Here is a 72,089-nt window from a genome sequence, read left to right on the forward strand (position 1 = left end):
AGTCCAGTGAAGACGGTCAAGACAGGGAGCATGGAAGGCCTGATAAGCTAAATTTAATTTATTTTAATGCAAAAAGCTTCATAGTTATGGCAGATAAACACAGACAGTACAGTGCAAAAGTCTTAGGCACATATATATATAGCTAGGTGCCCAAGACTTCAGCACAGTGCTGTAGTAATTTTAAGTATTGCACTGTCCTGCTTCCACAAAAAAACAAATATCGTGATATATGTGAGCGATGATAAACCTGATTCTGAAACGGGTCTCTATTGTGGACTGAGAGTGGGAAGGTGGGAAGGGGACAGGGACAGGGTTGGGAAAAGAAGGGAGTGTGAAGGGAGCAAGAAGCACCAGAGGGGCATTCTGTAATGATCAATAAACCAACGGTTTGGAATGAAATGATGTCTCAGGGCTGGGTGTGTCTACGCCCGCACCAACCCCTGCCCCTGCACTCTTTTTCTGCTACCTGTCCCACAACCCCTCCAGTGGTGCTCTACCCTCACTTTCTCAACATCCTTTGCTCCCACCAGATTTACAAACTTGCTGTCTGCTCCACGTTGACAAATGTAGTACTGAGCAAAAGTCTTAGGCACCCTAGCTATATGTGTGTATCTAAGACTTTTGCACAGTACGGGAGCTTGGATCAGCACAAAGATTCTGATATTATAGCTATTACAGAAACAGAGCTGAGGTCTGGGCAAGCTCAATGTTCCAGAGAACCAATGGTCAGGTGTGACAGAGGTGGAGGTAAGAGAGGAAAGATTAGGTTTATTTGTCCATGTCTTCTTCTTCGTTTGTCCACCGAAATCCGATGACAACATTCACTCCTTTAACGGTGAGATCTTTGATGACTATACAGTCCTATCCTGGACCCACAAGCTCTATTGTAGGTGGGTCATGTATATGTGGTTGTGGTGGCAACCATGACTGCATTTCTCCTGGCTCTCGTCTGCTGTCTTCTGGTTGTTCTTTCCATCTCCAGAATACGAACCCCATCCCTACACAGCTGTCACCAAGTGTACATCAAAACATACAGTGAAATGCACCGCTTTACGTCAAATCAAGTCAATGAGTATTGTGTGGGGCAGTCTGCAAGTGTCACCGTGCCTCTGGTGCCAACATAGCAGGCCCACAACTCACTAATTCTAACAGTACATCTTTGTTTTTATGGACTGTGGAAGGAAACTGCGGTACCTAGGGGAAACCCACACAGTCACAGGGAGAACATACAAATTCATTGCAGGCAGCGGCAGAATTTGAACACCGATTGGTGGTTGCTAGTGCTATAATAGCAACATGCTAACCACTACATGACTATGCCAGAGGGGGAATTACACTCATGATTATGGAGGAACCATGCCTGTATTAAAGATGACCCTGGGGCAAAGTCCAACAAGGTCATGTGGGTGAAACTTAGGAACAAGAAAGGGAAATTACTTTTATAGCATTAGACTATGAGAAAATACCAGTAGGGAAATCACAGCTGTAGGAATATTAAGGTTATAATAGGTGATTTTAACTTCCTGAATATTGACTGGCTTAGTGTGATGAGATTAGAGAAAATGGAATTTGTTAAGTATTACCAGGTAAGTTTCTGGCCTTTCTAGAGAAGGGGCTATGCTTGATCTCCTCTTAGGAAATGTCAGTAAAATGAGTGTCATGTCAGTGGGGAAGAGTTTGATTGTAAAAGACATGATTAGTTGACAAGTTGAAGTCCTAAATTAGGGGAAGGCTAATTTTACTGCATCAGCCAGGAATGCACAAACTTTGATAGCATGGGTATTTTTGTAGTAAAGGGACATCTGGCAAGGAGAGCTGAGAGCTTTTAAAAGTGAGGTAAGAAGAGCTCAGGGCCAGAAAGGTGATTAGGATTAGCGACCTTTTGCTGATGAAGAATATTGAGCTTCTGATCAGGAAAAACGAAGGGAGCACATACTGTATGTATCAGGCACAGAGATAAAAAGGGATTTGGAAATGGGACAGGAGTTTGCAAGGACAGTGAAATTAAATTTGGATTGTTTGAGGAAGGAGATGATAATGGGTAAGGGCAGGAAGGACATTTGGGTAGGTGATAGATTGATTGTAATAGGTTTAAAAGAGCAGGAGCCAGGTATTAGTAGATGAGATGAGATGTGAAAAGCCATGATGGGAAATGTAGCAAGAGGGAATCATGGATTGTGAGCCTAGTGTATTGCTGCTGGCAAGAAGACAAATACCAAACTGAAGAAATCATCTTTGTGATCAGAGATCCATTAATTTCCTTACACTTGAAAGGCATGGAAAAAGCTCAAGCTAGCAAAAGTGGTTGTATTTAAGATAAACTGGGAAAGTTCTCCTGAAATAGTTTTGACAGAGAAATTAAGTGCCTAATATTTATTTATATAAGAAAAACTGAGATTACTAAATTACGAATAAGGTCACAAAAATACAAACTGTTTTCCCCGTTTCACTGGAAGTTATTTGGAAGATTGGAGGATTGTGTTAAAACTTTTATACTGTTTTTCTGTAATGTCTATGGGGTTTCTACCATGATAATGATAATAAATTTTGTTAGTTACTGGTGAGAAGCTGATTATCTTGGGCTCAGAGTAAGTAACCATTCCATGATGAAACGGCTCTGATTTCACTTTTGGTATGATAATAAGCTGAAAATAGTAGGTTGAGGGAAAATGTTGTTGATGTAAAAATTGTTTATCCCTTCACTGTACAGTTTGATGTTTCAGTAATGGAGCACCCTCTGCAGGCCATACCTTGCTAATTAATCCCCCTTTTAGCAATAGCAAAGCAAAAGTGTATAGATTCTCAAAATTATTACATGCATAAAATACTCAACCAGTCAAGCTGCCCTGCTGGAGATGGAAATAAGATTTCAATTCAATGACCTTTCATCATTTTTAAGATCAAATAGAAGTCAAATATGTATTAAATGACACTGAAGAAGGGGGGGTCGAGACAACAAAGGGAGCAACTGTTATAGGGGTTGAGACAGACTGAATGACTCAAGTGTGTCGTCACAGGTAGATAGGGTCGTAAAGAGAGCTTTTGGTACATTGGCCTTTATTAATCGAAGTATTGAGTATAAGAGCTGGAATGTTATGATGAGGTTGTACAAGGCATTGGTGAGGCTGAATCTGGAGTATTGTGTTCAGTTTTGGTCACGAAATTACAGGAAGGATATAAATAAGGTTGAAAGAGTGCAGAGAAGATTTACAAGGATGTTGCCAGGACTTGAGAAACTCAGTTACAGAGAAAGGTTGAATAGGTTGGGACTTTATTCCCTGGAGCGTAGAAGAATGAGGGGAGATTTGATAGAAGTATATAAAATTATGATGGGTATAGATAGAGTGAATGCAAGCAGGCTTTTCCCACTGAGGCAAGGGGAGAAAAAAACCAGAGGACATGGGTTAAGGGTGAGGGGGGAAAAGTTTAAAGGGAACATTAGGGGGGGCTTCTTCACACAGAGAGTGGTGGGAGTATGGAATGAGCTGCCAGACAAGGTGGTAAATGCGGGTTCTTTTTTAATATTTAAGAATAAATTGGACAGATACATGGATGGGAGGTGTATGGAGGGATATGGTCCGAGTGCAGGTCAGTGGGACTAGGCAGAAAATGGTTCGGCACAGCCAAGAAGGGCCAAAAAGCCTGTTTCTGTGCTGTAGTTTCTATGGTTCTATGGTGTTATTGACAAACAGAGGGTGGTGAAAGCTTACCCGTTCTGTCTGAAGGAAATGTTTACAGAAAGCGATAAATGAAAATACAAGAGAAAGAAAAGATAGTAATACTGGAACTGAGAGATAAAAAATACCACTGTTGCTGGAATTTCCTCCTTTTCTCACCAGCATTCACGTTTTTTTTTGCTATTTAGCCGCATATTCCAAACAAGTGTGGACATTTTCTAATCCAGGAGCCATTTTTTGTAACATGATTTTGTAATGCTGTTTTCTGTTTCTCTATTTCAAGAGAATATTTGGATGCCTTGTTTTTAATCATATATATTAAGTGAACTCTACAATTTGAATATGAACATAAACAAAGCCAGTATTTCATAACCCATTCAAACATAAAAGGTCACTTGTGTTTTCAAAATCCCAGCCACTTTAGTTTAGAGCTGTTTCATTAAAAAAAAGGTATTAGGCTAGCTATCTACAATACCGAACTCCCTGCAATGATGCCCATGTTAAGCTGAGCTGATTTATCACATCAGACACAAGCTGCCATCCCACCATTATAACATCTAATGACACAATTAAACCAAATTAGAGCAACAATCACACATGAGGAACCAGGGTTATCAATTGTTTCTATCTAGTAAATGTCATGAAGATTTTTCTTGTCTTTCCATGCCTGACCTTTGGGGTGGCAAGTGGCAAAATCACAATTGCCCGGAAATATAGTCACGTAGTCTTTGATTTTAAATGCTGTGCAAACAATTTCATGTTTAGAATCAAAACATAGTCAGGGATAATTGCACATTCTGTACAGTATATGGAGTTGATTGGCAGCTTCTGTGTGCATGACTTGTCAGTGTCAGGAGCATGTAAAATTTATTACCAGAGTACCTACATGTCACCACATACAACCTTGAGATTCTTTTTTCTGTGGGCATGTGGATTGCACATCAATTCCAATGTACTAACTTGTACGAAATTGAATCGTATAAATTTAACCAACATTCAATGTGAACCATGCAGAGGATTGCTAATCCTAAGGAGAGGGATAAACTCTGCTAAGGGCTGATAAGTAGCAAGTAGCATCTGTACACAGATGTGCAAGATAATGACTAGCTCTAACAAGAAAAGCTCACCATTTACCCTTGACACTCAGTGACATCTCCTCACCATCAGCAGCCTGTGGGTCACTATTAACTCAACTAGATCAGTCAGATAAACATATGCTGATCAGAGCCTGAGTATCCACTCTTATTCATGTCCCAAAGTCTTTTCTTTTGTTCTGTAATTTATTTTTTATTGAGTTTGATCAACAAACCTCCACATAATGTTTATCTGAAGTATACTCTTATAGAAAGAAGAGGTAAGAAAGAACAATTGAAAGAAGAAAACTATGTACAGAGTAGGGAGTGATTTTTTTAACAACATATTCATTGATTGTGAGAATAAAATCAGGCCTATGAGATGTTATGTAGTTAAACCATTTTTTCCAGTATGAATAAAATTGTTCCAACTTATGATTAACAGATGTTGTTATCTTCTCCATTTTGCAAATGTCCATTGTAATTTCCATCCATACGTTTAATGTTGGGCTCTCCTGAGATAACCATTTCCTGGTAAGGGTCCTTTTACCAGCCCCCAGCACTACATTCATTAAATATTTATCTCTTTTCAGCCATTCTTGAGGTATATACCCAAAATATATGGTCTTACTCTCTAAGTGTATTTATCTGTTGGTATATCATTGAAATTTGCAGAACATAACTTAATCGACCTACTGCCTGAACAAATAAGAACCAAGAAAAATGAATAATAAAAAGAAAGGTAAGGAAGATGTGGTTCCAAGGCTGGGGTCTCTAGATGACCCTGTGTTGGGCTAGAAGAAAAGTCCAGCCGTGGGGGATAGTCCCTCCTACCTGTGGGTTGAGGGCCCCCACTGCAGTACCTATAAAAGTAAGTAAAAAAAAACTATGTCCATTACACAGAAATGATTTCCCTGTGTATTCCTCCCATGTATATATTCTCATTTAGGTGGGGAAAAAGGAATGAATAAATGATTTTTTTTTTAATTGAGTAATATCAAATCCACATTATAACACGTATTTCTCGAGATAGGTATATCACCATCTATTTCTGCTTCCGTTTAGTTTATCAGCACTTTTAAAGTTAGCCAAACCTTATGGCTCTTCTGGAGGAGGTGAGGGCTGCCATCGGAGAACTGACAGTCTCTTCCTTAAAATCCTTCTCTCATCCTGTTCCCGTCCCCTGCTTTCTAGGTTCGCTTACTATTTCCCAAGCAGTTTGGGATAACTGCTCAGCCAGAGTTTCCCTTAGTCTGACCACGCTAATGGGCAGTCCTCTGTTCTTCATGTCTGCAGTCGCCTCTTCCACCCTCTGATATAGCCGTATCCCTTCTTGGTAAAATACCCTCAGTTTAGCAGGGTGCTGGGTTTGAAATTTAATCTTTTCTTGCTTTAATATTCATTTTGCTTCGGAATATTCCTTCCATTTCTGTAGGACCACCGGGGGGTTGTCTACAAAGTCTATCATCGACAATCCCTCCGCTCCTTCAGGAACATTATAAACCTTGACATTTTTCCGTCGCAATCTTCCCTTCTGATCAAGCAATTTACTTTCCTGTTGATTTAATATTTTTATTTTTATCGTCTTACTTAGTATCTGTTCCGCGTTTTGCACACGATCTTCCACCTTCTCAGTTCGAGTTTCTGCCACCGCTATTTTCTGATTGACGTTGGCGAGCTCTGACTTTATATCATTGAGTTGCTGCTTTATATCTTTTTGGACCTCCCTTATCTCTTATTATGCCCCTTTGGAGACGCATAATATGATCAGGAATAGTCAGCATGGCTTTGTCAAAGGCAGGTCGTGCCTTATGAGCTTGATTGATTTTTCAGAGGATGTGACTAACCACATTGATGAAGGTAGGGCAGTAGATGTAGTGTATATGGATTTCGGCAGGCATTTGATAAGGTACCCCATGCAAGGCTTAGGAGGCATGTGATCCAAGGGAACCTTGCTTTGTGGATCCAGAATTGGCCTGCCCACAGAAGGCAAAGAGTGGTTGTAGACAGGTCACATTCTGCATACAGGTTAGTGACCAGTGGTGTGCCTCAAGGATCTGTTCTGGGACTCTTCTCTTCATGATTTTTATAAATGACCTGGATGAGGAACTGGAGGGATGGGTTAGTAAACTTGCTGATGACACAAAGGTTGAGGGTGTTGTGGATAGTGTGGAGGGCTGTCAGATGTTACAGCGGGACATTGGTAGGATGCAAAACTGGGCTGAGAAGTGCCAGATGAAGTTCAACCCAGATAAGTGTGAGGTGGCTCAAGTTAGGAGGTCAAATATGATGGCAGAATATAGTATTAATGGTAAGACTCTTGGTAGTGTGGAGGATCAGAGGGATCTTGGGGTCCGTGTCCATACAACACTCAAAGCTGCTGCACAGGTTGACTGTGTGGTTAAGAAGGCATACAGTGCCTTGGCCTTCATCAACCATGGGATTGAGTTGAGGAGCCGAGAGGTAATGTTGCAGCTATATAGGACCCTGCTCAGACCCCACTTGAAGTACTGTGCTCAGTTCTGGTCACCTCACTACAGGAAGGATGTGGAAACTATAGAAAGGATGCAGAGGAGATTTACAAGGATGTTGCCTGGATTGCATGCCTTACAAGGATAGGTTGAGTGAACTTGGCCTTTTCTCCTTGGAGCAATGGAGGATAAGAGGTGACCTGATAGTAGTGTACAAGATAATGAGAGGCATTGATAGTGTGAATAGTCAGAGGCTTTTTCCCAGGGCTGACACGAAAGGGCACAGTTTTAAGGTGCTTGGAAGTAGTTACAGAGGAGATGTCAGGAGTAAGTTTTTTACACAGAGAGTTGTGAGTGCGTGGAATGGGCTGCCGGCGGCGGTGGTGGAGGTGGAAACGATAGGGTCTTTTAAGAGACTCCTGGATAGGTACATGGAGCTTAGAAAAATAGAGGGTTATGGGTAACACTAGGTGATTTCTAAAGTAAGTACAAGTTCGGCGCAGAATTTTGAGCCGTAGGGCCTGTATTGTGCTGTAGGTTTTCCATGTTTCTATGTGGATACTCACACCATCCACTGTTAATGTATCATGGCTACAAAATGTACCAGTCACAGTCAGTTATCTCAGGAGTCCCCAGCCTTTTTTGCACCGCGGACCGGTTTAATATTGACAATATTCTTGTGGACTGGCCGACCGGGGGTGGGGGGTGATGTTCAAGTAGGGTTAAGCTCACCTCAACATGTCTTTTACAGTTAGGGTTGCCAACTTTCTCACTCCGAAATAAGGGACAAAAGTAGCAGTCAAATCCTGGGACACTTGTGTTTACCCCAAGAAAGACTACCATGACCATGAAGCCTTGCGCAGGCACCTGTGTGCACATGCGAGTATGTGCCGATTTTTTCCCCCACAAATCAGTTTTGGCTTAATCTTCCCGACTACACTGTACAGACATTATTTCTACTGTACTTTATATACGTTGTGTATTTATCATATCATTCCTGCTTTTACTATATGTTAGTGTTATTTTAGGTTTTATGTGTTATTTGTTACGATTTGGTAGGTTATTTTTTGGGTCTGGGAACGCTCAAAAATTTTCCCATATAAATTAATGGTAATTGTTCCTTCGCTTCTTGCTATTTCGGCACGAAAGATTTCATAGGAACGCTCTACCTTAGCGGGGGAAATACGGGACAAACCAATTTAGCCCAATATACGGGATGTCCCGGCAAATATGGAACATAGAAATATAGAAACATAGAAAATAGGTGCAGGAGTAGACCATTCGGCCCTTCGAGCCTGCACCGCCATTCAGTATGATCATGGCTGATCATCCAACTCAGAACCCTGTACCTGCCTTCTCTCCATACCCCCTGATCCCTTTAGCTACAAGGGCTATATCTAACTCCCTCTTAAATATAGCCAATGAACTGGCCTCAACTGTTTCCTGTGGCAGAGAATTCCACAGATTCACCACTCTCTGTGTGAAGAAGTTTTTCCTCATCTCGGTCCTAAAAGGCTTCCCCTCTATCCTCAAACTGTGACCCCTCGTTCGGGACTTCCCCAACATCGGGAACAATCTTCCTACATCTAGCCTGTCCAATCCCATTAGAATTTTATGCGTTTCAATAAGATCCCCCCTCAATCTTCTAAATTCCAACCAGTATAAGCCTAGTCGATCCAGTCTTTCATCATATGAAAGTCCTGCCATCCCAGCAATCAATCTGGTGAACCTACTTTGTACTCCCTCTATGGCAAGGATGTCTTTCCTCAGATTAGGGGACCAAAACTGCACGCAATACTCCAGGTGTTGTCTCACCAAGGCCTTGTACAACTGCAGTAGTACCTCCCTGCTCCTGTATTTGAATCCTCTTGCTATGAATGCCAGCATACCATCCACCTTTTTCACCATTCAGATAATAATCTGTTTTCCTGTTCTTGCCACCAAAGTGGATAACCTCACATTTATCCACATTAAATTGCATCTGCCATGAATTTGCCCACTTACCTAACCTATCCAAGTCACCCTGCATCCTCTTAGCATCCTCCTCACAGCTAACACTGACGCTCAGCTTCGTGTCATCCGCAAACTTGGAGAGGCTGCATTTAATTCCCTCGTCTAAGTCATTAATATATATTGTAAACAACTGGGGTCCAGCACTGAGCCTTGCGGTACCCCACTAGTCACTGCCAGCCATTCCGAAAAGGTCCCGTTTATTCCCACTCTTTGCTTCCTGTCTGCCAACCAATTCTCTATCCACATCAATACCATACCCCCAATACCGTGTGCTTTAAGTTTGCACACTAATCTCCTGTGTGGGACCTTGTCAAAAGCCTTTTGAAAATCCAAATATACCACATCTACTGGTTCTCCCCTATCCACTCTACCAGTTACATCCTCAAAAAATTCTATGAGATTCGTCAGACATGATTTTCCTTTCACAAATCCATGCTGACTTTGTCCGATGATTTCACTGCTTTCCAAATGTGCTGTTATCACATCTTTGGTAACTGACTCTAGCATTTTCCCCACCACCGATGTCAGGCTAACCGGTCTATAATTCCCCGGTTTTTCTCTCCCTCCTTTTTTAAAAAGCGGGGTTACATTAGCCACCTTCCAATCCTCAGGAACTAGTCCAGAATCTAATGAGTTTTGAAAAATTATCACTAATGCATCCACTATTTCTTGGGCTACTTCCTTAAGCACTCTGGGATGCAGACCATCTGGCCCTGGGGATTTATCTGCCTTCAATCCCTTCAATTTACCTAACACCACTTCCCTACTAACATGTATTTCCCTCAGTTCCTCCATCTCACTAGACCCTCAGTCCCTTACTATTTCTGGAAGATTATTTATGTCCTCTTTAGTGAAGACAGAACCAAAGTAGTTATTCAATTGGTCTGCCATGCCCTTGTTCCCCTTGATCAATTCACCCGTTCCTGACTGTAAGGGACCTACATTTGTCTTAACAAATGTAAGTTGGCAACTGTAGGTTCAAGTTCAACAGTGTGTGACAGGGAATGAGGAAAGGTGCAGCTGAGTCATATCATTTCCTCACAGCCCGGTAGCACATGCTTTGCGGCCCGGTGGTTGGGGACTGCTGAGTTACCTTGTGTAGTTGGACAACGTTCCCTAAAACCATGACTTCACCATCCAGAACAACAAGAATTTGTGGATATGACAAATTCTATGGGACCAGACAATAGCCCATCTGTCTTGCCAATATCCAGAATGCCCTATTTATAAAAAAAACAAGAGCAAATCTACTCTGGCCAATTTATACCACAATCAGCCTACTTTCAATCATCAGCAAAATGATAGAAACAGTCATAAAAAGTGTTATTAAGTAGTGCTTCCTCAAGAATATTCTGCTTGCCCATGCCCAGTCTGGGTTTGGCCAAGGCTCTGGCTGTCATTTCACTCAAGTAGAGGCCAAAAACGTGGAAGACTGAGGGGAGATTTGGTAGAGGTATACAGAATTATGAGGGGTACAGACAGGGTAAATGCAAGCAGGCTTTTTCCACTGAAGTTGGGTGGGCCTAGGACCAGCAGTCATGGCTTAAGGATGAAAGGTGAGGAATTTAAGGGGAACATGAGAGGAAACTGTTTTACTTAGAGGGTGGTGAGGGTGTGGGTCGAGCTGCTAGCGCAAGTGGTGCATACAAGTTTGGTTTCAATGTTTAAGAGAGGTTTAGATAGGTATATGGATGATAGGGGTATAGAGGGCTATGGTCCCGGTGGAAGATGACAGTTTAAGTTGCTCGGCTTGGACTAGATAGGCTGAAGGGCCTGTTTACAGTGCTGTGTTTTTCTATGGCTTTATGACTCTCAAGAGCTGAATGTGAGGTGTAGTGAGACTAGTTTCCCTTGATATCAAGGTAGCGTTTGTCTAAGAGTGCTCTGGTAAAACTGTAGTTAATAGGCATTGGGAAAAATCCTCTTCTGCTTGGAATAATTCCTCATATAAAGGTTGTTGGTTGTTTGAGTTCTTCATTGCAGCCCAGGACATCACTGTATGTGTTTTTCCAGACTGTATTTTAGACCCAAACACAGCTGCAATATCATGCCCTCTTCTCATTGATACTGTCGGGAAGGAGGTACATACTCAGTGACCCAGGAACAGTTTCTTCCCATCTGCCATCCAACTAAATTGACATTGGAACCCATGAACACTACCTCACTTTTTAATTTCTGTCTTTGAATTACTATAATTTAACTATTGAATATACATGCAGTATATATACTTAATGTAATTCATTTATTTATGTTTTTCTATATATTTTTCATGTATTGCATTGGCCTGCTGCTGCTAAGTTAACAAATTTCATGGCATATACCAGTGATAGTAAACCTGATTTTGATTCAGATTCTGATCAATGACTTTCTCTCTGATATCCAAATATCAAAAGTGTGGATGTTGCTGATGATTGCACCAAATTCAGTTCTGTTCACAGCTCCTCAGTAAATGAAGCAGTTCATTTTTGCATGTAGTAAGGCGTAGACAACATTCAGGCATGAGCAGGTAAGTGACAAGAAATGTACGCTCCACAAACTTTGATGGCAATACAATATTCTAAAGGAGCAGTGTACAAGCAGTTCCACCATCCTCTGCATCCATGATGTGGCAATTGCCTCAAAGGGACAAGGAAGTATTCAGACAAATTGCTGAAATGACAAAAAATAAACTAGAAATTTCTGCTGTTGCATTTCACTCTAGGAAAATGATTTCCAGCTGTATGAAAAGAATTGAAATTAATTGAAAATTTGCAACTAAATTTCAGGCAAGTGCATCTTTTTAATCAAAGATCAAAAGCAGAATATAGTACTGAAAGAATCACAGATGCCTACTGCTGACATTAATAGAAATCCTCCATTTTATGTCAACATCAAAGCAGCAACAGTTTTCACTGTGTCACTCTTTGAAAATCACGTGTACGTTCCAAGAGACTAATAATCTCACACTACACCTTGGTTAGTTACAGATCTAAAATTATAATTCATCATAATTTTTTTATATTTATATGGTTCTTTTCATGTTGTAAGATATCCAGAGCTATCTCCTGGAAATGTAATCAGGTAAAAATTGGCACTGAAGCCAAAGAAGAGAATTTAGGGGTATGTGATGAATGGCTTGGTTTGGAAATTGAATAGCTCAGTTTAAGAAGGTAATTGTAGAACTTACAACAGAATAGAATTGAGGCAAAGAAAAATAATTAATAGATCTAAGTTTTCGAAGAGCATCCGCTTGGAAGAACTTAAATGGGCAAAAAAGAGGGAAGGCAGGGAAATGGTGGAATGAATTTTAAATGCGAGTTGTTGATGGATTGGAAGCCAATGTAATTAGTGGTCTCATGTCCTCTAAAAGTTCTTTTTTCTTCTTACCTCCAAGGTTTGAATGCTGATAACTGTTCCCACTTTAGTGGTGGTCTTCATTGAGATTTTAGACTGAGATTTGATCTATCTTGCAGTTTTGGATCAAAAGAAACAACAGATGTCTTTGTTTAATTTATTTATATAGCAATGACCAATAGAATTAATTTGCACAAGTGTGATTTATTTGTTTTAATGGTTAAGGAGAGACTTCATACCAATCATGAACTTGCCTTATGTCAGCAGTACAGGAAGAGAAATTTAAATGGTGTGCACTGTATTTCGATTTTAAGAATTAAAAGTCAGGATTTCAGCATCATTAGTAACACCTTCACTTATTGATCACCCATGGCTGCTCTTAAGGACGTAGTTATGGACTTACTTCATGAATGATTGCAGTGTATGAAGTACTATACCTCACCTAAAAGGAAATCCTATGATTTAGACCCAGTGGCAAAAAGGACAGTGTTTCCCCTCACAGAATTTTGTGTGAATTGAAGAGTATACTTGGAGGTGGATGCAACATCCACCTTTGTCCTTTCAGTTACGGAAGGATATGAGTTATTTGCATCTGGACACCAATCTGCAGCTTCTTAACTGAGTTGATAAGAAAAACTCTTAAAAGTTCAATTTGAAGGAGGGTTTCAGCCCAAAACTTTGATGGTTTATTCATTTTCATAGATGGTGCCTGACCTGCTGAGTTCCTCCAGCGTTTTGTGTGTGTGTTGCAAAAATTTCTATTGATTATTTGAAAGGAAAAACTGTATTTCAATAGCAATAGTATAAAGTGTAAGAAAAAAGTCAGCAGTGAAGGTAAGAATAGAGTAAATTGGCAGATGAATGGGTTATACCAGAAGTCAAGGGGGAACCAATATCCTTGTGGGCAGGTTGGCTAGAGCTATTAGGAGGCTTTAAACTAGATTGGTAGGAGAAGGGAACTGTGGTAAACCATATATATATGTTGTGACTGGGTTAACTGTCTGGACACGCCCCTCTGCTGACTGCCCCTGTGGCTCCTCCCACAGAGTCCTGTATAAAGGTGTTCACCTTGCCCCTCCCCCTCAGTCCGGGGGCAGACACTCACCGTGGAGGTCGTATTGTACAGCGAATAAAAGCCTTACAGTATTTTACCAAACCTCAGTCTTTTGGAGTTATTGAAGGTGCTTCAGGAACCAGAGTGATAGGTCAGAGGACGGACCTGTTGGTGCAAAGGTAAATGCAACATGAGAGAGATTGTGAGAAAAGATGGGCAGTAGATAGGGAATAACTGCAGTCAGGTTGGATGGGTTGAAATGTGTTTATTTAAATGTAAAAAGTACCAGGAACAAGGGTGATGAACATAGAGCATGAATCAGTACATGGAACAACGATGTTGTGGCTATTCCAGAGACTTGGCTGACACAAGGGCAGGAATTGCTGCTGGGTATTCCAGGTTTGAGATCTTTCAAAAGGGATGGGGTGGGGGGGGGCAAAAGAGGTGGAAGAGTGGCATTGATAATCAGGGATAGTATCACAGCTGCAGAAAGAGAGGATGTAATGGAAGGATTGTCTGCTGAGTCAGTGCGGATGGAAGTCAGAAACAGGAAAGGAGCAATCACTCTGTTGGGAATATTCGATGAACTACCCCACCCCCAATAGCAACAGAGACCCTGAGGAGCAGATCAGGAGGCAGATTTGGGAATGTTGCATAAATAACAGGCTTGTTGTCATGGATGACAATCTATGGACAGGCTGGCGACAGGAGAGGCCATACTGGATCTAGAACAAGGCAATGAACCTGATCAGGTGGCAGATCCCTGATTTTGGTGACAGTGACTACAACTCCCTGACCATTAGCATAGCCTTGTACAGGGATAGAAGCTGACAGTACGGAAAATAATTTTTTCACACTTCACTCTGCTAAGAATCTTGCCATTAACCTTGAACTCTGCCCTCAAGTTCCACATTTCAAAGTGTATCATTCACACTTTATCCCTGTTACCTTTCTTGAACAAAAGAATAATATTTGCCTCCATCCAATCCTGCCGTACAAGTTGGTAGTTTGGTTAAAAAGGCTTATGGTGTGTTGGCCTTCATTAGTCTGGGTACTGAGTTCAAGAGCTGTGAAGTAATGTTGCAGCTCTATAAAATTCTGTTTAGATCACACTAGGAGTATTGTGTTCAGGTCACATTACAGGAAGGACGCAGAGGTTTCAGAGAGGGTGCAGAGGATATTTACCAGGATATTTACCATGCTGCCTGAATTAGAGCAAGTCTTAGGAGGAAATGTTGAGCAAGCTAGGGTTTTTTCCTCTTTGGAGCAAAGAAGAATGAGAGATGGCTTGATAGAGTGTATAAGAAGATAAGAGGCATAAAGTGGACTGCCAGTTCCTTTTTCCAAGGGCAGAAATGGCTAATACAAGAGGGCATAACTTTAAGGTGATTGGAGGGATATATAGGGGGAATGCCAGAGGATGGTAAGTGTGTGGAACACACTGCTAAGGGTGGTGGTAGAGGCAGATATGTTAGGAAATTTAAGAGACGTAGAAAGGCAGATGGATGAAAGAAAAAATGGGGGGCTATGTGGGAGGGAAGCATTCGATTGATTTTGGAGGAGGTTAAAAGATTGGTGCAACATAGTAGCCAAAAGGCCTACACTGTGCTGTACGGTTCTATATTCTATGTTCCCCATTTCTTTCCTCAAGCCTAGTGTTTGCGTTTCGATCCTTTGATCCATAATAGACCCGACTGCCTCAACACTCCGATCCTGTAGTATCCAAGGCCATTCCATTCTCCCACCCAAATTGATAGCTCAGATCTTCCAGTGCTCTGATTCAAACTTCAAACCCACAGGGGTCCTGATGTCCTGATGTTCCAATTCTCCAGTTTCTTTTCATTGTCTGATGTTCCAAGCTGCATTGTCTTCTAAGGCCCCAACCCCTGAAGCCTTGGATCTTCATCCTTCCCTCACTCATCTACATCGCCACTATTTCCAATTGCAGTTCTCAGTCTTCTTTGAAGACCATTTCCAACCACCAAAACCCTTTCTGGCCACTTGCCACCTGACCTCAGGTCTGTGCTCTTGTCCTTCAGCTATTGGATCTTTTTCATACACTAAACACCGAACTAGACCTCTGTTCTAGGCAGTGCATTTTCATTAACAAGAAGTGCAGCTCATGTCAGTAATTTCAATAAGATTTGCACCAGAAAGCCCACGGCCATTAATCACTACCATCTTGCACATCCATTTGAATGCTGCTGTTGTTCATCCAAAGCAGACATCACCATGAATTTCTTACCGTCATTGTGATGTACTGATTTTGTCATTAACATCTGTCATACATATGACAGTTCTGAGGTGATTGTTCTTGTTCTATGAAATTGGCTTGGAATTTACAGTAAGAAGTAAAAGCTGTCGCTATCAACACTGAATGTTATAATGGAAGAAGTCTGACAGCAATATGTAACGATGCACATGCATCACTGAACACTTAAATCCATAGCTTACCGCCATGATCCCCTGCTTCTCTACAGACTGGCTGTTGTAGTCCCCTTCAGAGTAATCTACACTAATCAAAGACTGAGACATTAAAGACCCAAATATTGTAGTAATATGAGGGAGAAAATGGTAATGCTTGCTGTTCATTTTACAAAATTAAAAGGAACATAGTGATTTTCAGAATTGTGCAGAAAGCCTGACATTCCTATTATCAATTCAGCACACTTTCACCCGCCTTCTGCAGAATCAAACTGATATTATTTTATGCTATTTACTCTCAAAGCCATATACTGTACTATATATCATGAAAACTTCATGCTTACTTACATAAACTTTTGTTTCAAATGGTGAAATTGCTTAGTAGATAATCAGTTTATAATAGTCACTTTTTCCAAGTTTGAATAAATCAATTAAATAACAGACTTTAAAACATTAGAGTACAAATTTTGGAATTCTTTATAATGCTGGAAAAAGCATTGACTTGCTTCATGTTTTTGGTCACTTTGTACTGTAGCTCTAAGACATCAGAGGCCCCATTGAATTGATGTCTGACACTAGCTGGTATGGAAAAAGAGGAACACTTACCCACAGAACTAACTAAATCTATGTTGCAATGTTTTTTGAGGTTGATAGAAAGTTCTGTCTCTGCTCATTCATTCTAAGCATGTAAATCTTATGATTTTTGCATGATATATGATTGTGTTTTAAGGCCTTGTTAAGAATAATTACTGCACAACAAACTGCCTGGTCGTATCTGAAATTGAAGTGGCAACTCTCAAATAAATATTTCAATATCCCTTACATGTTTAAAGTAACTTAGTATTTAATTTTCAAGTTTGTTCTCTTAACATCAACCATAATTCTGTGTGTTTGCACCCTGTAAAATATTTTTAAAATATATGATTTTTACATTCTGGTTTGCAGATTGTGACAATTCCACATGAATTTTATTTGCGGTGGGTACTAATTCCTGCACCTATTAAATGAAATAAGTATTTCTCAATACTTAATTGCATCAGAGAGTTTCTGATTTACTTCATGGTTCAGGTAGCACTGTTACAGCGGCCTGCATTTACAGTCTTGCCACTGGAGAACCACATGTACTGCTTTTTATATTGATCAATGTAAGACATGTCTATGCAGTGTATAAAACCAATAATCTCTTGGAAAAAAAATTAATATTATTGACATAGTTTTGCTTTATTCCAAACACTTATGGCGCCAGCGAACAACGCTACCAAGGGTGACAACCTCCCCGGATGTTTTACAAAGTTACTTCTTTCACTTCTTTTATGTCTCCTTTTTTTTACAAATGTGGTTCTGCTGCTGTTGGACTCTGTCTTCTACAGTTTGGTGGTGTGTTTTGAGGCCAATTGAACAATCTGGCACTTTAGTGTCTCCACAAGGGTTCCATAAGGCTGCAGACAAAGTGCAAGGCCTGGAGACCAAGAGGCTTGGAGACAGGATGTCAGTCTTTGATCGACTCCATTTCTTACCGATCTCGCTGATTAAAGCATAGTGGAAGATTAAAATCATGGAGGCAAATGTGGAAGGCATTCAGCACTGTCGACCAGCCTCTTGTTCTCTGCTCCTGAGGGAAGGTCCCTGCGTTCAAATAGTCTCTCTCTCTCCTTCGATGCTGTTGGAGAGTGGTACCAGAGCAAGATTTAATTGACACGATTTGTGGACTGGACTCTGTAGTTCACGTTACAATGTGTTTCTGGTTTCTGGTCGCTCTTTTTTTCTGCTATTTTGGGTGATTTTGAATCAGGGTGGCCTGCAGATAATGAGCACTGAGCTGAACTGAAATATGTCTGAACTCTTTGAATTTTGTGTTTTAAGTTCTATATTTTTGCTAATTTTTGTCGTTGCCATTTGTACAGTTTGTTTTATTTTTGCATGTGGGGGGTGTTTGATATTTTTCTTTGAATGGGTTCCATTGTTTTTCTTTGTTTCATTGGAAAGAGTAATCTCAGGGTTGTATGCTGCATACATACTTTGATAATAAATGTACTTTGAGTTTAATAACAAAGGTAATTTGTTCCAATTTGAAAATCAAAAACTGTAGCACCATATATCTGAAAAAAAAAAGAGAAAATGAAAGAAACTCTCAGCAGACCAGGTAGCATCTTTGGGAATATAAAAAAAGCTAATTTACATATCTGATGAAGGGTCTTTGGCCTGGAATATTGTCTAGGTTCCTCTTTCCATAAGTTCTGAATGACCAGCTGAATATTTCCAAATTTTTCTGTTTTTGTTTCTGTTCCCAAGTTCCCTAGACGCCTGAAGATCCATTCTAATTGGTAAATTAATTTATTATTGTTATGTGTACTGAGGTACAACTGAAAACTGTTTTGCATGCCACCCATACATATACCTCTTCAAATCAGTACATTAAATCAGTACAAGGGAGTAACGGAATGCAGAATATAGTATTGCAGTTACAGAGGAAGAGTATGACAAGGAGGCAATAAGGTGCAAGGTGCAATAAGGTGAGGTAGATTGTGAGGTCAAGAGTCTATCTTATCATATATGAGGTCTATTATTTGGACTTAATATAGCAGAATAGAAGCTGTACTTGAGCGTGGCGGTATATGTTTGCAGGCTTTTGTATCTTCTGCCTGATGAGAGGGGAAAGACGGAAGTATGTCTAGGATGGGTGGGGTCTTTGATCAGGTTGACTGCTTTACTGAGGCAGTGAGAAACATGGACAGAGACCATAGAGAAAGGTTACATTTTGTGAATTGCTGATGTGTGTCCATAACATGCAGTTTCTTTTGGTTTCAGGCAGAGTAATTGCAATACCAAGCTATGATATATCCAGATAAGATATTTTCAATTGTGCATCTATAAAAATTGGTGAAGATCAATGAAGTCATGTCAAATTTCTTTAGCTTTCTGAGGAAGTAGAGGCACTGGTGAGTTTTTGTGACTGTGCCATCTACATAATTGAACCAGGATAGGCTATTGTTGATGAAGTAAATCTAAAAATAATTGCACAAACCATTTGCAAGAGCAGCACAGTCATGCAACAGGTAGTGGTTCGACTGATACAGGTTCAATGCCGACCTCCAGCATTGCCTGAGTAGAGTTTGCATATTGTTCTTCTGACTGCAACGGTTTCCACTAGCTTCTTAGGTTTCCTCCCAAGTCCCAAAGATGTCCTGATTGTCAGATTAATTGACAACCATAAATTAGCCCTATTGTAGGTGGATGGTATGAAAATCAGGCTGGAATTAATGAGCACGTGAGGGAGAATGGGTTATAAGGAAATGGGTAGAGAATAGGAATAAAGAGATTGCTCTAATAACATCAAAAACCAGATGGGCAGAATGGCTTCCCTCTATATAGTATGAAACAATGAAACTGTAGAATGAATATTAACTTTAAACTGCCTCGTGCATCAGAAAGTACAAGTACCGATATCATTATTGTTTCATTGTAGTTTTTGGAATGCAAAATTCTCATGAATTCAGGGTCATAACATAGAAATAATTGCTTGAATTACTTTATCTTCACCTGCGTTAATACTTTTCACATACCAAAGCCGTTAACTAAGGTAGCCCTGACAACTTATTCGAAAGCACGAGCTTGCCTATGGAATGGTAGAAAACCATCACTGTACTTTTATTTTTCTCAGTGCCATCACTTGTGTTTTTTTTTCTTCCCCAGTGTTTTGATCTCTGATGGGATGTTATTGCCGTTAGTATTAGGAACTGAAGACCTTCCATTTGAACCATTCAAGCCCTGGAATTCTTGTGTTACTCTAATATAATTGTGTTTCATGGCAACAAAAATATAGAAAAAGATTAAAGCAGATTGGCTTTGTAACATTGAATCAAAATATCACAGGATCTTAAAATCACTTCACACATAAATTGAAGAAAAGTGTTTTCTAACATGGAACTTAAAAAGTGACATTTAGAATTTTTTTGGTGTTTTGTGTTCAAAGTATTGTATTTGTAACATTGATATGCAAATCTTAATAACACAAATTATTTCTTAATTTACACGAGTAAATCTTAATTTCCTGCCATAGAACCATAGAACCATAGAAACTACAGCACAGAAACAGGCCTTTTGGCCCTCCTTGGCTGTGCCGAACCATTTTCTGCCTAGTCCCACTGACCTGCACACGGACCATATCCCTCCATACACCTCCCATCCATGTATCTCTCCAATTTATTCTTAAATGTTAAAAAAGAACCCGCATTTACCACCTCGTCTGGCAGCTCATTCCATACCCCCACTACTCTCTGTGTGAAGAAGCCCCCCCCTAATGTTCCCTTTAAACTTTTCCCCCCTCACCCTTAACCCATGTCCTCTGGTTTTTTTCTCCCCTTGCCTCAGTGGAAAAAGCCTGCTTCCATTCACTCTATCTATACCCATCATAATTTTATATACCTCTATCAAATCTCCTCTCATTCTTCTACGCTCCAGGGAATAAAGTCCTAACCTACTCAATCTTTCTCTGTAACTGAGTTTCTCAAGTCTCGGCAACATCCTTGTAAACCTTCTCTGCACTCTTTCAACCTTATTTATATCCTTCCTGTAATTTGGTGACCAAAACTGAGCACAATACTCCAGATTTGGCCTCACCAATGCCTTATACAACCTCATCATAACATTCCAGCTCTTATACTCAATACTTCGATTAATAAAGGCCAATGTACCAAAAGCTCTCTTTACGACCCTATCTACCTGTGACGACACTTTTAGGGAATTTTGTATCTGTAGCATGATTCCAGGTATTAAGCCACAAGAATTTAAAAAGTCCCAAGTTTATACCAAACTTTTATCTGTTCGTCAAAATTGTTAGATTTTTAGACTTAGTGGGCTGAACAATTTCCTTTTGTGCCAAAACTATGGATTAGGTTTCTATGATTTTCAATGAATGCTTATTACTGCCCATCCAAAACGACTTTAACTACCCAAATTACTGTGGAAGATATTGGCCATGTGTAGGACAGACCAAATCAAAATAACAGGTTTTTTAGGCCAACAGACAGTTTCACTTTCACCATTATCAGGATTTTCATTTCTAGTTCTAAACCAAATTCAAATACTCTAACATCAAGGTAATAATGATGAAACTCATCCTTTCTAGATCACAAGAGTAACAACCGCACCAATTTACACCGAAGTTGCTTGGCATCAAAAAAGCATAGCAATCTCAGGACAAAATGAAACTAAACCCTTGGCTGGAGCAGAGAAAAATCATCCAGTGATGTTGTGCCTCATATGAAGCTAGTGCTCATTAGTCAAGTGTATGTAATTTACAACTTCATCCCACTCTGCTCCTGATCTACAAAAATAACACTGCCACTATCATATTCTGCATTTAACTGCACCAAGCATGGATAAATCTCATTATGTGATGCACTCTGTGGCCAGACGGACGGCACTCCTCACGTGCCATTTTCTAAGCATGTAATAATTTTCTCACTGCCATCTCTGCGATACTTTCTCTCATGAAAAAACAATAGTCTTCTTGGCATAACTGATCTGTCATTACTAAATAAGCAGCATTTAGCCATTGATTTGAACAATTTTATTCACTTTTATTAAGTACATCTATTAGGCATCCTAAAGCACAGATTGGACAATGTGATAAATGAAATGGAAAGACCAAAGATTAACATCATGGGAATTACCCAACGTACTGATTTAATCAATGACATTTATGAGACTGGAATAATACCAGAAGAGATGAAAAAAATCAGTATTTATCACTCTTCCTAAGAAAACTGGAGCAATATAATGTGAATTACATAAGACCATAAGTTTAGTGAGTCACATCACCAAGATACCCCTAAGAAAGCTAAAAGTAAGATACAAGCTGAAATAGGTAAGGAACAATGTGGTTTTGTGAAAAGGTACAAGAAACGCAATATTGATGTTAAGGACACTATCAGAACGAGCTATTCAAGTGCAAAAAGATTTGTTTGTTTTATTGACTACGCAAAAGCATTTGATAAAGTGAAGCACAATAAGTTATTTGAAATATTACAGAAAACTCTAGATCTAGATTCGAAAGACATCCGCCTAATCAGAAATCTGTACTGTGAACAAACTGCCGCTGTAAGAATAGATGGAGAAGTGAGTCAGTTTACGAAAATCAAGAGAGGCATTAGACAAGGGTGAGTTTTCTCCCCTGATTTATTTAATGTGTATGTGAAACAATATTACAAAAAACATCTTGGGAATCAAAGTTGGCGGTGAAAACATCAATAATTTCAGATATGCAGATGACACTGTGTTAATTGCAAGTACAGAAGAAGAACTACAAAACTTAATTGATATACTTGTTGAAGAAAGTGCAAAAATGGGTCTATCAATCAATTGCAAAAAGACAGAATGTATGGTGATATCCAAAAAGAAGGAGAATCCTATCTGCAGGCTGAGAATAAACAGGGAAGACATAAAACAAGTACAGAACTTTTGCTACTTAGGAAGCTGGGTGGCATCAGATGGCAGGTGTGACATGGACATCAAAAGAAGAATAGGGATGGCAAAAGACACCTTTACAAGAATGAAGAGTATACTGGCCAACACTAAACTAGGCATGACAACCTGCCTCAGAGTACTGAAATGTTACATTTATCCAGTTGTGTTATATGGCTCAGAATGTTGGACAATATCTAGTAACATGAGGAAACGAATTGAAGCAGCAGAGATGTGGTTTTTGAGGAGGATGTGAAGAATAACATGGATGAAACGAATATCTAATGAGGATATCATGAACATAGCAAACACAAAAAGAGAAATAATGTATGAAATCATGAAAAGGCAGCGTAACTTCATTGGACATGTGATTAGGAAAGAGGCGTTAGAATGCACGGCAATTATGGGAAAGATTGAAGGGAAGAAAGCAAGAGGAAGACAAAGACAAATGATGATGGAGACAGCAGCCAGAGAACTGTAAATGAATACCAATGAATTGATCCACTTGACCCGAAACAAGCGTGTGTGGGCTATGGCAGTCAAAGCTCAAACTGGGCACGGCACCTGATGAGGATGAAAGCACAGATACTCTTAATTTAGCTGGACTTAATTCTCAATAAGAAGGTGTGCTGATCTTTAATGATTTCTAGCTTTCAAGTAATGCCAAGATGGGGCTTAATTTGCAAACTATTTCTGATACTTCGTAAGATGGATAATTTGCAACTGAGTTGAAAGCATAAGGTGCTATTCAGCCGCACATCAACAACCAGGTGACCCTTGAGAGGAGAGCCAAAGAAAACTGTAAAGGCTAACACACTCTCCTGAGAACCCACGGAGCTTCATCTTTCTCCCTGTAAAATAACTGTCAGATTCAAAACCACAGCACCCTGATATCATTCAGAAAGAGATACAATTGAAGTATTTTCAGCAATGCCAAAGCAGCAGTTTTGGTTCGTGTGGAGCAGATGGTCACAGGACTTTATTAAACTGAAGTGGTCAGTGATGGATCTGGTTTGGGAAATGTATTGACTTTAAGGCAATAACAAATAGCAATTAGTGATCTAGAGAACAGTTGAAATCCGATTAGCTCTCTCTAGGTAATAAGATAAATATTCATAAATTGTAGGTGTTGTTGAGTGTATGTAATCGCTGTCAATGGAAAAATGTGTAATTGGCCACTGAGCAAAATTCTTAGTTTGATCATTCAGGGAAATCATAAATATATATATTTTATGCAGATATGTAGGACTGATACTCGTAATCAGTGGCAAAGGAAGTGCATTTGCTGCCGACCTTAATGACACCTAACCACAAAGATAGGTTAAGTGGTGTTGATTTCCCCTTTCCCAATTGATTTGCAGTTTGCAAACTCAGCATCAAACAAGCTGAGGGACCAATCAGATTGAAAAATTTCCCATATTTTGAAAACAAGAAGTCTGGGATAAAGGCAGAAGCTGAAATACGAAAGATCAATTATATCTCATTCAGAAAACCTTAATATTTTAATGGCTTTTAGAGTGGGAGGGGTGTACAAGTCATTGAAAACCATGTCAGATTGCTGAGAAGACTGCAACAGGGCGCCCTCTGGAGGACTAAAGCATCAATGAAAACAATTTCCACCTGCAACTTGGTTGCGGTCTCGTAAGACAGTGAAGATTATACCATCATTACACATGCAAATTCTGAATCTGACCCGTAACAATTCGTGGACTATTTTTAAAGTTCCAAATTATATTTATCTCTTTATTGGGTTTGTTCAGAGTATTATCAAAAAAAAATAAGAGTAAATGTAGAGGTTAAAGTGCTTTTTTGAACTGTGAATTTATATTATATCAGAAGGGACATCATGAACTAAATTATTGCTCAGAAAATTATTTACTCTTCTTTTAATATTTTTGAAAATATTGTGGTCTGAGATTTCAAGGAATGCTAATAAAAAGTGGTTATACTGAATTACAACAAAAGAATTATCTGAATACAATCTTTCATCCAAATATTTATACTTTATTATACTTTGTACTTTATTATACTTTATACTTTATTGTCACCAAACAATTGATACTAGAACGTACAATCATCACAGCGATATTTGATTCTGCGCTTCCCACTCCCTGGATTACAAATATCAAATATTTAAAATATTAAAAATAGTAAAAAAATAGTAAATATTAAAAATTTAAATTATAAATCATAAATAGAAAATAGAAAAATGGAAAGCGAGGCAGTGCAAAAAAACCGAGAGGCAGGTCCAGATACTTGGAGGGTACGGCCCAGATCCGGGTCAGGATCCGTTCAGCAGTCTTATCACAGTTGGAAAGAAGCTGTTCCCAAATCTGGCCATACGAGTCTTCAAGCTCCTGAGCCTTCTCCCGGAGGGAAGAGGGACAAAAAGTGTGTTGGCTGGGTGGGTTGTGTCTTTGATTATCCTGGCAGTACTGCTCCGAAAGCGTGCAGTGTAAAGTGAGTCCAAGGACGGAAGATTGGTTTGTGTGATGTGCTGCGCCGTGTTCACGATCTTCTGCAGCATCTTTCAGTCTTGGACAGGACAACTTCCATACCAGGTTGTGATGCACCCTACAAGAATGCTTTCTATGGTGCATCTATAAAATTAGTGAGGGTTTTAGGGGACAGGCCAAATTTCTTCAGTTTTCTCAGGAAGTAAAGGTGCTGGTGGGCCTTCTTGGCAGTGAACTCTGCTTGGTTGGACCAAGTCAGGAAATTTGTGATATTGACCCCGAGGAACTTAAAGCTTTTGACCTGTTCCACTTGCGCACCACCGATGTAAATTGGGTCGTGCGGTCCACTACTCCTTCTGAAGTCAACAACCAATTCCTTCGCCTTGCTGACATTGAGGGATAGGTTATTGTCGTCACACCATGCCGCCAGGTTCTTAATTTCTTCTCTGCACTCAGGCTCATCATTACCCGAGATATGGCCTACAATTGTTGTGTCATCAGCAAACTTATATATTGAGTTTGTTGGAAACTTGGCTACACAATCATGGGTGTACAGTGTGTACAGCAGGGGGCTGAGTACACAGCCTTGTGGGGCATCAGTGCTCAGAGTGATTGTAGAGGAGAGCTTGTCCCCTATTTTTACAGCCTGGGTCCTGTCTGTGAAGAAGCTGAAGATCCAGCTGCAGATCTGAGTGCTGAGGCCCAGGTTCTGGAACTTAGGAATCAGTTTATTTGGAATGATGGTATTAAAGGCAGAGCTGTAGTCAATGAAAAGGAGCCTTACGTATGCGTCTTTATTCTCCAGGTGTTCTAAGGAGGAATGTAGGGCCAGAGAGCTGGCATCTGCCGTTGACCTGTTGCTCCGGTAGGCGAATTGCAAAGTATCAAGGTTGACCGGTAGGCTGTGGTTGATGTGTGCCATAATCAATCTCTCGAAGCACTTCATAGCAATTGATGTCAGAGCCACAGGTCGATAGTCATTCAGGCATGCCACCTTGCTCTTCTTCGGCACTGGGATTATCGTTGCCTTCTTAAAACACGAGGGGATCTCAGACTGAAGCAAGGAGCAGTTGAAGATGTCAGCGAACAGTCCAGCTAGCTCGCTTGCACAGGCCCTGACAACCCGTCCTGGGACGCCATCTGGACCCGTCGCCTTCCTTGCATTTATCTTCAGGAAGGCCCTTCTAACGTCCTCCTCGGTGACGATGAATCTCGATGCCACCAGGTCCGGCTCACCCGGAGGGAGCGGGACACTCCTCCTCTGTTCAAATCTTGCATAGAATACGTTAAGTTCATCAGGAAGAGAAGCACCACAGTTATTGATATTCCCAGCCTTTTCTTTGCGCCCAGTGATCTCATTTAGATCCTCCCATAGTCTACTGGCATCTCTCTGGTTAGCCTGGGCTTCCAACTTAGCTTGATATTGCCTCTTGGCACCCTTAATAGCTTTCCGGAGTTCACGCTTGGATTCCGTGTAGCGACTGGTATGCCCGGACCTGAAAGCCGCAGCTCTAGCCTTTAAAAGGGACTTGACTTCGTAATTCATCCAAGGTTTCCGGTTAGGGAATACCCGGATCGTCTTGCGAGACACACAGTTCTCCGTGCATTTCCAAATAAAGTCCGTGACAGCCGAGGCATACTCATCGAGGTTAGCTGCAGAGTCGTTGAATACTAACCAGTCCAACGATTCAAAGCAATCACGGAGGACCTCATCCGTTTCCTCCATCCAACGCGGCACTACTTTTGACACCACTTCAGTTTCTTTTTGTAAGCTGGGAGGAGGAGTACGGCTTGATAGTCCGATTTTCTGAAGTGGGGTCATGGGACGGAACGGTAGGCATCCTTGACTGCTGTGTAGCAGTGGTCAAGTATATTTGGGCCTCTAGTGGGGCAGGAGACATGTTGGTATAACTTTGGCAGCGCCTTTCTGAGGTTGGCCTGGTTAAAGTCCCCGGCTGTAATGAGCAAAGCCTCCAGATACCTGGTCTCAATCTCACTGATGCTGGCATACGGTATGTTCAGGACACACTCCACATCCACCTGGGGGGGGAATGTAGACCGCTGTCAGTATGACCGAGGTGAATTCATATTAACATTAATTTTAACATAGTATTAATTGTTTTGGGAGAAAAACTAAACCCAGTAACTAATAAGCATTTTTATATTGAAAGAATTCTGTTGTGAGGGAGCACGAAGAATATCTAATCATTTTTAAGTGGGCCTGGGCCAGAACATTGCGATTACTCCAGTTTGCTGTAATGACATCCTCCCCTGCTTCGTCACCAGCAGAGTGACATATTGGGAACATATGAAGTATCTTTACTTGCAGATCTTCTCAATTTAGAATTGGAATTCAAAATGGATGTTGTTTATTATCATCACACGTACTAGATACAGTGTAAAGCCTGTCTTGCATACTGTTCTTACAGGTCAAATCATTACATGGTGCCTTGAGGTAGAACAAGGTAAAAGAATAACAATAGAATCCAGCACTGAGAGGTGGAATTACATACAGAAAAGTTTGAGATATATGATTGATTGAGAGCAGGCATTTTAGGAAAAGAAGAAGAAGAAAATTAGAAATGTGAAAATTTGTGGCACCACTAGCTATGACATTTACAGGGTTATGGAAGATCTGATTTATGGAAATCTGATCTTACATAAATACTCCTAGAATCAGACTTTGGGTACTTTTCTAGAATATCTTCACCAGGAAACAATGCAGTGGTCACCCTCAGGGACCAGAAGAACAATCTATGTCGAGAGCCCAAATGAATGCTTCTCATCAGTATTCTCCAGGGAGTAGGACACGAAGGCTAGAGAGATCTACTGATATTATGGAAAATGCTGGTATCAGGAAGGAGGAGGTTCTGGAAATACTGAACCACATTGGGGCCAGGTGGAATCTATACCAGAGTGCTAAGGGTAGCAAGAGGGGAGATTACTGAGGCTCAGACAGAGATTCTTTTTTACGAGCCTGGAAACTACAGGATGGCGAGCCTTTCATCAGCGGTAGGGAAATTGTTGGGAAGATTCTGAGGGACAGGATTTATGTCAAATTGGAAAGGCAGCATGGTTGAAAGTATCTATATGTACAGACAATGGAAGGTTTTTCACAAGGTCTGTGTGGTAGTCTGCTCCAGAATGGTAAGGCAAAAGTGATCTGAGGTGTGTTGGCAATCATCCAGTTAAGTACATCAGCACTGGAAGCAGAGGTGTCTATTCTTACTGAAAATCTGTGACAAATAGTGTGCCTCTGGGATTGGAGTTGAGACCTTTGTTGTTGGTTTTATATAGATAAATAATTTGGATAAGGATATAGGGGATATGATTATTAAGTTTGTAGATGAAAATTGGTAGAGTTGCCAATAGTGAAGAAAGATGTTTAAAGATACAGTTAAACAGAGTGTTCTTCTGGTCCCTGAGGGTGACCACTGCATTCAAGAAAGGTTTATTAAAGTAATTCAGACTCTGTATGACAGCCCAACAGCCCGAATTAAGATAAATGGGGACCTCTCTGACTCCTTCATTTTAGAGAGAGGCACTAGACAGGGATGCCCAATTTCTCCTCTCCTTTTTGCGCTATATATTGAACCACTTGCCCAACTAATAAGACAGAGCGAAATCGTAAAAGGTATCAAGATGGCAGGGATTGAACAGGAAGTGGCGTTATTCGCAGATGATGTTTTGGTCTATCTGAGTGAACCAGAAAAATCATTTATAGGATTGTTTACACTGTTGGATGACTTTGGGAAAATATCAGGTTATAAAATAAATGTAAAGAAAACACAGGTTATGTCCCTAAATTATACACCATCCAAAAAATTGCAGGATACATACGATCTTAAGTGGGAAGCTAAATCATTAAAATATTTAGGAATAACCCTGCCGAAGGATCTTTCAACACTGTCACAGGTAAATTATGGGCCATTAATCTCAGAGATAAAAGCAGATATGCATAGATGGAATTTTATCCCCTTTTTAAGTTTAAATTCAAGGATAAATACTATAAAAATGAATATTCTTCCTCGGTTATTATATCTTTTCCGTACTTTACCAGTGGAGGTGGATGATAATCAATTCAGGGAATGGGACAAATGGATTTCCCGCTTCATTTGGCAAGGAAGGAAACCTAGAATTCGATATAACACCTTACAGTTAGGGAAGGAAAGAGGAGGTATGGTTCTTCCTTGCCTGAGAAATTATTTTTATGCCTCACAGATAACCCCTCTGTTATATTGGTGTAATAGGGAATATAAGGCTAGATGGAAGGAAATAGAATTTGGATTAGTTGACAGTTTTCCTCTTCAGGCCTCAATAGCTGACAAAGGATTGATGGCCCAGTTGGAAAAATTTAATAATGCTTGGATAAATCTTACACTAAAAGTATGGCAGAAGGTGGTTAATTCATGTGGAATTAATAACATGCTAAAACTCTTTAGATGGTGTGCATATGATACCGAATTCCCTCCCAACAGAGGAGATAAAAGATTTGAGCTATGGATAAAGAAAGGTCTTACAACCTACCTCTCATTTATAGATAAAAGAGTATTACAAAGTTTCCAAATCCTGCAGGACAAACATGGCCTAGAACATAATGACTTTTTTAGGTACCTTCAAATACGAAACTATGTTAACCAGAGTTGTAGATATACAGACCTATCAACAGTAGAATTAGAATTTTTCAAGATTCTGAATTCGGCTTGCAGTTCAATACCTAGTAAATCAGTTTCTCGCCTATGTAATGCACTCTCCCATGCTAAAAATGTAAATACACTGTATATTAAAGAGAAGTGGGAGGAAGAAGCGGGGTTGGTACTTTCAGAGGAGGCTTGGGGGAAAATCTGCAGCTTTCAATGGTCCTCGACTAATTCTTTGACATGGAGAGAACATTGTTGGAAAAACATTATAAGATACTTCAAGACCCCATATCAGGAAAAATATAAAGACACAAATGTGATGTGTTGGAGAAGGTGCGGCTCCAAGGAGGCAAATCATTTTCATATTTTCTGGGATTGCCCTAAATTAAGTCTATTTTGGGAAGGTATTCATAGAACATTAGTTAAGGTACTTAGGTCCCAGATACCTCTGAACTTTGAGACGCTCTATTTGGGGCATGTATTGTTCCTTGAACAGAAGGAAGATACAAAGTTGCTGCAGGCCCTCTTAGCGGCAAGTAAGAAATCAATCACTAGAAAATGGCTAAATCCAATACCACCTACATTAGAAGATTGGTACGAAATTATCTTGGAAATATTTAAAATGGAAAAGTTGACCTACTCCCTGAGAACTCAAAAAGAAACATTTTATCAAATCTGGAATAAATGGATTGAATATATAACCCCAATGCGAGCAGACTTTAGATGACTCTCCTAATGATTTATATTGCTCTTCTCATCAACACAGTAATATTGCTAACGTAAGCACCCCTAGTCTAAATGTTTGTTGTTTTTTTTTGGAAAATAGAAAATTAACACAAGTAAAGGGAAAGATTTGAGAAAGGGATAAAAAAAATGAAAAAATTAAGTAAATAAGTACATAGGGATTGGATAATTATGTCTGCGGGCAGGAACAAGCACGAACAAATTGGGATATAAACACCTACAATGGTTGGTATATAGGCTTGTATGCAACATTTTGGACCAGTGGAAATGGTCCAGAAGGGTTGTATGGAAACTATTACTACCATTTTTCTTAACAACTAATTTCATTACTTAGCCTAATAGGTTAGATTTACCACAGTACATAATTATCTATTTAAATGTTTATTTTGCTTTTATATCATCTCAATGTGTACTTAAGAATGTATAAATAATTGTAGTTTTATACATATAAAAAAATGGAAAAGGTTATATGTGTGAAAAAAGTACATGATAATTGTGAACTCCTTATCCAAATAAAAATAAAATTAAAAAAAAAGATACAGTGGGACATAGATCAGCTGAAAAGCTGAGAAGAGAGGTGATGGATGAAGTTTAATCCAAACAAGTTTGAGGTGATGCTTCTTAGGAAGTCACATATTGTTAGAATATATAGAGTAAATGGCAAGGATCTTAGGAAATTGATGTTCAGGGAGACTTTGGGTGCAAGTCCATAGATCCCTGAAATTGGACCGATTAGTGAAGAAAAGTATGTGTCATGTTTGTCTATATATAAGAGATAGGGCACTATGTTGCAGATATACGTAACATTGGTTAGGCCACAGTTAGAGTATTGCATTGAGTTCTGGTTAGGTCATCGTTCTACTGGAAGGATGTGGTAGCATGGGACAGGGTACAGGCGATTCACGAGGATACTGACTGGACTGAAGAGCTGAAGAGATTGGATACGCTAGGTGTTTGCCATTAGAACATAGGAGGCTTAAGGCAGATTTTACAGAGGTTTATAAAGTTAGAAAGTGCATAATAAGATAAGTAGTCAGAATATTTTTCCCAGTGCAGCAGAGTCTGGAGCACAAGATTCAAGAGAGAGGGAAGAAATTGATAGGAGACCTGATATGTCGGCTTTTCACACAAAGGATGGCAAATACCTCAAATGTGCTGTCTGAAGCAATAGTGGAGGCAAGTATGATTGTAATATTTAAAAAGCATTTTGACAGGTTCTTGGATATGAAAGGAGAAGAGGGATACAGGCCTAATGCAGGCAAAGTGGATTAGTGTAGGTAGGCATCATGGTCACCATGGATGAAGTAGCATAAAGGCCCATTTCTGTGGTGTACATTTCCATGATAATATACAGTATTAACAACTTGCTCAACATATTGGCCTCCATGGCAGGCTTCATTCTATCTTGGGTGCTAGAATTCTGGCATAGAAAGTTCCTGCATTTCAATCACTTTTAAGGGTAATGTGGATGCTTCATTCCTCATGAAGGATGAAGAAACAAGTTTCTCTTGGCAGAATAATGGTAGGAAACTAAAGGAATGCAAAACTATTCAGCATTGGGTCAATGTTTCTTGCACTTTCAACATCCATGATCTACTCAGACTGTTACAATAAGAAACACAGAAAATGGATAAACAGTGGCTTAATGATTCTCTATCTCTCATACAAAGACAACTTTTGCTCCTTAGGAAGGTGGGTGACATCAGATGGCAGGTGCGACATGAACATCAAAAGAAGAATAAGGACGGCAAAAGACACCTTTACGAGAATGAAGAGTATACTGGCCAACACTAAACTAGACATGACAATCCGCCTCAGAATACGAAAATGTTATGTTTATCCAGTTGTTAAATGGTTCAGAATGTTGGACAATATCTAGTAACATGAGGAAATGAACTGAAGCAGCAGCGGTGTGGTTTTTGAGGAGGATGCAAAGAATATCATCGACGAAACGAATATCTAACGAGGATGTCATGAACAGAGCAAACACAAAAAGAGAAATAATGTATGAGATCATGAAAAGGCAACGTAACTTCATTGGACATGTGATTAGGAAACAGGAGTTAGAATGCACGGCAATTATGGGAAAGATTGAAGGGAAGAAAGCAAGAGGAAGACAAAGACAAATGATGATGGAGACAGCAGCCAGAGAACTGGAAATGAATACCAATGAATTGATCCACTTGACCCGAAACAGGAGTGTGTGGGCCATGGCAATCAAAACTGAAACTGGGCGTGGCACCTGATGATGATGATGATGATGATGATGATGAATGATTTTCAGGACATCACAAAGCCCTTAATAGGCAGTGAATTAACTTTCAATATAGTCCCTGTTTAAATCAAGGAAATAACTCAGGGCCTATCTGTGCTCAATATCCTAGGGGGAAAAAAGAGAAAATAACCTATAAACTGTTAAATTTAAATGGTACCACCTCCATAGAATAGCACTACTTGAGCTATAGCTGTCATGGTCCGGTCCATGAAGTCTGCATTCCAGTTCACTGTCCGGTCCATTGACCCTTGTTCCAGGTTTTCCTGTTTACCCCGTTTCTGTTGAGCACTCTAATTGAGCCACACGATTCTACTTTGGGCAGACTCATAAATACCTCCAGAGACCAGGGCTTGGTGGCTGGATTGTTCCTGTCTGAATCCCTTCCCTTCCTTCTGTTGCCTTGCCTCACCCTGCCCTGTCTGAATCCTTGCCCTGCCTGTGACCCTCGCTTGCACCTTGTCAGTCCCCCTTGGAGCAACCTGCTGATGGAAGGTTAGTGAAGCCATTCGTAATCTTCAGGCCTGGTTGGAGGACCACTGCTTCATGGAGCCTTGTTGCCACTTGTTGGAGTAGTCTTTGTGGTATGGATTTGGCTGTTTCCCAGGCCAGCTGAGTGGCTGCCAGCCACTCCGAGCTCGGTAGGGATCCGGCTGTTTCTGTAGCCAGCTGAGGTTGCTGGCCAAACTGAGACTCGGAGCTTCCCCGGAGCAGAGATGGAACTGTCTGTCGTTCTTTGGTGTTTGTCTCTTCTTGTCCTCGACTCTGTGGGGTAAGCCAGGCCGTTTTGCCGTTGCCCTATGGGGGATCTGTCTTGTCTTGTCCTTACCTCCATGGGGTAAGTCAGGTCATTCTGCCATTGCCCTGTGGGGGGGATCTGTCTTGTCTTGTCCTCGCCTCCGTGGGGTAAATCAGACCGTTTTGCCGTTGCCCTGTGGGGGGGGGGGGGGGGCGGTGGGATCTGTCTTGTCTTGTCCTCGCCTCTGTTGGGTAATCTGGCCATTCTGCCAATACCTGATGGAGGGACCTGTCCCACCTTGGTGTGGAGATCAAGTTGAGTCCTGGCTTGTCTTAGGATAAGTCCCGGCTCTATGTCTATGTTCTGTCCTGTCTCATGTTAGTGTCATGTTAAAGATGAGTCCTGGCTTGTCGAAGAATAAGTCCCGGCTCTATGTTGCTGTTTGGTTCCCAGTCTGTCTCTGAGCTCCAGGAACCCAAGCCTCGAAGATCCCGCAGCCAAACTCCAAGAACCCATGCCTCAAAGATCCCGCAGCCAAGCTCCAAGAACCCAAGCCTCGAAGATCCCGCAGCCAAGCTCCAAGAACCCAAGCCTCGAAGATCCCGCAGCCAAGCTCCAAGAACCCAAGCCTCAAAGATCCCACAGCCAAGCTCCCAGAACCCCAGCCTCGAGGATCCCCAGCCAAGCTCCCAGAACCCCAGCCTCGAGGATCCCCAGCCAAGCTCCCAGAACCCCAGCCTCGAGGATCCCCAGCCAAGCTCCCAGAACCCAAGCCTCGAGGATCCCCAGCCAAGTTCCCAGAACCCAAGCCTCGAGGATCCCCAGCCAAGCTCCCAGAACCCAAGCCTCGAGGATCCCCAGCCAAGTTCCCAGAACCCAAGCCTCGAGGATCCCCAGCCAAGCTCCCAGAACCCAAGGCCTCGAGGATCCCCAGCCAAGCTCCCAGAACCCAAGCCTCGAGGATCCCCAGCCAAGCTCCCAGAACCCAAGCCTCGAGGATCCCCAGCCAAGCTCCCAGAACCCAAGCCTCGAGGATCCCCAGCCAAGCTCCCAGAACCCAAGCCTCGAGGATCCCCAGCCAAGCTCCCAGAACCCAAGCCTCGAGGATCCCCAGCCAAGCTCCCAGAACCCAAGCCTCGAGGATCCCCAGCCAAGCTCCCAGAACCCAAGCCTCGAGGATCCCCAGCCAAGCTCCCAGAACCCAAGCCTCGAGGATCCCCAGCCAAGCTCCCAGAACCCAAGCCTCGAGAATCCCCAGCCAAGCTACCAGAACCCAAGCCTCGAGGATCCCAAACCAAGCTCCAGACCCAAGACCCCAGCCTGCAGCCAAGCTCCAGACCCAAGACCCCAGCCTGCAGCTATGTCATGTCCCTGCCTGGTTCTGGGGTCCAAGCCCGAGGCAAGACCCAGGTTCTGGGTCCTTGTCCAGTCTCAGGCTCGGAGTCCAAGCCTTGTTTCCTAGTCCATGGTTCCTAGTCCTGGTCGCGCTTTCCCTAGCCCAAGTCTGTGTTCTGGTCCCCACTCCTTGCCTGTATCCTGTCACGTCCCTACTCTAGTCAAGTCCTGTTCCTTGTACTTCAGTGTCTGTGTCTCGCATTTGGCTCCATTCCCAGCACCCCGTTGTGACAATAGCATGTCCTTTAAACAGGGCACCTCTCACAGTGGTGCTCTCCCTCACTGCAGTATTAAAGTAATAACTTAGGTTGCATGACTAATATGCCAACTTCTAACTTAAAGATAAAAATATTATGAACCAAAATTATTGATCAAATTTTCAGAAAAACTCATTATAAATCTGAAACATTCTTCTATCTATTAATGCTTTAAAAAATGGAGAAAATGGCAAAATTGTTATTGAACCTCGAACTGATTTACTTTCTTGTGTATGACCTATTAGGATATAAAACATTGGTGTCTGGAAATTGGAGTTCAACATTTTGGTGCTGCCTATGATGTTAATATCTAATGCGATCTGAAAAGTTCTTTGCAATCAGGTGATAGTGCAATTACATGCTAAAATATGACTCCTGTTGTTCCGTTTGGACCTCTATCCATAACTTGCAGCTGCTGCATCATTATCATACTGATTCCAGGAGGTGAGCTAATACTTAAAGTAACACATGAAAAATTTCTGGAGAAGTGGTTAATGAAATCACATTCTTAACAGTAATCATAAACACAAGAGATTCTCCAGATGCTGGAAATCCAGAGGAACACACGCAAAATGCTGGAGGAACTCAGCAGATCAGACAGCATCTATGGAAATGAATAAACAGTCGACGTTTCAGGCCGAGACCCTTCATCAGGACTGGAAAGGAAGGGGAAAGATGCCAGAATAAGAAGGTGTGGGGGATGAACTTGTACTCGTTGGAATTTAGAAGATTGAGGGGGGATCTTATTGAAACGTATAAGATCCTAAAGGGATTGGACAGGCTAGATGCAGGAAGATTGTTCCCGATATTGGGGAAGTCCAGAACGAGGGGCCACCATTTGAGGATAGAGGGGAAGCCTTTTAGGACCGAGATTAGGAAAAACTTCTTCACACAGAGAGTGGTGAATCTGTGGAATTCTCTGCCACAGGAAACAGTTGAGGCCAGTTCATTGGCTATATTTAAGAGGGAGTTAGATATGGCCCTTGTGGTTACGGGGGTCAGGGGGTATGGAGGGAAGGCTGGGGCGGGGTTCTGAGTTGGATGATCAGCCATGATCATAATAAATGGCGGTGCAGGCTTGAAGGGCCGAATGGCCTACTCCTGCACCTATTTTCTATGTTTCTATGTTTCTATGATATGTGAAGCCAGCTGGGTGAGGGAGGATGTTGAAGTAAGAAGCTGGGATCTGATAAGTGGAAAAGGCAAAAGGGCTGGACCAGAAGGAATCTGTTGAGAGAGGAGAGTGGACAATGGGAGAAAGGAAGGAAGAAGGGCAACAGGGGGAGGTGAAAGGCAGGTGAGGAGAAGAGGTAAGGGGAATTGAAGGAGGGGATAAAGATTACCAGAAGTTGGAGAAATTGACATTCATACTATTAGGTTAGAGGTTACCCAGACAGAATAAGAGGTGTTGCTCCTCCAACCTGAGAGTGGCCTCATTGTTGCAGTAGAGGAAGCCGTAGGCCAAGATGTGGGAATGGGAATGGAGATTGGAATTAAAATAGTAGGCCACCAGGAATTCCTGCTTTTTGCAGATGGAGTGAAGATGCTCGACAAAGTGGTCTTTCAATCCACGTTAGGTCTCACCAATGCAGAGGAGTCCGCATCAGGAACATCGGATAGAGTAGATGAACCTAAGAGATTCTCAGTTGAAGTGTTGCCTCACCTAGATGGACTGTTTGGGGCCCTGACCAGAGCTGAGGGAGGAGGTGAATGGGAAAGCACTGCACTTCTTCCGTTTGCAGGGATACGTACCAGGAGGGAGATTAGTGAGGAAGAAAGAATGGACAAGGGAATCACAGAGGGAGTGATCCCTATGGAGAGTGGGGAGAAGTAAAGATGTGTTAATCAAACTTAAGATGCCCTTAAGCAAACTTAGGATGCTCTGTCTGTGGCCAGCAACAGAAAGGACTTGCAAGACATGAAGAGAAATGTGTAGAAATAGGTATTGTGACTGTACCTGTCTCCACTGCTGTCCTTAAACCCAATGAACATGTTCAATTGACTCCAATACATGATCCCAGTAACAGTAAGGTACTAGTTTATCATTCTGTAAGACATTACAGCATGATGCAATGAAGTGCATAACATAAAGATGTTGCAACCATCAGGGTACCTAAGTACCATGCTGGCACAGACAGATTGATCATGGAAATACGAGAATTGCCAAAGCTGTGAGTGACACTTCACATTGCTTAACCAATCTGCTTATGCTTTAGTGCTTAATAAAAAGGAGTATCAGAGGCTGTACCAAAATCTACTGATTCGTCTGGCAGATGTAGAAATATTTGCCATGTACTGATGCAGGGCTAATCTTAGACACACTTAAGGAGCCCAGAAGTATCTGGGCCAAATACCCAAGTGTTGCTGATAACCAGAAAGCGCTTGCTATCACAATTATGCGAAGTACCTTGTAGGTGTAATTTGTGTATAAAATATGGTGAATAGATCATAATTTTAAAAATATTGTGTTACTGGTTTTATGTACAGGAAACTAGAAGCACAATATTCAAGGACATCAGCTCATATTATCTTGCTTGTTTACTCATAACAGTTACTTGAATATATTTTCAGTTGCTTGTTTTGTCATTATCTGTCTCCCCAAGGTGAATTTTGAATCACATAATTTTATGCCAAGATTGAAAACAGTTCATTCAAATTTTAGCGTTAAATGACCTACTTTAGTCACTGATATTTCATAAATTAGTTTTTATGCAACTCAAGGAAGTGGATCTTGTTGTATTTGATGAACTTCCTGCCATGCTTTATTCTATACTGTTTCTTAAAGGCTGCAAAATAGTTTTAATCAGTGCAATGAATACTGATTTACTTCTTCTCGATATCAGGGTTGTCCATTTGGGCACTAACAACCCATAACACACAGAGAATCTGGTACTTAATAGTACAAGCAACCTCACCAATTCAGCACCGTCATCACCACATCCAGAGTACTTAAAATTATCCTCAATGATGCGCACATATTGGTCATTGATCTGAAATTCAGGGATTCAAGAGGACATCATTAAGTCATTGAAATGAAAGAATAAATTCTGTTCATAGAGGGCTGTGGCTGGGCCTGAGCTACGGTCTCCAGTTATTCCTTTAGCAATCTACCAGGGTTGGCACAAATGGTTGACTTGGTGGCTCTTCCATGAGGAGATGGAGTGGTCCCGCAGAGCAGGGCAGCCCGATAAACAGATCTCCCCAGCTCAAGTCTTCATATACCAGCTGGCCCATCTGACAGATCAATGTTTTTGAAGATTGCATTTCTAAGGTATGACAGAGATGCTGTATGTTGCACTCTTCAGGTACAATGATATCTGGACTTACCTGCCTATAGCCGAAACTTGTCTAGAAAAAGAAATCAGTCAATGCTTTCCACTGGCAATGCCTCCTCAGAAGTGGGGAGGGGGTTGGAGAGCAAGGGGTCTACAGCTTTAAAAGTAGAGTTTGTGGAAAGGAGTGAGGTGCAAGACAAATCTCCATATGGAGATAGGTTTAGACATATCAGGCTGGTGAAGCACCTTGATGTAACAGGATGAGAAGAGGTCACGTGCATGACAATGGAAAGCAAAGTTGTAAAGTGCCTTGCAAGAAGATAAGATCTGGTTCCTCTAGTTCACATTGGGCTTCAGGAAAGCAGTGGAAACGGGTTAGAATGGGAGTGGGATGCAACAGGAAGCTCAAGATCACCCATGTGGACTGAGGGCAGGTGAGATCACCCAATCTGCTTTTGGTTAATACTTGCACTCCTTATCACCTGACCTTCCTGAACCTGTATGGGATCTTGCTTACATCTCACACCTCCCCCCCCCCACCCCCACAGATGTGCCTGAAAGCTGCAAACCCTTTGTACCCCTTTAGTTCTCAGGAAGGATTGCTGACCCAAAATAGTGGGCAATTTCTCTTCTAGACGCTGTAGAACTGGTGAGTTCTTCCTGCATTTATATTTTTGCTTCGAATTCCAACGTCTGCAGTTTTATTCATTTTCTAATTCTGGTCCATAATAGGTGTCATTGGTAGGTGAGTGATGGGATCAATTGTTTGGAGCACTGTGGGAACCCACTCTTCAAATGTTCAGAGAAGGGATTTGAATCATATTTCACACACAAAATGCTAAAGGAACTCAGCAGGCCACGCAGCATGTATGGAAAAGAGTGAACAGTCAACGTTTTGGACCAAGACCCTTAATCAGGACTGATGAAAGGTCTTGGCCTGAAACATCAACTGCTTACTCTTTTCCATAGCCCTTGCCTGGCCTGCTGATTTCATCCATCATTTTGGGTGTATTACTTTGACCTCCTGCATCTGCAGGCTTTCTCTTGCTTTTGAATCATATTTTCCTGCCTTTCACAGCATAGATAAACTTAACAGCATCAGAAATGCATCCTGATTGGTCTCTCTTCGTGCTAAGTAGACCTATCAGTTTTCTCTGTGGGTGGGCTTTACAGTTGACCTCAAAAATAATGACAGTGTTGCTCGCTGCACTGTTCACAACAGTGACTTTTCTATTGCCCATGGTGGGTTAAAATGTAAAAGACGTGTTGAGGTGAGTTTAACAGGTGTCATTCATTCATTCATTAGCGTAGCTAACATTATTTAAACTAGCTGGCTAGCTGCTAAAGAGCTACTCTATTGATGTCCTACATGATGACGTCAAACTCCCTGTAGACTTGCTTAAAGTCGTAATAGAATAAACATGATAATATAATATATGTACATATTTTAATGTCACATTTTCTGCATATACCCAAATTGGTTTACAGATTAGACAAAATCACTAAACAAAGTATTACATACACCTTTGGAGATCAACTGGGGGAGGGGGGGGATATGGGGTTGCGGGGGGGCGGGGGTGGTGGTGTTACCTCCCTGAAATGAGTTTCTGCAGGGTGGGATGTCTGCCAATACTTCATGCCATGTTTTTGAACCAGTCTTCATACCCCTTGACATATCCCTCAATTCCCTTTGTGTCTGCAAACTGATCTGTCCAAGCCATGTGTATACAGGTTGAACTGCATATTAGTCTGAGGAATAACAGCAAACTGTTTACCGTTTTTATCAAAACCATGACCTGCTAAACACTCCCCCATATTGCACTGCAGTCTATGGATATAAATGGGATACAAAAAATGATATCCTTTTCCCTTTCATTTTTTCTCCACTGTAAATTTCCTCTGTATGAAATTAATGGGATAAATGCAAGATTTTTCTGTACTTAAGATTGTCTGAATAGAAGTCTCAGTGTTATAGCTATTGAGAAAATAGCTATAAAATTGTGCTCCTAGACTGCTCCTGATGAAGGTTCTCAGCCCAAAGCGTCAACTGTTTACTCTTTTCCATAGATGCTGGCTGGCCTGCTGAGTTCCTCCAGAATTTTGTGTGTTGCTTTGATTTCCAGCATCTGCAGATTCTCTCTTGTTTGAGAAAATATGTTCCTGCATCTGAAAAAAGCAAATTACACCACCGTAGATGAATTGGCTGGTGAGGATTTTTCGTGCACTAAAGAATTCCCAAAACACATTATCTAATAAATTGAAGTATACCGGTAGCGATAGTACATCAGATATTACTCACTTCAAGCTCTCCTCGTTCTTTAATGAAAGGCAGATTAGAAAGCTTCCAAAGGATATGATCCCATTAGCAGTAAAAGATAGAGATGCACATAGAAATAAATATGAAACTGCATAGGATACTGTCTCCCACCTTAAGATCATAACTGTAGAGAATTTTGAAATAAGGTATAAATGTGCTTCTACTAACATGCTCGAACAAGTCCATCCAAGTTTAAAATGTGACTACACTGATAATTCAGTTAAAGTTTATTCCTTTGTTTAGAATCTTACCATTTTGAGTACGAGTCATAAAGTCACGTTGCAGCTAAATGCAGTTTTGATTAGGCCACACTCGGGTGCGATTCTGGTCGCCCAATACGGGAAGGATGTGGAGGTTTTAGGAAGAGTCCAAATGAGGTTTACCAGGATGCTGCCTAGATATAAGGGTGTGAGTTGAAAGAAGAGTTGAAGAAATTTGAGTTGCTTTCTCTAAAGTGATGGAGACTGAAGGGAGGCCTGATCGAAGTTTGTTATTAAAATTACAAGAGGCATAAATAGGGTGGAAGTTTTTTTTTCTCTCTGAGTCAAACTGCCAGATAGTAGTGGGCATGCACTTAAGACAAAAAGGAAGAGGTTTATAGATTCACAGGGCAAGTTAGACAGACACATGATTATGCAGAGAATGGAAGGACTGGATCATGTACAGGCAGATGAGATTCAGTTTAATTTGATATGATGTTTCTGAGCTGTACTGTTCTATGTTCTATTCTTTGACCTCAGAAACAAAGCAAGCTGATTTAGGAATTATTTTTCGCATTGGATTTATTTACTTCATTCATAAAATGCATTTACACAGAACATAAAATATAACACAGCATATGACCAGAGCCTTCAGTCCGCAGCCTTGTACAGGACTAATGAAGCTAATGATGCCCAATTACACTAATCACTGAGCTGTAATACTTATCCATTCTCTTGATCTAATCTCAGAGAAAACTAACTGAAAGAAAAATGCAATTAAAGAAGGAAGTTTGAAAAGCACAAATCTGAGTTCCACTCATCTGTTTTAGTCATGCTCCTGTGTTCCCTAAAACTCTCTTTTCATATAAAAGTTCCTACCTTCATTTATCATGATCCTTGATCATACCATCCAATGCAACACAGACAAAATGCTGGCGGAACTCTGTAGGTCAGGCAGCATCTATGGCAATGAATGAATGGTCAATATTTTGGGGCCGGGACTTTTCATCAGAACATCTCAAGCTGTCTTTGTGCTTCCATTGTCTTGAGCACATTAAATGCATTGAAGTCCTGACAATTGCAAATGCTTGGCTTCTTTCCTGCTCCACTGCCTCCCCTAATCACCTCAGACAAAAGCCCCCTCATTTATATTTGCACTCTCAAACGTCTGTGAATGCTTTGAGAAACAAGGAAGATGATTGATGGCACGCTGAGGGATATTTTTGCACCTTTGTTAGCCACAGACCAGGTTAACTAATAAAGTTAACTAATGTTGCTCTATTTAAGAAGGGCAGCAAGGATAAGATGGGTAAATACAGACAGGTGACATGTTAGATGTAGGGAAATTATTGGAGAGTGGGCACCATGGTAGTGAAGTGGTTAGCTCAACGTTATTACAGCTCAAACAACAGGAATTCTGCAGATGCTGGAAATTCAAGCAACATACATCAAAGTTGCTGGTGAACGCAGCAGGCCAAGCAGCATCTATAGGAAGAGGCGCAGTCGACGTTTCAGGCCGAGACCCTTCGTCAGGACTAGCTATTACAGCTCAATGTGTTGGAGTTAGGAGTTTGATTCTGACATCATCTGTGAGGGGTCTTTACATCCTCCCTGTGAAATGCATGGGTTTTCTTCAGGGTGTGAGGGGTCTGTACATCCTCCCTGTGAAATGCATGGGTTTTCTTCAGGGTGTGAGGGGTCTGTACATCCTCCCTGTGAAATGCATGGGTTTTCTTCAGGGTGTGAGGGGTCTGTACATCCTCCCTGTGAAATGCATGGGTTTTCTTCAGGGTGTGAGGGGTCTGTACATCCTCCCTGTGAAATGCATGGGTTTTCTTCAGGGTGTGAGGGGTCTGTACATCCTCCCTGTGAAATGCATGAGTTTTCTTCAGGTGCTCCAGTTTCCCACAGTCCAAGGACGCACCAGTTAGAATGTTAGTTGGTCATTGTAAGTTGTCCCGTGGTGAGGCTAGGATTAAGTCAAAGATTTCTAGGTGGTGCAGCTCAAAGAGCTCGAGAGGACCTATTGTGCGATGTGTCTTAAATAAATAAATAAAGAAATAAAAAAAGAAAGGGCCTGAATCTATGTCCATACAGAAAGAAAGTGACATATATATAGAAGTTGAAAGATAGATCTTTTTTCTGATTGGAAGTCTGTAACTAGTGGTATATCTCAGGAAACATTGTTGCAATATTTGCTGCTTCATATACACATGTCTGCATATATTTAAGGCAAGAGCATTGAGCTTTAAAGGGGATTTGACGGGAAGTTTTCCTTCATTATATGAAAAAAGTATGATGAATTCAAAGACTCATATCTGCTGGGAATGAAAAGAGCGAGATGAAGCAATTGAGACCTGAGGTCCTGAAAGAAATATGAAAATATAGAAAGAATTGTATTGAATTTCCTGCTCTTTCCCCATTGCCCTGAATTCTTTTCACCTCAAGTTCATATAGGAGCAGAATTATGCCATTCATCAAGTTGTTCCACCACTCAGTTATGACTGATTTTATTTCAACTCTAATCTCCTGCCTTCTCCCTGTAACGCTTAATGCCCTTTTAAATCAAGAACCTATTAATCTTTGCCTTAAATACACCCAATCGTTCTATCACCACTGTGGCAATGAATTCCACAGATTCACCACCCTTTTGCTGGAAAACAATTCTTTTCATCTCAGTTTTAAAAGGTTGTCCCTTTATTCTAAGCCCATGCCCTCGGATTTTAAACCCTCCTACTGATGGAAACACCCTCTCTATGTCCACATCTTTCAGTATCTGATGGGTTTCAATGAAATCTCCCCTCATCCTTCTGAACTCCAACAGATAAAGGCTCAGTTATATTAACTGTTCCTTACAGGTTAAGCCTTTAAATCCTGGGATCATTCCTGTGAAGCTCTCTAGGACTAGTACCTCTTTCCTTGGATACAGCGCTCAGAACGGTTACAATATTCCAAATGTGTTCTAACCAACACCTAATGAAGCCTTTATATTCTGGTCTTCCTGAAATGAATGCCAGCATTGCAATTGCCTTCTTTACTACTAACTCAGCCTGCAAGTTCATCTTGAAATAGGAATCCTAAACTCGGACTCCCAAGTCCCTTTGTACCTCCAATTTCGGAACTCTCTTCAGACTTACAGGATATTGTACACCTTTATTCCTCCTACTAAAGTGCATAATCCTACACTATCCAATGCCATAGTCCATCTGTAACTTCTTTCCCCACTCTCACAACTTGTACAAATCTTTGCGGATTACCTGACCCTGTGGCACTAACTGTCCCTCTATCTATTTTGGCCATAATTGCCTCAGTTGCTTCATTAAGATCATTAGTGAAAAGTTCCAGTTCCAACACTGACCCCTGTGGCACTCCACAAATTAGTGGCAGTCATCCTGAAAAGGACCCCCTTGTTCCCACACTTCAACCTTCCAGTCAGCTGATCTATCCATGCCAGTACCTTGCTTCTAACTTCATGAGCTCTTATATAGTTTAAGAGTCTTGTGTGTGGCACCTTTAAAATGCAAGTAAATAACATCCATTTTCCTTTGTCTAACCTGCTTGTTAGCCCTCAAGAATTCAAGCATATTTGTCAGACAAGATCTCCCTTTACTAGAACTGTGCTGACTTTGCCCTATTTTATCCTGTACTTCCAAGTGCTCAAATTTTCATCCTTAATAATGGACTTAAAAATCTTACCAACCCTAAAGTTCAAACTAAATGGCCTAAAATTCCCTGTCATTTACCTCCTCTTTTCTGAAATAGATGTGTCACAATGATGTGTCATTTATAATTTTCAGTTTGCTGGGACCCTCCCTATCTCTACTGATTCTAGAAAGATCACTAATAGTTCCTCTATATTCTCATCAAAGCTGCTGGTGAATGCAGCAGGCCAGGCAGCATCCTTAGGAAGAGGTACAGTCGACGTTTCAGGCCGAGACCCTTCGTCAGGACTCTCCTGAAACGTCGACAGTACCTCTTCCTAGAGATGCTGCCTGGCCTGCTGCGTTCACCAGCAACTTTGATGTGGGTTGCTTGAATTTCCAGCATCTGCAGAATTCCTGTTGTTTGCGTCCTCTATATTCTCATTAGTTACCTCTTACGGAAACTTCGGGTGAAGTCAAGCCTTTCAACTTCCCCAGCACCTTCTCCTTAGTAATGAAACAACACTCACCTCTGTCCCTGTCTCTCTTGAACTTCTGGTTTGTTACTAGAATCCACCACTGTGAAGACTGGCACAAAGTATTTATTTTGCACCTTGCCATTTCTCTGTTCTTCATTAATACTTCTTCAGCTTCATTTTAAAGCAGTCCAATGTCCACTTCAGCCATAGCCATAGAGAGAGTGCAAAAGAGATTTACAAGGATGTTGCCTGGATTGGAGAACATGGCTTATGAGAGTAAGTTGAGTGAACTTGGCCTTTTCTCCTTGGAGTGACGGAGGGTAAGAGGTAACCTGATAGAGGTGTATAAGATGACGAGAGGCATTGATCGTGTGGATAGTCAGAGGCTTTTTCCCAGGGCTGAAATGGCTAGCACAAGAGGGCACAGTTTTAAGGTGCTTGGAAGTAGGTACAGAGGAGATGTCAGGGGTAGTTTTTTCACGCAGAGTGGTGAATGCATGGAATGGGCTGCTGGTGACGGCGGTGGAGGCGGATATAACAGGGTATTTTAAGAGGATCCTGGATAGGTACATGGAGCTTAGAAAAATAGAGGTCTGTGGGTAACCCTAGGTAATTTCTAAGGTAAGGACATGTTTGGCACAGCTTTGTGGGCCTGTATTGTGCTGTAGGTTTTCTATGTTTCTATGTTCTATGTTTGCCTTGCTGTTTCTTTGGCAAATGCCTTGTGCACTGCTCCTCTGTTTTCACTCTATGCACTGTTGTGCCTGTTCTGTGCAGCTCCTTAGCTTGTACTTGTGTGATCTCTGCTGCCCTACACATACTCACAGCCTTTTCCAGCTTCAAATCTTTTTCACGCAGCAATCTTTCCCTGAAACCATTATCCAGGTATATACAAACTATTCTGTCTCTTACTATTGAGTCTCACAAATCTCCAAACTCACAAGACTTACTCAGTATGTGTAGCTCAACTAAGTATTGGTCAAAGCTGACACCTTGTTTCTGGTTTCAGGAAAATAACTTGTATCTCTCATTCATGATGCTTTTACCTGCAACAAAATACTCATCAGATGTTTTCATCAGAGTGACCAATGCAAAAGCTGTCTTGTCAATGTGAGAGTTGTTATAAATGTCCAAAGCATCTTCGCCAATTACATGTAGAAAAATGGACGGTTTCAATTTTTCATCAGTCACTCCTGCTCCGCTAGCAGCTACATATATATTGAATCACTGTTTGAAGCGTTTCCAGTTATCCATTAAATTGCCAGTGAACTGCGTAGGTGTGGCAGGACTTAGCTTATCCATGATGGGAACTCTTGGCCTCTCACCTAAATTTCAGGACACAGCGTGCTCTCTGGCCAGCAGCATCTTTTCATTGGCACCTAGCGCCTCTTTCTCAGTTGCACACAATATTCATTTACTCTCCACGTTTAGTCCTCACGCTGACTTCCGACACCATGTTAAGTTTGTTCTTAATAAAGACAAACTTGGCGTGGGTAAATGTTAGAGCATTTTATTACTGAGTTATTGTTCAACACTGAGCATGTGCGACCAGCTCACCACCAAAGCTTCCAGTTCCTGTTGATCTGCCTGCATTGCCCACTGTGAACAGAAGTTCTTTATTATCTACATACATAATAACAGCTACCTTCCTGATTCATATTGAAGTCCCCCATGACTTAACAAATTTCACGAAACATGCCGGTGATAATAAACCTGATTCTGATTCTGATATCACTGGAACATTACATTTTGTATCTCCTGGTGTAGTATTCAGTGCTTCTCTTCTCCTGTTGCCTAAAGTCAGATTTCAAAACTCTGCCCTTTCTGTTACTCTGGTAACTTTTAATAACATCTTCCGGACTCTGCTTCCCTTCAAACCTCTCCTCAATCTTCCACACCGTTTAACCTCCCTCCCCTGTCATACTACCCTTCCTCCTGACTGTTTAGTTTAAAGCCCCATCTACAGCCCTAATTTTGTGATTCACAAGGACTCCGATTCCAGCATGATTTGAGTGGAGCCTGTTCTATCACAACAGCTCCCTCATTCACCAGTACTGGTGCCAACAACTAATAAATTCAAACCCACATCTTCCATGCCAGTTTCTGAGCCATGAATTTATCTCTTTAATCTTGACTCAGTGCCATTCAGCTCATGCTCAAGTAGTAATCTAGAGATTATTTAATGATAAAGATACACTCAGTGCCCTCTTTATGAGGTACATCTGTACATCTGCTCGTTAATGCAAATATCTAATCAGCTAATCATGTGGCACAACTCATTGCATAAAAGCATGCAGACATGGTCAAGAGGTTCAGTTGTTGTTCAGACCAAGCATCAGAATGGGGAAGAAATGTGATTTAAGTGACCTTGACCATGGAATGATAGTTGGTGCTAGTTCGGGTATTCTGAGCATCTCAGAAACTGTTGATCTCCTCGGATTTTCACACACAACAGTCTCCGGAGATTAGAGAATGATGTGCTAACCATAAGATATCCAGTGAGTAGCAGTTCTGTGGGTGAAAATACCTTCTTAATGAGAGAAGACAGAAGAGAATGGCCAGAGTGGTTCAAGCTGACAGGAAGCAACAGAAACTCAAATAGCCAGATGTTACAACATTGGCGTGCAGAAGAGCATCTCTGAACAGATAATACATTAAACGTTGAAGTGGACGAACTACGGCAGCAAAAGACCATGAACGTACTCTCAATGGTCACTTTATTAGGTACAAGAGGCACCTAATAAAGTGACCACTGTGTACGTGTTTTGGTGTTACTGCTGGACCACCGTTAGAGACAATTTTTTTTTAGAGACAATTCATATTGACTCACTGGGTTAGATCATGCTGGCATTTTCCCATTGATTCCAATTTTAACTGCTGACAATCAGCTACTTAAATAGTTCCATCTCATATTTCCAAGGACATGCTATGAAATTTGAAAGCCTGGAATATGCTGATAGGTTTCAAAAGCTACAGTTATCCGTTTGCTCCTGCTGGGTTTCCCTGGCTTTAAAGCTGATCTGAAACCTAAAGTATTTCTGTTGGAGATTGTAAGCTTGCAGGTTTGGTGGGGGAGAAAATAGAAGGGTACTTTCTGAATTATTTTGTTTTGCTTTGTGCGCTTAATTTTGTAGTTTGTGTACATTTAATTATTTTCAGAAAACTATTAAAGTGACAGCTGACGGAGAACTGTCCTGTGCTTTATCAGCAATCAGGGTTATCAGAGTGTGACCTGTGACCTTTGCCCCTTCCCACCTCCTTTGGACACCACTGTTCAGTGTATTCAGTCATTGTGTTTTAAAAGATTTCTCATTGTCACCTCTGGTTCTTTTGTCAGTCACCTTAAATTTGGAACTACTGAAAAATGTTACAGATGAGCATATGAATTAAAAACCTCAGAAATCAGCCCGTCACCTGTTCCACCTTTAGTAAGATAATACCTGATCTGCTTATAACCTCAACTCCACATTCTTATCTACTTGCTGTAACCTTCCATTCCCTTGTTAATTAAGTATCTGTCTATTTCAGTCTCTAAGATGCTGTTCCACTGCTGTTTGAGATAGAAAGTTCCAAACACTCATGCTTGGTAATAGAAAAATGTTCTTTTTTGTCTCTAATATCACAAATGGGCAATCCCTTATTTTACAACGTAGTTCTAGAATTTCTCACATGCAGAAACATTCTCTCCGCAACCCCTATTAAGCTCTTCAATATATTTTATGTTTCAATGACCCCTCTCATTCCTCCAAACTCCAGCAGATGCAATCAGGCCTATCTAATCTACCTTCATAAAAACCTGCCCATTGCAGATAATCGTCCTGTAAACCATTTCTGAACTGCTTCCAACACTTCAACATCCTTCCTTAGATTTGAAGAAAAACATTATACAGAGTTCTCAGGAGGTGGTCTCACAATGCTCGATATCCTCCCTAAGTTTGTAAAGCACTTCCCAAGCAATAAACAATAAATTCAATTTATTTTCCTAATTGCTTTCTGTACCTAAATACTAATCTACTGTGAGACAAAGACTCGGTTCCTCTGCATCTCCCAAATCTGAAATCTCTCCTCATTTACAGATTATTACTTGCATTTTCATGCAAAACTGGATGATTTCACATTTCCCCCGTTACACCTCAGATCTTAAAGCAAATGAGAAAATGCTGGAAATATTCAGCCCTTTCCAATCCTGAAGAAGGGTCTTAGCCGAAACGTCAACTGTTTATTCCTTTCCATAGATGCTGTCTGACCTGCTGGGTTCCTCCAGCATTTTGTGTGTGTTGCTCTGGATTTCCTACATCTGCAGACTTTCTTGTCTTCATGGAAATGTTCAGCAGATTAGGCAACATTCATGAAAAGAACAACGGTTTGAAAACCCTTAATCAGAACTAGCAGGGAAACAGAAGTTTAAAGCAATTGCAAGGTGGGAGGGGAAGGATAAATATCTTTGATAGGGTAAGATCAGAGTTGCCATGGAAGTAAGTTGTAAACATGGTTAGCTGGTCCATGAGTGAATGGGAGCAGTTAGAGAGTGAGAATGTAGGCAAAAGAACTTCAAAAAACGTAGGCCTTGCAAAACACAGAGCAGGAAAACATAACCAACAGGTCAGGGTGGTCATATCCTCCACTCCCAGAGGAAATAAAAGAAGAAAATGGAGGCATGGTAGTTTAGTGGTGAGCACATCAGGGACCTGGGTTCACTTCCTGCCACTGCCTGTAAGGAGCTTGTATATTCTCCCCCTGACAGCGTGGATTTCCAGTCCCCTCCCACAGTTCAAAGATGTACATGTTGGTAGGTTAATTGGTCATTGTAAACTGTACCATGATTAGGCTAGGAGGAGTGAGTCAGAGAATTACTGGGCAGTGTGTCTCAAAGGCCAAATTGGCCTATTCCATGCTGTATCGCAATAAAATAAATAAATAAATAAATAAATATATAAACTAAGAAGCTGAGCCAGTATCACAGATGGATGACTGATACCCACAGAAATTAAGTTACCTAAGGTTGTAGAATTCAATATTAAAATCAGGAGGCTGTAGCATTCCAGACAGAAGAGCTGTTCCTAAAGCTGCATTGGTCCTCGTTGTTACAGAACACTTGCAAATTTCTACAGATGTACTGTACAGAGCATTCTAACTGGTTGCATCTGGTATGGGAGGGTGGTGGGAGGCACTGCACAGGATCGGAAAAAGCTGCAGAAAGTTGTAAACTCAGTCAGCTACATCATTGGTACTAGCCTCCCCAGCAAAAAAAGACACATTGAAAAGGTGATGTCTCATAAGGCAGCATCCACCATAAAGGACCCCCATCACCCAGGATATGCGCCATTCTCGTTACTGCCAGCGAGGAGGTACAGGAGCAGGAGCCTGAAGACACACACTCAATGTTTCATGAACAGCTTTTTCCCTTCTGCTATCAGATTTCTGAATGGACAATGAATCCATCAACAATACGTCAGTATTTTGCCCTCTCTTTTTGCACTAATTATTTACATTTTAATATATACTTATCGTAATTTATATTTTTAATATGTATTGCAATGTACTGCTGCCGTAAAACAACACATTTTACAACATGTGGCAGTGATATTAAACTTGATTCTGATTCCACAGACCAATTTGTAGGATGGAGGATTAAGATGGCAAGCAATGGATGCTCAGGGTTGTCCCTGTGGATGGAACAAGAGTTAGTTAGATCCACATCACAATTTACTTCCACTGCCTCCCATCAGCATCACAAGTATTCATACTGTTGGTGTCTTCATCACTTGTAAGAAGTAAAGGACACAGTGGTACTCCACTTGTTACATCATTATGATTATGAAGACACGCAGTCCTCTTTTATTGTCATTTAGTAATGCATGCATTAAGAAATGATACATTATTTCATCCAGTGTGATATCACAAAATACAGGACAAACCAAGACTGAAAAAACTGACAAAACCACATAATTATAACATATAGTTACAAACAGTGTAACAATACCATAACTTGATGAAGAAGTCCATGAGCACAGTAAAGTTCAAAGTTTCTCAAATGTCCCACATCTCACGCAGACGGGAGAAGGAAGAAAAACTCTCCCTGCCATGCCGACCACAATCCGACTCTGATTCACCCGAAAACTTCGAGCTCTGATCAGCTCTCCGACACCGAGTACTGAGTGCCATCTCTGTCGGATCGATTTGACCTCCTTCTCGGTCGTCAAAAGCAGGCAAGGCCGGGGATTTTGAGGCCTACCCTCTGAAAGATTCATGACCACACAGTAACGACAGCAGCAAACAGGCGTTTCAGAAATTTCTCCAGATGTTCCTCTGTGCTTTCACATCCATTCTCCATCAAATCACGGCCCCTATTTAACAGATACAACATCATTTTCACCGGAGAGCTGCACACGCGTGGTGCACTGCCATCTTCTCCCACCAACCAACATCTTGCTAACCAAAAATATTACACTTTTTTTCATGTTTTCATGTCCTCTGTTTTCTGATAGCTGACCAATTCTCTATCTCCTCTCTTGCACCATAGGGTTTTATTTTCTGTAATATTTTTTCTTGTGGCACCTTAGTGCTTTCTGAATTTCAATACAGAATATTCATCAATTCCCATTTTGATCACTACATAGGTTATTATTTTAAAGAACTCTGGAAAAATTGGTCAGATGTGATTTTTCCATTAACAAAACCAAGCTGACTTTGCCTGATTACCTTGATATTTTTCTTTGTCTCCTGTTATAATGTTTTTAATAATATCTTTTAATATTTCTCTTTAATTTTGCTATTAAGCCTTTCTTAAATTTAATTTCCTCTTCCTATCTTTTCTTGGTCTTAAGAAAACAGCAGTCTACAAATGTAAATTAGATCACATAGATGCTGAAGGCAAATACAACAGAGGCTTTCAAGTGGCTCATAGAATGGAGAGATATGGATATTGTGTAGGCTGAAGGGATTAGTTTAGGTAGGCATTTAATTACTAGCTTAATTAGTTCAGTAAAATGTCATGGGTTGAAGAGTCTTTCTTGCTTTGAATACTGGGACCTAACCAGATTTTATAATATTTTTACACAACTTCCTTACGTTGGTATTCTACCTTCAATTAATAAAGCCAAACATATTGTGTGCTGCCTTGAACCTCCCTTTCATTACATTCTCTCTCAGTAACAAGGTCCTTGCATGCCGTCTATCAAATTGTAGTCACTCATGTATGTGAGTGCTTCATCTGAAGTCCCTGCAGGATGTACCACTGATTATCTCAGCTTTGTTAATAACCACATATCTGCTTCTAAGTGTACATTGATAAGTACTGTACTCCATCCATCGACTTCCTCTGTACTTTCACCTTAGTTCTGGATAAGCTGATTTTTTTTTGATTGTTGTTAGATTTGTAAGATTATAAGATTGACATCATTAAACTTTGCCATTCACACCATTCCTTCACCATTCTCACTCATGAGGACTTGTTCAATACTGAGCTAAACCTCTAACCACAAATCATCTCAAGTACAAGTTTCTTGACTTAGGCCTCAATATCATTATCCATCTGCTCGTCTGCTTCATTACAGACACCTAACAACATTTAATCCATCAATTTTTTGTAAACTGTGACCCCCTATCTGGTCTCTCACAATGGTGAACTCACCTGTCCCCTGTTCTCTTAAGTTTCCAATTTATTATTCTCACCTTCGGCCTTCATGGCGTCTTTGACCCCCAGTCTGAACTTTCTCAGCATGCATTCCACTGCTCGAAATCTGAAATTTTGAGCATTCCTTTCTGCTTTCATCCAACAGTGGCAGCAGCTCATTTTCAAATCCCAGTTGGTTCCATCATCCTCCCGAAGCCCACTCTACCCATCTGCCTCTATTCTCTAACAGTCTTACCTCCACCTTATGTCATTGCACTTATTTTTTGTCTACCTCTGAGAAGTGCCTCAAATGTTTTCTACATTGAAATAACTACGTATGCGATTGTCAGTTTTTGTTGTGGGTTCGACTATAGTTAAAATTAAACTTCAGAAAGGAACTGATGAGCAATCCCTCTCTATAATGTATAAATCCTTATGCCCATAGAATGATAGCATTCCAGCTCTGTTATTATTCCCAACCCATATTATCAGATTTAAAAATCAGTTTTAATTGATGATAATTTGATGGCTGACATCATAAATGGAAGTCATATACTAGCAAATCTATCAGATTAACGAAGCAATGAGCCAATGTTTGTCATGATGGCTATATTTCCATTTTGCTACCTAGCAACCATCCATTAAAATCAATCATAACTTGCAGTGGGGTAAATTTCTTCACTGGTAAAACCTAATGTTCTGAATCCTGATAGTTTCACTTAAGTGGAAAGTTGCTTCAGTTATATTGGAATCAGAATGTAACTTGTTCCAGCTTGTAGAGTTAAAGAGTTAGTCAATTAAATGGACAGAATGCTATCCTTCTGCCCATCCATTCATCATCAACATCAGGTGCCGTGCCCAGTTTGAGCTTTGACTGCCATGGCCCACACACTCCTGTTACGGGTCAAGTGGATCAATTCATTGGTATTCATTTCCAGTTCTCTGGCTGCTGTCTCCATCATCATTTGTCTTTGTCTTCCTCTTGCTTTCTTCCCTTCAATCTTTCCCATAATTACTGTGCATTCTAACTCCTCTTTCCTAATCACGTCTAATGAAGTTACGTTGCCTTTTCATGATCTCATACATTATTTCTCTTTTTGTGTTTGCTCTGTTCATGACATCCTCGTTAGATATTCATTTTGTCCATGATATTCTTTGCACCTCCTCAAAAACTACATCTCTGCTGCTTCAATTCGTTTCCTCATGTTACTAGATATTGTTCAACATTCTGAGCCATATAACATAACTGGATAAACGTAATATTTCAGTACTCTGAGGCGGGTCGTCATGCCTAGTTTAGTATTGGTCAGTGCACTCTTCATTCTTGTAAAGGTGTCTTTTGCCATCCCTATTCTTCTTTTGATGTCCAAGTCGCACCTGCCATCTGATGCCACCCAGCTTCCTAAGTAGCAAAAGTTCTATACTTGTTTTATGTCTTCCCTGTTTACTCTCAGCCTGCAGATAGGATTCTCCTTCTTTTTGGATATCACCATACATTGTCTTTTTGCAGTTGATAGATAGACCCATTTTCGCACTTTCTTCAACAATTATATCAATTGAGTTTTGTAGTTCTTCTTCTGTACTTGCAATTAACACAGTGTCATCTGCATATCTGAAATTATTGATGTTTTCACCGCCAACTTTGATTCCCAAGATGTTTTTTGTAATATTGTTTCACATACACATTAAATAAATCAGGGGAGAAAACTCACCCTTGTCTAATGTCACTCTTGATTTTTGTAAACTGACTCACTTCTCCATCTATCCTTACAGCGACAGTTTGTTCCCAGCACAGATTTCTGATTATGCAGATGTCTTTCGAATCTAGATCAGGAGTTTTTTTTTGAAGATTATGGAATTGAAAAACTTACTGATTTAATCAATGACATTTATGAGACTGGAATAATACCAGAAGAGATTTAACAAATCAGTATTTATCACTCTTCCTAAGAAACCTGGAGCAATAGAATGTGAATTACATAGGACCATAAGTTTAATGAGTCACATCACCAAGATACTTCTAAGAATTTTGATGACAAGAGCTAAAAGTAAAATACAAGCTGAAATAGGCAAAGAACAATGTGGTTTTGTGAAAGACAAAGGTACAAGAAATGTAGTATTGATGTTAAGGACACTATCAGAACGAGCAAGTGCAAAAAGATTTGTTTGTTTATTTTATTGACTACACAAAAGCATTTGATAAAGTGAAGCTTATCCACTAAAAAGCATATTTGTGTTGCTGTTACATGAAAAAGTAATGAGCACAAAAATATGGTTCAATTAACTTCTGCGCCCTAGTTAACCGGGTTGAACCTAGAAACACGTGCTGTCCATTCCAAATACTACCTCAATAAAGTTACTCTGCTTTCTCCTGTGATTGAACCTCCTTATTCCTGATTTTGTAACCTCTTGACTATAATGTTTCTGTGCTCTCTGAGTTAGTCATAACCACCAACTTCCACTCTCCTACCCACCTAAACACCAACCTTCATCTTCCTCATTGATTGAAATGAAGTCCATCCAAAAGTTCATCTTCCTGGAAGTTCCCTTTCACTCTCCTCCCTGAGTTTTTGTCCCTTAAATTTAAAAATCTTGTACTTGTGTTCAAACTTCTCTGTATCACTGTAATCAGCTCTGACCTTTGAAATCTTTGTATGTGTCTATTTCTGCACTCTTGTCCACCTCCCATTTTGTCCAACTCACTATGAACAGTTGTGCCTTCATCCACCTCAGCCCTCTGCTCTAAGACAGTCTCCCTATATCTCCACCTCTCTCCTTCCCTATACTATAATCCCTGTAATTTTGCCCTTCACCAAATACTTGGTCAAATCCCAGTAGTTTCTTTCAGAGATTATTATCAATCATTCTCTGGTTATGTTTCCAGAAAGCACCTTGTGATGCTTCACTGTAAAAGTGGCTATATAAACGCAAGCTGTGTTTTCTTTCTTCACTACTACAATAACTATATAGTGCTCCTGGGGATAGGATGAGATCAAGTAAAGTCAGATAACTTTTTATACAGAAAATAATTAATGGAGTGAAATATTTTAATACACCTTACAGAGAGGTAATCTCAGAAAAATGGAGACAAATTTAGTCCTGTGTGACACAGCACCATTGACTCAGATTATAATTCTGTTGTTTATTGAGGTCTGTGAGGAGTTTTCAAAGTTTAGTTCCCATGTCAGATATTCAGTTGGCTACTGAAAATTATCACTAGTCCATGAGTGTCTGAAGAATCAGAAGGAGTTGGTGGATTTCTGAGGGAGAATAGATTACAGGGGAATGAGACTCATGGGCAGTGCAGTATTCAACTTAAGACCATAAGACATAGGAGCAGAATTAAGACATTTGGCCCATCGAGTCTTCTCTGCCATTTAATCATGGCTGATCCTTTTTCCCTCTCCTCAACTCCACTCCCTGGCTTTCTTCCCATAACCTTTGATGCTGTGGCAAATCAAGAACCTATCAATGTCTGCCTTAAATACACTCCAATGACCAGGCCTCCACAGCTGCCTGTGGTAACAAATTCCACAACCTTCTAGCTAAAGAAATTTCTCCACATCTCTGTTTTAAATGGATGCCCCTCTATGCTGAGGCTGTGCCCTCTTGCCCTGGATTCACCCACCATGGGAAACATCCTTCCCACATCTACTCTGTTTTAACCTTTCAATATTCAAAGTATTTCAATGAGATCTCCCCTCATCTTTCTAAATCCCAGTGAATACAGACCCAGAGCCATCAAACGTTCCTCATATGGTAACTCTTTTATTCCTGGAATCATCCTTGTGAACCTCCTCTGGACACTTTCCAATGCCAGCACATCTTTCCTTAGATAAGGAGCCCAAAACTGTTCATAATACTCAAGGTGAGGTCTCACCAGTGCCTTATAAAGCCTCAGCATCACATTCCTGCTCTTATAGAAACATAGAAAATAGGTGCAGGAGTAGGCCATTCAGCCCTTCGAGCCTGCACCGCCATTTATTATGATCATGGCTGATCATCCAACTCAGAACCCCGCCCCAACCTTCCCTCCATACCCCCTGATCCCCGTAGCCACAAGGGCCAGATCTAACTCGCCCTTAAATATAGCCAATGAACTGGCCTCAACTATTTCCTGTGGCAGAGAATTCCACAGATTCACCACTCTCTGTGTGAAGAAGTTTTTCCTAATCTCAGTCCTAAAAGGTTTCCCTCTTATCCTCAAACTGTGACCCCTCGTTCTGGACTTCCCCAACATCGGGAACAATCTTCCTGCATCTAGCCTGTCCAATCCCTTTAGGATTTTATACGTTTCAATCAGATCCCCCCTCAATCTTCTAAATTCCAACAAGTACAAGCCTAGTTCATCCAGTCTTTCTTCATATGAAAGTCCTGCCATCCCAGGAATCAATCTGGTGAACCTTCTTTGTATATATATTTATATATTCTAGACCTCTTGAAATAAATGCTAACATTGCATTTGCCTTCCTCACCTCTGACTCAACCTGCAAGTTAACCATTAGGGTATACTGCAGAAGGAATCCCAAGTCCCTTTGCTTCTCAGATTTTTGGATTTTCTCCTCATTTAGAAAATAGTCTGTACATTTATTTTTTTTTACCAAAGTGCACGACCATGCATTTTACAACATTACAGTTTGCCAGTTTCTTGCCCATTCTCCTAATCTATCTAAGTCCTTCTGCAGCCTTCTTGTTTCCTCAACACTACCTGCCCCTCTACCAATCTTCATAGCATCTGTGATCTTGCCCACAAAGCCATCTATTCCATCATCTAAATCATTGATATACAACTTGCAAAGCTACTGCTTCTCAGCTCCAGAGACTGGGTTCATTTCTAACCTCTAGTGCTGGCAAATGACTAGAGTTTGCTTGTTCTTTCTATGACTGTATGGGTTTCCATTGGAAGCGCCCAAAGGCAAGCAGGTTGATGGTTTATTTAATTCTTGTAAATTGGTCCTAGTGAATAGTTGAGTTGGTGAAAATGCAAGAGTTGAAGGGAGTATTGAGAAAATAGGTTACAAGGAAAATTAACGGTGAACAGGATGTTTGACATGTCACAAGGGAATATGGAATTATGGAAATACTCTGAGAGATGGCATGGATCAATGGCCTGAATGATCTCCTTCAAAAGTTGTAAGAAAATAAGAGCAGTACGTTGTAGGAAGCACTCACTTGAACATGCGTGAAATGGCATTTTTCCTATTCTCTGTGATTTTTTTATATTCAATATTGTCCACCAATTAATTATTTATTTTTCTTTAGCACTGTAATTTCGCTAATGCCATTATGACAACAGCAACACAAACCAATGTGGAAAATATTTAATTTCGGATTACCAGTTAGAAAGAGAATCATGTTCAGTGATATGTTCTTGAAAAAATGCAACATTGCAACATGCTCATGGACCTCTGGAAAGCTGTACTTATAACGATTGAAAGTGGAGAAAGAACATTTGAAAGCTGTTGAGAGCCTCCAATGCATTCATTGAGAGCACAAAGGAGGCCCCGCTTAAGTTGCAGAACCTTGCATACTCTCCACCCACCTGTTGCACCACCCACAGCAGAACCCACAAAAGCAGAGTGGAAACAAATCAGCCTTGATCTAAGAAGAAGATGGGACATTTTAATTCCCACCGCAGCCTGGAAGGAGTTTGTACACTCTCCCCATGACTGTGTGGGTTTCCTCCAGATGCTCCAATTTCCTCCCACAGTCCAAAGACGGTGAGTGTATTAATAGGTCATTGTAAATTGCCCCATGATTAGGCTAGAGTTAAATCAAGGGATTGCTGGGTGGCATGGCTTGAAGAGTGGGAAAAGCCTATTTAGTGCTGTATCTCAATTAATTAATAAATTAAATTTGTTTTAATCTGTTGTAGTTGTTACATAATAACCATTGGCTAGAATACAGCAGGGAATTCCCTTCCTTTTCATCAAATTTACCTTCCCAGATCTTTAATGGTGAATTTAGAAAATGGAACTTAATTTTCTCTTCTCCAAAAGCAATGGCTTTGACAGTGTAGCAATGAAATGCCAGCCTTGATCATCTGTTAACTCTCTTCAGCAGAGCTAACACCTCAGCCTTCTGACTCGGGCATAGAAACTGACTCAAAACATTCATGGCTGCTCTTTTTCACTGGGACTATACATGTTTTAAAATAAAATAAAGATTCTGGTCAAATAGCAGTGAAATCCAAGGCAAAGCATGACTTTCAACTCCTTTGGAACAGCATTTCAAGATAAAGATTATTTGAAGAACGATTGTTTTATGATGAGTGAGTCAGGACGTAGAAACAAAATTGCTAAAAATACTCAGCATGTCAGGGGATGTGGGGAGAGACAAATAAAACTGGCTTTTTAGGTCAATGGCCTTTAATCAAAATCCAGTCATTTCTGTGGCCTTTTATCAGAAGTCAATGCCTAATTTTATGGCAGGCTAAGATTTTAACAGCGCAGTGGCATTCTTGATACTCAATAGTGTGAAAGCAAATGAGAAAATTATCTTTTGTGTGTGGGACGGATCCAAAAGGGTTACCCAGAGTCAGCTGCTTAAGTGTCCATTCATTACCATTTATCAATTTTATTTACTGTACCAGCTAGAATTTACAGTTGTAATACCTTTACTTGATTCATGATTTAAACTTGAGCAGACTGAGAGAAATTTAATGGCATGGAAGCTTCCCCTTCCACTGATTAAATTGGACTATTCATCTACCCTTGGTGTGGCCATTGGCAGTATAAAGTAATGGAAAGATTCAACAAAATAATTAGGGGCTTTTAAAAAGTTAATAAAGAGAAATCATTTCCACTGGCATCAGCTATCAGAGAGCATTACTTTAAACTAATTGGCAACAAATAAAGGGGAAAACATGGAGACTCGTAATCTTGCAGGTAGTTACGATCTGGAATGGTAACAATGATGGAAGCAAATTCAGTAATGATTTTAAAAATAAAATTGTATCATACAAGAAAAGGTTGGCATTGCAAAGCAATGGGAAAAGAGCTCATGCTGGAGGAACTCAGCAAGTTAGACATCTATGGAGGGTACTAACTCCTGGTGAACAGTGTCAGTCTGAACCAATGGCTGTTTATTCCCTTCCATAGGTGCTGCCTGAATTGTTGAGTTATTCCAGTGTTGTGTGTGTGTGTGTGTGTGTGTGTTGCTCAAGATTTCCATCATCTGTAGAATCTCCTGTTTAGGAATGATTCAAATTGATTGGTCTCAAAGAATTCAGGGACAAAGACCTCTGAACAATAATAATCCACGGCTATAAAACACACAAGTGGGAGTTTATTCCAGATGATCATATACCACATATGTTTAGTATTGTAATGTATGCAAAGAAACAAGTGGACCCATTTACAGTGAAAGGTCACAGTCAGGCTAATTTCCACATATGATTTTGCATCATGCAAAAGTTTCATGCTGAAATGAGTAAATTGTAAGATTTGCAACACACGTGCCATGTAATGTTCAGTCTGAAAGCCTTCTGAGATGGTGAATTTGGTTTCCTTTCCACACTTCATTTGGGTTTTCAGCCTAGCCACTGGACAGGAACATTTGTTATGGATCAGGTAGCTTATTCCCCTTTCCATTCATTTTGGTTGACAGGTTGAAAATCTTTAATCCAAATGCAAAACAACACTATTTCATTGATTTTCTCCTATTTCATATCATTCATTCCTATTTTCTCCAGCCCTGTAACTCTTTCACCAATCAGCTTCCCAGCTCTTTACTTCACCCCACCCCCTCCCGGTTTCACCCATCACCTTCTACTTCTCCCTCCCCTCCCCCTACCTTTTAACTCTACTCCTCATCTTTCTTTCTCCAGTCCCTGCTGAAGGAACTCGGCCCCGAGCATCGACTGTGCTCTTTTCCATGGATGCTGCCAGGCCTGCTGAGTTCCTCCAGCATTCCGTGTGTATTGCTCGGATTTCCAGCATCTACAGATTTTCTCTTGTTCGCTATTTAATTGATAGTTCATTTAATTGATGTTCTTGTCGAGGAAAAGCAATGGAATTCTCTGACACAACTCAGTTCACTTTCAGGATATCCTGTTGTGTTTTACTCCCACAAAGAACTTCAGTCATTGCTGGAACAAAGGAACGATCACTGCATAGTAGCGGAATTAATGGTTATGGGGAGAAGGCAGGTCGGTGGAGATGAGTTCATGGCCAGATCAGCCATGATCTTATTGAATGGTGGAGCAGGCTCGATGGGCCAGATGGCCGACTCCTGCTCCTATTTCTTATGTTCTTATCACAAACAAATTTGTGCTCAGCAAGCTTCCATAAACAGCTGAGGGACAATGATCAGACAATCTGTACATGTTATGGTGCTTTTTAAAGGGAAGTATTAGCTGGGAAACCAAGAATAACTAACCTGTTGTTTTATAAAATGATACCAGGTGATATTTATAGATACCTAAGGACCTAAAAAAACTTGCTGTCTCCCATGAAAGCAGATCACAGGTGAGGGAGCTACCAGCAAAACCACATCATGGATTAATTAATGCAAAGCAGAGCTTCCATGAATTAATGTTTACAAATTTCAAATCTAATTACTATTGTCACATTTACCTCCTCATTCTATGAAATTGAGCTTTCCAATCCCAAATTCACCTGACCTGTAAAGGTGTCACTCAGTAAAAACACTTTCTGATGCTTCCTATTTACAACAAAATGGAAAATGGCAACCATGTTGCCTTCCCTTTACATCAGAATCCCACTGTCCCAGTGCTATCTTGCTAGCAAAAAAAACCTGAAATATAGAACATTTTGGGGAGAATATTTCACTGCTCTTGAAAGCTGTTGAAATTTGCATAGTTAATATGCATGCCTTATCATGTAAATTGCAAAAACTGCAAGAAACTAATCATAAGAGTTTGTCGTTTTTTTCCATTAATCCCTGACTGTGCTCGATTACTAAGAGTCTCACTATCCTGAAACACTTATCTCCAGTTCATGTATTTGACTTTGTTGCTTCAGCTTGAAGGAAGCAACAGGAAGTAACATTTACCCGGATAAACTTCAATATCTGCAAAACATTCTTAGACATAGTTTCAGTAATTTTTTAATAGATTATGAAGACATGCAGTCCTCTTTTATTGTCATTTAGTAATGCATGCATTAAAAAATGATACATATTTCCTCCGGTGTGATAGCACAAAACACAGGACAGACCAAGACTGAAAAAACTAACAAAACCACATAATTATAACATCTAGTTACAGCAGTGAAACAATACCATAACTTGATGAAGAACAGTTCATGAGCACAGTAAAAAGTTCAAAGTCTCTCAAATGTCCCACATCTCACGCAGACGGGAGAAGGAAGAAAAACTCTCCCTGCCATACCCGACCACAGTCCGACTCTGAGTCGTCCGAAAACTTCGAGCCTCCGATCAGCTCTCCAACACCAAGTACCAAGCACCATCTCTATCTAAACAATCCGAGCTCAATTTCGGTCGCCAACAGCAGGCAAAGCTGGGGATTTTGAGGCCTTCCCTCCGGAAGATTCTCAATCGCGCAATAACAACAGCAGCGAATGAGCATTTCAGAAATTTCTCCAGATGTTCCTCTGTGCTTTCACGTCTGTCTCCATCAAATCAGAATTGTCCACGGCCCCTATTTAACGGATATGATATTATTTTCACCGGAGGGCTGCGCACGAGCGGTGCGCTGCTATCTCTTCCTCTCGCCCAAGAATTTTGTTCTTGGATAATAATATGGGTGTAAAGTGGTAAACCACACGTTAGGCAAGTTTCCTAGCTTTAATGTGATTTGATTTCAAAGAGTTTATCCAAGGTCACTCATCATACACAATCCTTCTGGAGATTGTCCATGAGCTAGAGGGAATGACTATGCACTTGATCTTGGATTCAGCTTAGTGAGGAGACATAGAAAAAGAACGTGAATGTGCAGAGTTAACATATCACCCAGAATTCAGAATGAATTCCTCAAATGCAATTAGCAAGCAAAAGAACTGTTCCTTTGTTCTTTTATGATTCAGAGTCCATTTGGATAACTTGAGGACTCTGGTTATTTGCTTATTGTAATGTACTTAATGTGCACTTGCATGTGTCCCTTACATTAACCATGAGCTATCCAGAATTGACAGAGAAACAGTCAAATTATAAATTAGCTCAGAAACTCTCAGAAGTTAGCTTGAACATGTGCAGCTGAGTTTTTCAACTTTGCATAATTATGAGTACGTGCACAGTGTAAATGTAAGGTACCCCTGCTTCATCTATGTGTTGGAATGTGACGATGATTTTAACCAACAGGTCCACGGCCATCCCAGTACTGTCTGGTGTTAGGAAAGGCTGTGCAATTGTCCCATTCTTTTTTCAATCATTCTTACCACAATATTGTCACTTTACCTCCAACAGGCCTCCTGCTGGAGTGAAAGTAATCTGCAGGACAAATGGGAAACCTTAATCTGTATCACTTCCACTACATAATGTAGAGCATTCCAATCTCCAATATTATCTGTATTTCCAGGTTACTGTTAATCCTACTGAGGATAACAGTACTTGAAGGCCAAGACCACAAACTTTTAATAGACCACTGTAGAGTAATGATCTCTGTGTCCATCTGCTTTAGTAATGTGTACTACTCACAGCAAACACATCAAAATACTGTACAAGTAACACCTGCACTGTCTCCACAAACCTTGTCCCCATGTCTAACGTCAGGATAAGTGAACCAAAATCAGCTGTAGGCAAACATGTCCAGCATCAAAATTCTAGTTACAATCAGTCATATTTATGTCCAGCACCCGATGTCTGAAATGGACATGTGCCTCCAACTTTTAACATGGTAAGAGGCCTACCAGGAGATTAGAAGAAATGATTCACAGAAACTCTCAAAGCCTCACCCTAAACCTATGTCCTTGAATTCTTGATTCTCTAATCCTGGGAAAAAGATGATGCAAATTCACTAACTATGCCCCTTGTGATAACTGTGTCCCTCGAGTCCTGGAAACATCCTTGTAAGTCTCCTCTTCACTCTTTCCAGCTAAACACAATATCCAAATGCAGACTCAGGCATCTTAAACAACTGCAATGTAACGTCCCAACTTCTATACTCAGTGCCATGACTGATGAAGAGCAGTGTGACAAAATCCTAGTTTACCACTCTGCCTATCTGTGACACGACTTTTAGGAAACCATGGATTTGTACTTGTACTTGTTGGTGCCTCTTCTATAACATTCGCCAGGGCGCTACTATTCACTGTGAAAGTTTGACTCTGATTTGTCATTGCAAAATACAATGCTTTGCACTTATCGGAATTAAACTCCTTTTTCCATTCCTTAGCCCACTTACACAACTGATCAAGATCCTTCTGTAATTCCAGATAGCTATCTTCACTATATACATGAGACCACCTATTTTAGGGTCATCTGCAAACTTATTAACCATGCCTTGTACATTCCCATCCAAATCATTGATATTGATGACAAATTGCATAGAGCCTCACACTGAGCACTGGGGAACACCACTAGTCATGGGTTTTCTGTCCAAGAAACATACTCCCACCATCACACCCTGCTTCTTACCAACTAGCTAATTGTGTATCACCTGGATTCCATGAGATCCAATTACTGTTGGTGCAGAATTTGCTTATACTTCCTGTTGACTTCATGGGGTTTTTTTTCCAGGTGCTGCAGTTTTCTTCCACATCCCAGAGATGTAGTGTTGGTTGGTAGGTTAGCTAGCCACATGAGTTGTCCCTTTTGTGCATCATGGCCACAGGACCCTGGGGAGTTTGTGTGGGAATGGGGGGGCAGGGGGAAAGGGGCCTGTTTCTGTAATGCATCTCTCTCTCTCTCTCTCTCTCTCTCTCTCTCTCTCTCTCTCTCTCGCCTCCTGCTGGAACTGCAACGTTGCTGTTATTCAGTAAAGTCTTTGTCTTTACTGGAACTCTGCTCTGTTCTGATATATCCAACTTCCCGGACCCTGTTCTTTAGTATGTGTGAAAGGTTGACGTTAAACAGTTTCGCAAATGGCTTGATATGAGTATTATAACTTGTAAATCTGATGTAGGTGCCCTGGAGTATTTTTGCACACTTTTCCATTCCAAGCACACCTTTTCAACTGGGTTTACATTTTTGACCAATATAATCACCTACAACAACTGGCAGTTCTATCAGCAAACTGTTGTGATGAACGAAGTATCTCACCTGAATATGTTTTCACATTCGGTGTAGTCTTCATCAGCAATACTGAAGTGTACGTAATTAGATCTGTACTCTCACCTATGCTCATGCCAATGCATTTAACCATATTTTCTCTTGAAACCTTACCGCATTCCACCTTTGCCACTAGTGGTGTAAATGCCACATAAGCACAATTCTCGATTTTTCAAATTCTTTTCAATTCTGGGGAGAATTGGTCTTATTTATTTTGTAATTATTGGTAGGATTCAATGAAGCAATCTGATTCCAGAACACAGTTGAACAATGCATGAATAAAAAGAATTAAAGTACAACATTTTAAGTGTCATGGTTTTACAAATGACAAGGAGACGCCAAAGATTCTCCAAGAAGTTTTTAAACTTTAATTTGCAAATCAAAGCTGAGACAGTCAGTGAGCTAGCCGCTGAATGCCCACCGATCTTTTTGACACAGCATTCTTTATAGCCCCCCTTCTGGCTTAACTGCATTAGCATACCGCTGTATGTTTTGCTCTTAGCTAATAAATCAACCACCCTCATCTCTCTACTTGGTTACATTCTTCTTTCTCATAAGTTCAATAGTACACAGGTTTCATTCTAGCTAGTAAATCAACCACCCTTATCTTTTCTACTTAGCTACATTCCTTTCTCATGAGTTCAATCATACACCGGTTTCATTCTAGCCAATGAATCAATGGTTACATAGTAAAATACTATAGGAATCCCTGCATACTCAATAACAAACACTTAATGCGTAGTACAGGCATAGTAAACACCTGAGCAAACACTTGATGCGCAATAAAAGCACACTTGAGTAAATACCTAGAAAACAGTCAGTGGTTTCACTATAGTGTTACAATGTTTTCCAATACAAGCAGACAATTGAGATTTGATTTTGGACTTCTTCATTGTTTAATATTTCACCACTTAATTAGTGTGAGACTTGCATTGTTAGCCCCTCTGCTTCTACAGCAGCTGCATGCTGAAGCAAATAAATACTATTACTACATATTGAACTTACAAAAGCTGAAATAATGCAGGTTTTTTTCTATAAGAAATATTGATTAAATACTTGCTGGAAGATTCAATGTTAGATTTACTTTACATTTTTAACTAGTTATTCTTTCAGTTGGGAGGTTTCTAATTGTGCAGCAATGAAAACTGCTGACATCTTCCATCAGACTGCTGGGGTGGTAAGTATACTGCGTTCACCTTCTGTGCAGGGTCCGAATGCATCCAAACATAGTCCATAGAAACAATAGTGAATTTCTCAAGGGATTGTAAGAGGTAAATGACAAGAGTTGCTATTGAAAAGCTGGAATATGCAGCATCAATTACTTGTATCTTAAAGTAGCTTTGAACTGTCACTTAGCCTGTGTGTAATTGTGTGTGCATACATGCGGACACATGCTTCTGTGCATTTGTTTCCATGCTAGTTGTCTCACTTTCTGCCTTTTGTCAAAAATTAAGGGATCTGCAGCAACATTATACATCTTCAAGGAGCAGTTCCTTGGAAGAGCGGCATCCATTATTAAGGACTCCCATGACACAAGACATGCCCTCTTCTCATTGTTACCATCAGGAAAGAGGTACAGAAGCCTGAAGGCACACACTCAATGATTCAGGAACAGCTTCTTCACCTCTACCATCTGATTCCTAAATAGACACTGAACCCATGAACACTACCTCACTTTTGTTATTTCTGTTTTTAATCTACTTAATACATACTTACTTTGATTGATATACTTATTTTTTCTATATTTTCATGTATTGCGTTGTATTGCTGCTGCTAAGTTAGCAAATTTCATGACACCTGCCATTGATAATAAACCTTATTCTGATTTCAATTGTAGATGTACAGGAGAGTGATTAAAGTGAAGCCAATGTCAGTATTTAAAAAGGAGCAAGATAAATTGCTGAAGGAAAGGGAGCTAAGGTGGAGATAAGAGGATAAATTGGGAATTGATTGCTGGTAGTGTGACACACAGCAACCAGAATATAGGGCAGATTTGTATAGTGCTGCCAGTCTGCTGTTACGTAGAAAGAAAAAATGACCTGGATTGTCTTCTTTTGAGCTGAGAGTATCAAGAATAGATTTCATAGAGACAGTTAATAATTGAAACGTTTTGGTAGAGTAAATAAATCATTTACACAGTTGGTTAGGTTTGTAATTGTACAATACAAATTTAACATATTGGTCAAAACACAAGATGATGTGGAAAAAAAAATTCTGTTCTGAATCACTGTGATCCGGAATGCACTGAAAACATAGTGACAGCAGATTCAAAAAATAAGATTTCATAATTAATTTAATTTATTAAGGAAGGATTTTGTGGCTACAGGCAAGGAGTGAGATTGTGGGACTAATTGGTATGTTGTTTCAGAAAACCAGCACTATCTGAGGCATTATTTGCTGCCTCAGCACAACACGGTGGTGGAGGCGGATACGATAGGGTCTTTTAAGAGACTCCTGGATAGGTACTTGAAGCTTAGAAAAATAGAGAGCTATGGGTAACCCTAGGTAATTTCTAAGGTAAGGGCTTGCTCGGCACAGCTTTGTAGGCTGAAGGGCCTGTATTGTGCTGTGGGTTTTCTATGTTTCTATCTCAGAATCAGAATCAGGTTTAATATTACTGGCATATGCTGTGAAATTTGTAAAGTTTGCAGCAGCAGTACAATGCAATACATGATAAATATAGAAAAAAATGAATTATAGTCATATATATAAAAAATGATTAAGTTAAAATAAGTAGTGCGAAAATCGAAATTTTAAAAAGTAGTGAAGTAGTGTTTATGGGTTCAATGTACATTTAGAAATTGGATGGCCTCGGGTAAGAAGCTGTCCCTGGATCACTGAGTCTTCAGGTTTCTGTATCTCCTTCCCGATGGTAACAAAGAGAAGAGGGCATGTCCTGGGTGGTGGTGGTGGAGCCAAATGGCCTTTTTCTCTGCTAATTCCATACTCTAATTATTTTCTGCAATCATACTGCATGCTCTTTATCACTACTGTCTACTTCCTGAATTTACTTAGAAGCAGCCTGATTCTGTGTTTACAATTGTGCCTCTTTGTGTTGGATTTTCCTGCAAAAGAGAATAGATTTGTTATCATCAAATCCATTTATCATTTGAAACACTTCGGCTTTTTAATCTCAAGGGTAAACACATCTATTGTGAAATATCAAGTTCATGACATTAGATAGCGGGTGACAATTAGAGCTTGTATTTTGTTAATTGTACAGTGTGGTACTGCTCTTAATTGTCCAGTTGGGACACTCACTCTGTAGTTTGCTGCCTTGTCGCATTTCTGAAACAAAACAGTTGAACTGTCAAATACTACCATCTAACGTGGAGAAAAGGTATTACATCTTCTGTCATCAAAATTGAAAGTGCTAACAGATCAGGCCATGTCTGTGGGAAGAGAAACACAGTTCATGTTTCAAATCAAAGCCCCTTCATCAAACATATATTGCCTATATTTAGGCCTGGGTCTTGAAGCTTATTAATTAGCTTTGAGGGGGAAGATAGTATTGAATGTCAAGTTGTAGTCAATGAATCCTGGTGAATGCTCTTCACTACCCAGAGGTTCCAGGGTTGAGTGAAGAGCCAGTGAGATGGCATCTGTTGCTCCGGTAGGCAAACTGGAGTGGATCCAAATCACTTCTCAGGTAGGAGTTGATATGTCTCATCACCGACCTCTCAAAGCAATTCATCACAGTAGATGTAAGTGCAATTGGACAATAGTCATTGAGGCAGATTATCACATTCTTCTTAGACACGAGTATAATTTTTAGATTAGATTATGAGGACACGCAGTCCTCCTTTATTGTCATTTATTAATGCATGCATTAAGAAATGATACAATTTGTTCCTCCAGAATGATATCACAGAAACACAAGACAAACCAAGACTAAAAAAACTGACAAAAACCACATAATTATAACATATAGTTACAACAGTGCAAAGCAATACCGTAATTTGATGAAGAACAGACCATGGGCACGGTAAAAAAAAAGTCTCAAAGTCTCTCGAAAGTCCCATTATCTCACACAGATGGTTGAAGGGAGAAACTCTTCCTGCCGTGAGCTTCCAGCACCACAAACTTGCCAATGCAGCATCCTGACAGCATCTGACCGCAGTCCGACTCCGAGTCCGTCCGAAAACTTCGAGCCTCCAACCAGCCCTCTGACACCGAGCACCATCATTGCCGAGCGCTTCAACCCCAGCCCCAGCAACAGGCAATAGGCAAAACTGAGGATTCGGGGCCTTCCCCTCTGGAGATTCTCCATCGCACAGTAGCAGCGGCAGCAAAGCAGGCATTTCAGAAGTTTATCCAGATGTTCCTCTGTGCATCTTCACATCTGTCTCCATCAAATCAGGATTGTGCACGGACCCTATTTAACAAATACGATATCATTTCGGAGCGGCTGCACGCACTGCATTGCGCCGCCATCTTCTCCTCCCCTCCTGAAGCCTAATTGAAGCCTGCTGAAACAGGTGGGTACCTCAGACTACCAAAGTGAGTGGTTAAAGATGTCAGTGAATGCTCCAGCCAGTTGGTCAGCCGAGGTCTTTAGTAATTGCCAGGTACCCTGTCTGAGTCAGATCTGAGTCTTTTACAGCAGAGCCGAGGAGGAATTTCTCTATCCAGAGTGTGGTGAATCTGTGGAATTCACTGCCACAGACAGCTGTGGTGAAGTCACAGGGTATACTTAATGCGGAGGTTGATATGTTCCTGATTAGGAAGGGCATCAAATGTTGTGGGGAGAAGACAGGAGAACGTGGTTGAGAGAGATAATAAATCAGCCATGATAGAATAGTGGAGCAGTTTTGATGGGCCAAATGGTAAAATTCTGCTCTTATGTCTTATGGTCTCATCATCTTAAGTTGTTTAGATGAGCAGAATAAAGTTGTGTGGATATGTTTTCATTTGACAGTGAAGAAGATCATTTAAGTCTAACAGGTCTATATGGCTCTCAGAGCACTCCCATAATTCTGTCTTCATGTGGCTTCTTCCCTCTCACATGTCCTTCAACTCCACTCCTATGTTCCTACTACCCAATTATACTAAGAGTGGTTTACTGAAGCCAAATAATCTACCAAACAGCATGTTGATTGTGATAATGAAAAAAATAGCAAGAAAGTTTCAAAAGCAAATTTCGTTCTTGAGTATATAAGAGGAAATTAAATCAATAAAATATAAGCATTAGCACTGAGGATTTAGGATCAATTACATGTGGAATGTTCTGATTGATCTGTAGCCAAATGAAACCCTTTTGTTCCACTTTAATGGAACAGATGTACTTAAGATTGTCATCATGTGTCCTAGCTCAGTCTACTCTCCAGTGGACAGTGGGTAAAACATTCTTATACCAACAAAGAGTTTGTTTGTTATCTGTCTTTGATCAGACAGTCCTTTGAAAATATCCATGCAGTTCCATTTGAAAGACATGAGCAAAGGTTGGAAACAATACAGGGAAATGTCTCAGGGCTGTTGTCCAAGATTAAAGTGGTGAGTGGAAGGTGAAGAATCTTATGCTATTAAAACTGGGATGAAAGAGTCCGAACCTAACCCATTTATTTACTTTTATTAGCCCTGTACCCACTGAACAACTTCAACACCCAATCCCAGACATCCCACCCTGCAAACACTCATTTCAGGGAGATAGCACCATCAATTTGCGGGAGACTCCCGGGACTTCCGGGAGAGGTGGGATGTCTGCAATAGAGTAGCTCCTTAGCAGCCAGCCAGCTAGTTTAAATAACGTTAGCTATGCTAATGAACAAATGACACCTGTTAAACTCACCTCAACATGTCTTTTACAGTCTTAACCCTCCCTTGGCAATAGAAAAGTCACTGTTGCAAACAGTGCAGCGAGCAACACTGTCATTATTTCTGACCCCTATTAGGCAGGAGTACACTTTAGTGTAGTCTGGGGTGACGTACGTTTTACATTTTCTTTTTTTGGAACACTCTGCCACGGTGTGCTCTCTCTCTCTCTCTCTCCCTCTCTTTCACACTCTCAATCTCTCGCTCTCTCTCTCTCTCTCTCTCTCGCTCTTGTGGTTGCTCTCACGCTCTCTCTTGCTCTCACACTCTCTCACTCACTTGCTCTCAAAAAAATTGATTTCCGGGATATTGTATATAATTTGTGGGCATCAGGGAGACACTATTAATATGTGGGAGACTCCCGGAACTTCCGGGAGAGGTGGGATGTCTGCAATTCTACAGCCTACAGCCTATATGGCTATTGATCAATCCCCCTGATGGACCACCTCAGATCACAGATATATTGATCCAATCCCTAGCAAAACCACCAAATCCTGATCCTTCCTCCAATGATCACAGCTATCAGCTGCCTCCTCACTACCAGTTCTGTCTGTCATCAATTCCTGACAGTAAACGCAGCACTAGAACGCATCACTCATGGGTAAGCCTTGACTTCCTCAGCAATTCCTAACTATGTTGTCTACCCCAAGCCCATGTTCCTGTGTGATAACTGCAATGTTTTTAACTGTGTGAAGTTATAGAAACATAGAAACATAGAAAATAGGTGCAGGAAGGATGGAGTCAGACACTGAGCAAGAACTAGGGAACTTACAGAGGTTAGAGCAGGGGTTCCTAACCTGTAGTGAAACAGAAATAAGGTAACTGCAGGGAGCTATATCTTGGTGCATATGACAGTAAGAAACCAACGAAAGGGAAAGGTGAAGGGGAGCAGATGAAGTTCAGTCGTGAAGGATCAGGAGTCCGTATTAAGAAGTAGACTGGAGCAGGTTTCCAAAAAAGAAATTAGAGAGGAATTCATAAAGTTAGGCAAGTATAGTACAGTGAAATAATAAAAACCAATGTCATTGACAACTAGGGTCAATAATACCAGCACAGTACTTCTGCACGAGTTTAGGTAGTTTCTTTGGAAAGGTTGATGCCAGTAGTGAAGGTGGCTAAATTACAGAAGTGTACCCCAGTGTTACTATGTGGATATGCTAATGGACAGATTTGGAACTAAATGGAATAAGTTTGTGCACCTATTCTGCAGTTTCCCTTATCTTTATTTCCAGAGGCACACTCAGATAGCATCCTGTACTCTCCGGTAAGTACATTCTGGTCTTATGCAGTTCCGCTTTAGGTTCAAAAAGATCTGAGTAATGGATGCTCATAGTTCACTCCATCAATAGTTTCCGCATTCCTGAAGATGCTCGGATTCTCCAGGGATAAGCTTTTTACAGCTTTCTAATCATCTTTAAATGTTTCAGGAAAATTAACAACTGTTAGAAAGCCTCAGTAGCTTTGACAGGAAATGAACTTCAACTCCAGGCTCTGCCTGCTGCTGAAGACTGTTGGTACACTCCAAGCCAGTGTACCAGCAGTACATAAA

The sequence above is a fragment of the Mobula hypostoma genome, chromosome 7 (genome assembly GCF_963921235.1).
Source record: "Mobula hypostoma chromosome 7, sMobHyp1.1, whole genome shotgun sequence".
Taxonomy (NCBI): domain Eukaryota; kingdom Metazoa; phylum Chordata; class Chondrichthyes; order Myliobatiformes; family Myliobatidae; genus Mobula; species Mobula hypostoma.